Source organism: Amblyomma mixtum, chromosome 8 (genome assembly GCF_055824585.1).
Source record: "Amblyomma mixtum isolate Tamu chromosome 8, ASM5582458v1, whole genome shotgun sequence".
In the NCBI taxonomy this organism is placed as follows: Eukaryota; Metazoa; Arthropoda; class Arachnida; order Ixodida; family Ixodidae; genus Amblyomma; species Amblyomma mixtum.
Window position 1 is genome coordinate 70,585,224 of NC_143019.1, and position 72,089 is coordinate 70,657,312.

General features: G+C 48.7%; 1 long non-coding RNA gene and 2 pseudogenes across 1 annotated transcript; 1 reads left to right on the forward strand and 2 right to left on the reverse strand.

The window, feature by feature from the left end:
- The first annotated feature begins 10,502 nt into the window (after positions 1-10,502).
- Positions 10,503-12,490, forward strand: LOC149332900 (uncharacterized; annotated as a pseudogene).
- A 2,319-nt stretch (positions 12,491-14,809) lies between these two features.
- On the reverse strand, positions 14,810-34,857 carry LOC149332901 (uncharacterized; annotated as a pseudogene).
- Positions 34,858-60,263: 25,406 nt separating this feature from the next.
- Positions 60,264-69,111, reverse strand: LOC149332902 (uncharacterized). The gene is made up of 4 exons (XR_016284911.1): positions 68,975-69,111; positions 67,995-68,088; positions 67,373-67,448; positions 60,264-60,391 (listed from the first exon to the last, which is right to left on the reverse strand). It is a non-coding gene; the product is annotated as an uncharacterized LOC149332902 (long non-coding RNA).
- Positions 69,112-72,089: the final 2,978 nt, after the last annotated feature.

A 72,089-nucleotide genomic window follows, 5' to 3' on the forward strand; every position in this document is an offset into this window, starting at 1 on the left:
CATGACATTATTTTAGGTTGGGACTTTCTTTCCCAACATGAGGCCCTCATCGACTGCGCTCGCTCCGAGCTCGAACTTCTTCCGTGCAGTGCTACCTCGCCTACGTCATCTTCGTGGGGCAAACTGTCTGTGGCTGACGACGACGAGATTCCTCTATGCTCATCTGTTCCTGTCCCTCTCTCCTGCCTCACCGCATCTGACGGCGCCGTCGTCTTTACACCATCCGACGTCTTCATCTCTCGACACGGTCTGCCTCTGCCATCCGCTGTACTCACTGTTCAAGACGGCTGCAGCCTCATCCCGATATCGAACCCTTTTTTGAGCCCCTGCATATTTCTCCGTGGCGAATACCTTGCCCATATTCATCCCGTCGACTGTTTGTTCGATCTCGAACGTTGCGCCGAATCATGTTCTCTTGTTACTAATTCTCTAACTTTGCTCGCATCTCCCACTTTGGCCACAGACGATGCCTGTGCTGATTCCGTCGACGTCAGTCTTGCCACACCGCAACGCGCCCGACTTCTTCACCTACTGAACCAGTTTCGCTCTTGTTTCGACGTAGCTCAAAACCGACTCGGCCGCACGTCTACCGTCACCCACGACATCGACACTGGAGCCCACTTGCCGCTTCGTCAACGCCCGTACCGAGTTTCGGCAGCGGAACACCAGATTATCAACACTCAAGTGGACGACATGCTTCAGCGAGGCGTCATTCAACCATCCAGTAGTCCATGGGCCTCTCCTGTCGTGCTTGTGAAGAAACAAGATGGCACAATGCGGTTTTGCGTGGATTATCGGCGGCTTAACAAGGTATCCCGCAATGACGTTCACCAGCTGCCGCGAATCGATGACGCCCTTGACTGCCGCCTGGGTGCGGAGTTCTTTTCATCTTTAGACCTGCGTTCGGGGTATTGGCAGGTCCCTGTGGCGCAGGCTGACCGTGCCAAGACGGCTTTTGTTACACCAGATGGCCTGTACGAATTTACCGCCATGCCTTTCGGCCTTTGTAATGCCCCAGCTGCTTTCGAGCGAATGATGGACTCCATTTTACGCGGCTGAAGTGTACCACGTGCCTGTGCTACTTAGACAACATTGTCGTCTTCGCGCCTGATTTTGAGACGCACCTTCACCGCTTGGAGCACGTGTTGACAGGTTTAACTGCCGCGGGGCTCCAACTTAATCTCAAAAAGTGTCGCTTTGGCGCCCGCCAACTGACAATTTTAGGTCACGTCGTCTCTAAGGACGGCATGCTTCCTGACCCAGCCAAACTTCGTGCCGTCGCTGAGTTCCCCAAGCCGTCGACTCTAAAGGAACTTCGCAGCTTTCTCAGTCTGGGTTCTTATTTCCGACGTTTCGTCCGAAATTTTGCCTCTATCATCGCACCACTTACGAACATTCTTCGGGGCGCCAACAACCTGTCCGATTGGTCACCTGACTGCGACGACGCCTTCATCACCTTACGCCGGCTGCTCCCAGCGCCTCCCATTTTACGCCATGTTGCGACCCGGGAAGCATGGCCGGAGACCGGTGATGGGACAAGGAGGATGGGAGACTGGGTTTAGAGGAAGCTAACGTAAACTTTATACACTTATTTACATTATTTACAAAGAGGGACTGAGAATGACTCTCAGTGGAAGGGAACTTCTTCGTCGACCGGAGTCGACTGGAGCTAGCAGGCTTCTCTCGGCCACACTCACAGCCGAGTTAAATAGGGTTCGGATTCCCCAGATCCCTGGCTGGGGAATAAAATTCGAAGAGCACTGTCCAATCGGATGGACCGAAGTGGACGCTGGTGTTACCACCCACTCGCAGCTGGGTCGATGGGAAGGGGTAGATGCTGACTAATCCGACACAGCTGGAAAGGAATCTCCCGCAGTCTACCAGCAGGTGAATGAACGTGCTTCTCCGCCGGATGTCCAGAACACGAGTCGGGGACACAGCCGTCTTCAATTAACAGCCAGCATGACTGTGCGTAGCACCCCTCCGTCCTTCGATGACCCGGGGTATAGACTGCGCCTGACTGGCGCCGCCACGTCGCCTCCGCTTCCGCTGTGGTTGCCGCTGACAATGCCTCCTGCGTATCTCCGTGACTGTGCGTAGCGCCCCTCCGTCCTTCGACGACCCGAGGGTATACACTCGGCCTGACTGGCGCCGCCACGTCGCCTCCGGTTCCGCTGCGGTTGTCGCTGACAATGCCTCCTGCGCCTCTCCTGCTTTCGCCGCTGCTGCCGTGATCACCTCCGCTCAATGAAGACCGCTGCACTAATCCACTTAGGCTAGGAGGGGGGGGGCATCACAAGCACTACACCGCACCGCCGCCGTCGCGAGGTTGTCGGCCTTGTCGACTGTTCACGGTTGCTGCTTGATCGGGCGCACGTGGCCAGAAGTACAATCACGACAGTCACTTCGACCCCACTGCTCCCACTGAAATTCACACTGATGCCAGTGGCGTTGACTTCGGTGCTGTCGTTACGCAACGTAAACCCGGATTTCCCGAGTATGTCGTTGCCTACGCGAGCCGTGCACTGACAAAACCAGAATCCAACTACTCCGTAACCGAGAAGGAATGTTTGGCGATTGTTTGGGCGATCGGAAAGTTTCACCCTTACGTTTATGGCCGCCCTTTCGATATCGTCACGGACCATCATTCCCTGTGCTGGTTGGCCTCCTTGAAAGACCCTACAGGCTGCCTCGCTCGTTGTGCCCTACGGATACAAGAATATGATTTCCGTGTCATCTATCGCTCTGCCCGAAAACATAACTACGCCGACGCTTTGTCCCGCTCTCCACTGCCGCCAGACGTTGTCTGACACTCGCCAGTCGGTTGCGCTTCGCTGTCGTTTCCAACAGATACCATGGGCAGCGAGCAACAAAAGGACCCCTGGATATCTTCGCTTGTACATTTTCTCTCAAATTCCTCGGCGGAACGCGCGCCTCGTGCCCTACGCCGCCAGGCTGCTCACTTCGCCATTCGTGATGGTCTCCTGTACCGCCGCAACTACGTCTATACCGGCAGGAAGTGGTTGATTGTCGTCCCTGCCCATCTGTGGTCGACATACTGCACCCTGTTTCACAACGACCCGCAGTCTGCTCATGCCGGTGCCTTTAAAACGTACACGCGACTCCGTCTTCGCTATTATTGGCGCTGTATGTTCACCTACGTCCGCAAATACGTCCTCTCGTGCCTTGACTGTCAACGTCGCAAGCCGGCTCCTCACCACTCAGTCGGCCAGATGCAGCCTCTCCCTTGCACTTCCCGTCCTTTTGACAGAAATAGGATTGAACTCTACGGCCCTCTTCCTTACACTGCTGCTGGCAACCGCTGGGTTATTGTAGCCGTCGACCACCTCACGCGTTACGCCGAAACCGCGGCTCTTCCTGCTGCTACGGCACCACACGTTGCCTCTTTCATCTGGCATCACTTCATTATTCGCCATGGAGCGCCCCGGGAACTGCTGAGTGACCGTGGGCGCGTCTTTCTGTCCGAGGTCGTGGAATCTCTTCTCAAACAGTGTAAGATCACTCACCATACCGCCAGGGCCTACCATCCTCAGACTAACGGTTTGACGGAACGGTTTAACCGCACCTCGGGCGATATGCTGTCGATGTACGTGTGTTACGACCACTCCGACTGGGACCGGATCCTGCCGTTCATCACCTATGCCTACAACACCGCCACGCAGACCACCTCCGGATTCTCGCCGTTTTTTCATCTCTACGGGCAAGAACCTTCCTCACCGCTCGACACAGTACTTCCGGCGAGCAGGGGCGTCAAAAATTCCGTTTCGACACAAGCCACACTGCTGACAGTTTTGTACCCTGCTCTCTCGTCTGGATTCGTGTGCCGTCCACCACACCCGGCCTTTCCTCCAAACTTCTCCCCAAGTACCACGGACCTTACCGCATCGTAGAGCGCACTTCCCGGGTCAACTACGTTGTCGTCCCCGTGCCACCCCCCGCAGATCAACGTCGATCGACGTAGCCGCGAGACTGTTCATGTGTCACGCCTGAAGCCGTACTTTTACCCGTGTGTATTGTCGGCTCCCTGACTCGCCAGGATGGCTTCGCCTTCAGCCCGGGGGTGATTGTAAAGAGGAAGATGAGCAGCGGCGGCAGTCGCACCGCTAGCGCGCGGCGCGAGATCGCTGGCTGGATGACAGAAGCTCGGACCGGCATTTTAGCTAGCTGTCGTTAAGTTATCTCCCCGGAAATTCTGCTACACAGGACCCATGTATACTACAGGCAGGTATACTGGTGTTACCCCACGCGGAGCTTCATTGGCTCCGTCAAGGTTCTACACAGGCAGCCTCTACTGGGTGTTCCCGCACTTCACCATCATGTAGCCTCATCTATTATGCACACAAAATGCATGCATGAGGATGGCATGCGGGAATGGCTAACGTGCACGTGCCCAGCCCATGCGGGACCGGCGCAGGTGTTGCTCGGACATCGCAAACTGTATGCCTACGGTTCGGCACTGTGAAGCCCAAAGTTTAGCCCCTATATTTTCTACGTGGGAGGCATGTAGGCAGAAGGCGGGAATACCAGCTCTTTTCCCACACAAAACCACCGCGGCTCCCTCACTGTGGTGTACGGGCAGCCCCTTTTAGGGTTACCCGCACTTCACCATAATAGAGCATGCATCTTAGCCCGCATGTATCTGCGGTGCGACATAGTTGGGCTTCCCACTCTGTTTCAGTCCATGCATTGCCGAAGGGGGTCCCACTCAGGCACGAAGCGGGCAGCCCAAGCGTTTTGTGCCAGCACTACATCCACGGGGGACCCATGTGGGTTTCCTGAGGCAGCCGCCAGCCCTCATTGCCCATGGCGGACCCGCATGGGCCCGCCACCTTGTGCTACTGGGATTAATGCCGAATGCTTCGTAAATTTTACATTGTATCGTTTTTATATTTTCGAAAATTTTCAAAGCCCTGAATTGCTGAACACCATCGGCCAGTCACTGAGGCCGCGCTTTGACAAGCTGATAATTTGTGCGTTCTTTGTGTGGTAGATAATGGTTTTGATTGATTCATAGTATCTACTGCCTGAACTTCTCCAAGGTACAGCTTGTTTCTGAAGAACATTGCAGCCACCAGCACTATTCAACCTTGCTGCCATTTCTTGATCACGTTGGCCAGTCTGTAGTTGCATCAAAGACTAGTAAACAACAGGGCATGTTTCATCCCTTGAAAGGCTTGTTAAAATGCAGCCGAAATTCTTTTCGTGCTACAGCGACAACTCTCATAATCACGAAGCCCCGCCCAGAAGCTGAGGGGCCGCTTCGTCTTTACCGAGTGCTCGCGCGTTTGCCTTGCAACGGCGCAGGTGCCCGCGCTACGGGTAAGAAAACAAATAGGAGGAGGTGCGAAGAGAGGGGGTTTTATTGAGAAATTTGTAACAAAATACAATTTTGCCATGGAACCAAGGCTAAAGGTGACGAACAAGTTACCTGACTGGGCGTTCCGCACCGCGTCCAGCACAGCTCGGCACACGCAGAGGAAGACACAGAGCACCGGACACACAAAGACAAATCGGTCTAAAGGTCGCGGATGTAATACACAGAATAAGAAGCAGTAACACCAAAAATGAAACGATTTGCATACCGCAGTCGAACAATTTCAAGAACACTGAGGGCGACAACACAGTGGGAATAGGGCAAAAATAGTCACGTATGTTCCAAAAAGTACCTCTTTTTTTTAAGGTTGACAAGGATTGTTCTAGGAGATCAGTATGTCAGGGTAAGAGTTCAGAAGGTAAAGAATTTAGCAGTTTATTAAGTGTATTCTATACCCGGTCCTTGTTGGATGTTTTCGAAAATTCACATTTTGGAAATCATACTCAAGATAAGTGTTAAGAAATGCATGTAGAAATGCAGTAGAATCAGCCATCAAGACCACAACAACGGTTATTTTTAAGGCCATTGATTAGGCAAACAATTTCAGTTTCTGTGGCGAGATAAGAAAACATGGACTCAAATATGTTGCACATAACATACGTTTCTAAATTTTAAGAAGCAGGCATAGTAAGTGATCCAAAAGTTTAAAAACATCTCTATTGCGCTCATTTCTGAGAGCCACACCGCCAACAGTTTGGTTACCAATCTTTAGTTCCCAGTGTATAACGGTATGAAGTTGATTAAGCAAGCTTCTAACAATGCGCCATGTCTTTTAAGGATCATCATAAATATCAGCAAACTTGTTGGTATAATAGCGTGTCCGTGCCTTTCTTTTTATGGCGTTACCTCACTTCGTGCTTTAATTCTATCAGTAACTCACGTGTAATATGAGGTTTCTTTGCCCTTTTGCTCTTTTTTATTGTTACTGAAGGAAAAACGAGTTTATATAATACGATTCTTTTTTACAAGAAACACTCGTAAGATCATTCGAGTTCTGGATTGCTGAAAGTTCGTGGCAATCTACAGCGGCCACAAGAGAACGGAAATGTTCAATGCTGACATTTATTATCATTCGCGTGGTGTGTGTCGTATATGTGCAAGGAAAATCTGTGCAGTGCCCCCTTCAAATAAAACAGAAAAGAGATACATGATCGCTGAGCTCGCCAGTAGGGACACCAGCCATCATGTTGCCGTGCTCGCAACTAACCAAACAATGGTCTAATACTGATTCGATATTATCAGTCACGCGATTAGAGGAATTCATAAGATTGCAGAAACCATAAGAAGACAAGATATTAACCAAAGTGCTAGATGCATGAGAGAGTTGAAGCAACTGCTATTAAAATCTCTCATAATTATAACAGGAAGTCCTCTTATAGAAAGTTTGTCTAATATTAATTAAATAATATCATAGAATACATGGTTTCATCCTGCCAATATAACTCCATATATGAAAGCCCTGGTTCTCACGTAAAGCGATTCAATGTTTTCATTCAGATCTATGCAATCAGACGCAACATCATAGCAAAGATTTTACTTAATGTAAACTGTAACACCACTGCTTATATTAACTTTTCTGCATAAAGCTTCAAATTCATAACCTTCAAAGTGCACTGTATCACCAGAATTCTGGAACGATGTTTCTGAACAGTCTGAAACATCAAACGTATGCCTTAAAGAAGAAAAAAAAACTGCAGTCGTCTTCATCCTTGTGGCCCAAGCATTGCACGTGTAGATGACGAAAGAAAAAATGGTTCGCCGGCTTTTTCTTTATAAAGGAATGTTGCGAAAAGATTCTACGTCATGATAAACAAAGCCTGTGCCCAGGCCGTCCAATCTGGCGATAAGAAACGACTGGAGCTGAAAACGCCTATGACTTATCGCTACAATTTTTCCAGTTCATGTTCGACGTAGAGCCTAACAGCCTTATCACCTTCTGCCTTTCGAGCGAAGACACATCGGTCTTTCTGCCGCACGAAAGCATAATTAAGTTCGGTACCTTTTGATTGGGCTACCCAGAGTAACCGTTTGGTTTCCGGGGTTAAGGTCTCCAAAAATAGCACATCAGATTCATTTGCCCTGAGAGTGGTACTGCATTCCACCCATTTCTGTTTTAGAGATAACAGAAAAATATATAACAACAATGACTGCTTCCTTTCCAGTCTTTGCTGGCAAGCAATGTAGAGCTTCAAGATCCGAGTCTATTAGGGTTGGGAGTTGTAGCCAAGTCGCCAGATAAAGTGTTCATTCTGTTCTGGAACGACTCCTTGCACTTCCATGTTCAGTCTAAGGTTCTAGTGCTCTAATTAATTCATATTGCCACGTATGTTTGTAGTGCCCGTTCGTTCGCGCTTAAGGCCGCAGGAAGGGGGCGTTATCATTTTTGTTCGGGACGCGAGAAGCGACCGGACTAATCTCGATTGATCACAGCCATGAAGAGCTGCATCTACGTTTTTCCAGATTACTGTAGATGATCTTGACCTCTTATCTCGAAGTTTCCTTGCCGGTTTTAAACTAGGCGATGCTGCGAGCAGCGGGAATTCATAGTTCGATGACTGACGCGCATGTTTGTTGCTTACGCCGCCGCCGAGTGATTCAGTTCTTTTTCGGGCGCAAGTCAGCCCAAATAAAGAGCTTTGTTTGCAAGTCTTGTTGCTGTCTTCTTCAACGCTGGACTGCCGTCACTACAACGTGACATCTGGTGGCGGTGCTGGGTACTCTTTCATGTTCCGGACACCCCCGGCAAGTCGTGACGCCAGCCCTCTGAGTCATTCACCAGAGGACCTAAGTCTAGTCCACCGCACAAGCCGACGTCTGCACCTGAGTTCGGGACTCTGCCGGAGCCTACCCGGAAGCGAAAGCAAACAGCAACGTCCGCCATTAGATTGCCCCAGACGTCGACTACAATCATACTGCAGCAGCCCCGGGTGCCACCAACCTTCGACGCTTCGCCTGGCGCCGACCCCGAAGAATGGCTGGATGAGTTTGACCGTGTAGCTATTTTTAACTGTTGGGACGATGCCACGATATTTTAGGTACGTCTTCTTCCCCTTGTACGGTCCATCAAGAATCTGGTTTGAAAATGAGGAAGCTACTAGCCTTACGAACTGGGAAACCTTCGAGGAGAAGCTTCTGAAGGCTTTCACAAACGTCGTGGGGAAGGAGAGAGCCCAGCAGCTGCTACAGTCTCGCATGAAACACCCAAACGAGACCATTGCACTGTACACTAAGGAAATGAAGCGTCTCTTCTGGCGTGCCGACGAGAGTATGAAGGAAGAACAAAAGGTAAAGCTGTTTATGCGAGGCGTTAAACAGCAACCCTTTGGCGGCCTCGTACGGAACCCACCGCAAACCGTCGCGGAATTCGTAGATGAGGCATCCAACGTGGAAAAAACTCTAGATGCCAGAGCCCGCCAGTATGACCGCCAGCAGCGCATTTTCTCAGCAAGCTGTCTGGACAGCGCGAACAACGATAATCTGCGGGAGGTTATACACCAAATTGTGCGAGAAGAGCTACGACGATTGCTGGCAACGGGAACGCAGCCGCACCTTACATCGTTCACTGACATCATCCGGTACGACGTTCAACAGGCCTTGGGTGTGGCGGCGAGCACAACGCGGCCTCTGAAGCCTTCAGCCATGACTTACGCTGCAGCAGTGCGCCGTCTTGCTCCTCGACGACGGAACCAAAGCCCCTATCGCCCTCAGCCAACTGCGCTGAACCGCCGCCCTCTCGCCCCAAACCATCCGTCCTACGAGAGTCGCACACAGCCGAGGAAATGCGACGAGTGGAGAACTCCCGACCAGCGCCGCCCACGATGCTTTCACTGCGGCGAAGCCGGTCACATCCTCCGGCACTGCCCCTACAGAAGATTGGGCATCCGAGGGTTCTCTTACGACGCTCCACGACCCCGACCCGGCCAGCGACCAGCTGAAACCTAGTAGTTTCTGCTTCACGAAGAATGTTCATGGCCGAGCCTGCCTATCACGTTCCCCATCGCCATTGCCACCGCGCTTTGTAGCCCACGAAGGTTAAACTGAATAAAGTAGCCTCTGGAAGTGAGCTTGACCTAAGCACAAGAACGAAGATCCTCCATCGAAGAAAACGCAAGACGATGCCTCAACTACGACGTCAACTACGACGTCAACACCGACGACGATGACGACGCGGCCAGACTTGAAGCTTTTACCGCTGCCAAGAAAAGTAACTTCGGAGTACGCCCACAGCAGCCTCACTACTCGACGAAGCCGAGATCGGACACCGAAGACAGCGTACAATATGAGAACGCGAACAAGTGACCTCTAAGTTACTGTCGACGGTCACGCGGTTACTGCCTTGGTCGGCACGGGAGCTGACTATTCTGTCATGAGCGGCCCACTCGCTGTCCGACTCAGGAAAGTAACAACACCTTGCGATTGCCTGCTGATCCGCACCGCAGGTGGTAACCTTATTACACCGTCAGGACGCTGCATAACGAGAGTTACAGGAAATGGGCGAACCTATCCTACAACCTCCCTGGTCCTACAGCAATGCTCGCGAGACGTGATTTTAGGAATGGACTTCCTGAACGAGCTTCGGGCGATCAGCCTTCGATCTAAGTCAATCACGCTTTCAACGGACAAAGCCATACCTGCTGCGACGAGCGCGACTCATCATGTTGCCTTAAGGCTGTTTCACATGGTGCGACGCGAACGAAAAAATACGGCCCGGTCGCACTGTCGTTGCGACGGTAATCGCAGCCGCCGTTTCACATGTCAACGATTACAGTCGGTGCCGTCGGTGCCGTCGGCACCCTACCGTCGGTGCCGCCTTTCAGTGGCCAAAAATTCTTTGGCTGCAATAAATGTAAAACATCGCAGAAGGCGTTGGTGTCGTAATCATGGACAATTATATTGAGCCGTGATGTATTATAATGTTCAATAAAACGTTTTCGAGATTTCTTTTTTTGCCTTTGTTACCAGATACGCAACTACGCGCATCTCGCCGCGAAGTCAACAAAGTGTTGCGCATGGTACGCACGGATCAACCTCCGGCGCGCGATCTTTGACGCGGAGCATTCAACCGTGGCACCCTAGAGGGAGCGTTCTAGCCTCCGTTTCTTTCGCTATGGACCTGTCAGTTGCGCAAAGTAGTTTGCTTCTCGAGGAGTACTACCTCCTTGAAAAGAAAAAGCTGTTGATGAGCAGTACACCAGCCACAAGCAAAGTTTCGGTGCTGGCAGACGGCCGAGCAGGCGCTCTACTAGCGCATTTCAGCCCGCAGCAGCTCCTCCTATTGGAAGAGTATTACCTTCTGCAGAAGAAAAGGATTCTATTGAGCGCTCCGGTACCTAAGCGGTGGTGGACGCGGCCGATATGACAGAACCGCAAGGAAGAGTCAGTGTTCTACACAGTGGTGAGTTTATACTGTAAAAATTCATTTTGTCTCTATTCCTCTCTTGCTTGTGTTCTCATACTAGAATTTCTGTGTGCAGATGCCTTTGCTTACGTCTGGCGACCCCGAATACTTCAAGAAATATTACAGGATGACGCCTGAAAAGTTTGAGGAGTTGCACTCCTTCCTTGAGGAGCATCTGACAAAAGCTTATGTTGTGCGCGAGCCACTGCCGTCGCGAGCACGGCTGGCAATAACGATAAGGTACGTACACAAACATATCAGTACGTTGAAATCACTTTGCCTTAATATCTCATTCTTTTTGTTTGCTGCTATTTTCCAGTGTCCTTTTAATTTTATGCTCTTCCCAGATGTAGACTTTGCACAATGTCTAAAAACATCTAGCAAATAAGCTTCAGTGAAAGCCTCGTAATCGTACATTTTTTTTTCCAGATACCTGGCTTCAGGCATGTACATGCAGGATGTGGCCCTGGAGCTCCGTGTTGGGATATCAACAGTATCCACTACAGTTCATTCTACATGCAGACTGCTGTGGACAACATTGCAGCCTTTGTACCTTAAAGTATATATTGTATCTTCATTTCTATCCACAAGTGAGCTAAACTAGTTTTTGGTGCAATTGAAGACCGAGTTCTGCATGCAGGAATGCAGATTTCGCCGTTTATCTCCACTATTAGTCTCAACAAGCAGTTTGGTGCTTTAATTGTAAAATGTATATAATTTAAATAGCTTCCATTTCAGGTGGCAACAACTGAAAAATGGCAGGAAGTTGCCAGAGGTTTCAAGGAAAAATGCAACTTTCCAAATTGTGTTGGAGCAGTCGATGGTAAACACGTACAAATCCAGGCCCCTCCGCACTCAGGCAGCCTCTACTACAACTACAAAGTATGTTGTTCTTGGTAGCAGTGCATCATGTTGAGATTTGGCTGTGTTTGCAATACACTCTCATTACAGGGAACCTACTCCATTGTGCTGCTGGCGATTGCCGATAGCAACTTAAAGTACGTTATGGTTGATGTTGGTGCATATGGTCGGCAAAGCGATGGGGGTACTTTAAACATGTCATGGTTTGGCAAGTGCCTTGAAAGAAGTAGTCTTGGGCTCCCTGGACCAGAACACCTGCCAGGCACACAGACGGCAGCACCCCATGTGTTTGTGGGAGATGAAGCGTTCCAGCTTCGGCCGGATTTTCTCCGGTCTTATTCTGGCAGGAGCCAAAGTAAAGAAAAAAGAATCTTCAACTACAGGCTCAGCAGAGCAAGGTGATTGTGGTGATTCTGCTGTGTCTATTTTACAGTCACATTAACGCAGCGTCCGAATTTATCATTTACCATTTGCTTTTCAGAAGGTGCGTGGAAAATACTTTCGGGGTTATGGTGTCACGGTTTCGCATCTTTCGACGCAGCATCAACCTTCTGCCAAGCAATGCCGACTATATTGTGATGGCATGTTGTGCGCTTCACAACTTTCTTCGTGACGATGTCGTTTACATGTCTGCCACTTCTGATGATGAACCTCGAGATGCAGCCAATGGTCAGTTGTCTTCAGATGGTGGATCGGGTATGCTTGATCTTCAGCCACCATCTGGACACAACTACAGCCGGACAGCTGCAGAAAGCAGGGATTTGTTTTGTACATATTTTTCAAGTTCTTGTGGTGCTGTGCCATGGCAGCGAACATCTGCTGGCCTGCGTAATTAGTGGATAATTCAATTGGAACAGTTCATAGGTTTTGTACCCTTCTTTGGTCTCTGTTATTTTCTGTATAGTGAAATAATCCTCATTTTTTACAGTATAAGTTCGCTGTATATAATTTATTTACCTGTGCATTACATTCCTTCAGTATTTATCAATGTTTCACCATGGAAACACTTGTGTCAAGATTGTCCTGGTCTACAGCTATAACTAGCCTTGTACTTGATTTCTTGTATAATAAAATTGTTTGTAGCTCATCTTTTTTTTCTCGATTATATTTTCTACCGCACCTAAGCATACATTGCTTGAGGGTGAGTAAGCAGATAAGCAGAGGCGTACTGGGCAAACATACGTGTTACAAAGAGACAACTTACTGCTTTATATAATGGCACACTAGCTCATTTTTTAATTAATATATTTATCACAGTACCCACACCACCTTAAATGGCATTACAGTGGGAGGGAGGGTATCGCAGTAAGAAAGAGGAACAAAAAAAAACTACAGGTGAATGGCGATGTGAACGAAAAAACGTGATAAAAAAACACTGCAACAATGAACCAAAAAAATTGACAGCAACAATTGTACCAAAAACACATGCCACGTAGTCTAGCAATTACAGGAGGCACACCTTGAGTTCGAAAAAAAATTCATTTTTACGTAATTGCATTGCACACAAACACAATTCTGCCACGAGAAAACAGTAGTTTGTTGTTAATGCTTTTCTTTTTACCCAAAAGAGAGTTGAGTTTAATGGCGCATAAGCAACTAAGGCTATCATGCGCCAAGCTCAGGGTATAAAAAATATTTTTATATAGATGTTATACAAAAGTCTAAATGGTTTGGTTTGGTTTATGGGGTTTAACGTCCCAAAGCGACTAAGGCTATGAGAGACGCCGTAGTGGAGGGCTCCGGAAATTTCGACCACCTGGGGTTCTTTAACGTGCACTGACATCGCACAGTACACGGGCCTCTAGAATTTCTCCTCCAAAGAAATTCTAGCCGCCGCGGCCGGGATCGAACCCGCGTCTTTTGGGTCAGCAGCCGAGCACCATAGCCGCTGAGCCACCGCGGCGGCAAAAAAAAAAAGTCTAAATGAACGGCGGTGTAAAGAGCCTAAAAAGTTAATTCATGCAGCCTAGTAAAAACGTAAGACAAAATTTTTGAACTGACTTATGGTAAAAGCTTTAAAGAGGGTCAGCAACCTCAGCACCCATCCTTGACTGGGCAGAATCTCGAGGTTCCCACCCGATGAAATAGGGACCTGAGCCGTCTTCTCACGATGGAGAAGGTGGATGAGGTGTGTCAATAAATTGTAAAGCACAGGGTAGGAATTCACAGTTTTTCAAGTACATTGGCTTCTTTTAAAAAGTTAAAAACGCTTGACTTATCAATAACAGCTTCTTCACCTAAAATCAATGACGGATGAAGAGGGATGTGTTGGTTGTAAAACGGGGTAAAAAACTTGTTTCTCAATGTTTCAAGTTCTCTGCACGAGATTAAGATGAGTTACTGTGAGTTCATCTCCGCATTTTTTACAGGTAGGTTTGTCTTGTTTTGTTAGTAGAAAGTTGTGGGTAAGGTGTGTGTCCAATAGGTAAACGACATAAAATAACTTCAAAAAAGCGTTCCTGATGAGTGCATGAATTTCCATTTTACCCAAAAGAGAAGCCAACCACTAGATTAAATGATAAACTAATAAATTTCGACGCCTGTGGCTTGTCTGATATAGTAACACATTACGATGATGATTTAGTTTACTGTTGCGAACGATTAGCGCACTACAGGGCTAATGTTACCAACTGCTGCTGTTATTAAGTTGCATCTTACTATAGTAACCAAGATACGTCGAATTCTTGGAGGCGAAATTCTAGAGGCTCGTGTACTGTGCGATGTCAGTGCACGTTAGAGAACCCCAAGTGGTCGATATTTCCAGAGCCCTTCACTGCAGCGTCCCTCATAGCCTGTCTTTGGGACGTTAAACCCCCATAAACCAAACGAAAATACGTAATACAAGGCATGATGGTCTTAGCCGCCTATGTGCCATAAAACCGAACACAATACGCAATAAAAGTACAAGAAACAGCACATGGTAAATAATACATGAACACATAGTAATCACAGTACACCTTTCATTGAAGCAAACAGGGAGTTTTAGAATAGGGGGACACAAATGGTTAGGTGGATAGGGGAACAGCTATGTGCCAGTGTGCACGCGCAGAACAGCTACCTGAGGGCTGTAATTGTTCTGCACATGCACACTGGCTCACCGCTATTTCCCTATCCCTCCAGCCGGTTGAGTCCTCCTATTCTAAAGCTATCTGATCTTACTCCGTAATCCGTACACCTGCAACAAACAGGTTCGGAGGGTACACACCTCTAGAATAGTTTGAGATGATGTGCAGTAACTCCATTCTGAGATCGCTTTGCATGTCTTGCGGCACCCTAAACATTGCCGGGTGCAGCGATAATAAAAAGTGCGTAACATCGTCCATCGACTGCTGAGCCGCAAAGGCGGTTCTAATCGCATCAATTCTCGTGTCAACTGCCTCCAGTTCTGCTGCACGCTTACGTGGCCTTGGTGCAGTGCTCTGTGGTTGGTTTTCTGTGCTTGTTTGCACATGGGGCACACTGGGGGTGGCAAATATAGCCTCCAAAGGGTCTGGTTCGGCAGGTGACGCTAACTCTTGCGGGGCTTCCTCTGCCGGGTAAACTTCAAACTGGGAATCGTTCCCCGACACTTGCACCTCATCAAAGCTTTCACGAAGCTCTACTTGCATGTTGCCATGACTCCTGCAAGTAAAGCAGGTTGTAAGAGAGGCAATAAGTAAATGAAAGCATATGATCAAGCTCAGCAGGTGACTCTAGCTGCACAAATGAAACTATGAAACTGGGTTTCATTTAATGGGATTGTCGTCTTGGTCACGCAATGCGTTATTCACTGGGCAATACATGTATCTGGGTGCTTACCGACGTGGTTCCAGGATGTCTTGCATGAACCTCATGCGTTCCATGTAGGGCTACCGGGCCCTAACTGACCCGCCGCTGGACCCACTCCGCGTGCTATCTTTCGATTCCTTTATGTTTCTGCGGAATGAGTCTTTTAGGTTGCGCCACCGCGCTTGAAGTTCTTCTATAGATACTGCGTAGTAGAAACAAGACACAAAGTTCAGGAGAAAGCATTTTTATTTGTTTGGGTTTTAGAAAACAAACTACCGCAGTTAAAACATGCTTAGCATGCCAGAGCTACAAACACCAGACTGTAATGCGAACGCAAAAGCTTCGTTTAATGGTGCACGGCTTTGCGCAGTAATGTTTTACATGCATGCTCGCATATTAGAAAGCTTTAGCGCAACGCTAGAAGAGTTGCTGCCCTGCAGCGGTGGTTAACTTTTTAGGGCGATCGGCCTGCGCCCGGGGGCACTGGTTCGATACTGGTAGTGGCGGCCGCGTTTCGGTGCAGGCGAAACGCAAGGCGCCCGCGTCCCAATTAAACAGTGACAGCGCCCGCCAACGAAACGCAAGGTGATTTCTAAGCACGCGAGAGAACAGCAAAATTACATACCTGATGGGTCAATTTTTTTCATAACATCAAGCACGTCTTGCCACAGGTGGCTGCGGTTCGTTTTTCGGTAGTCATTCAATGAAATGTTCCAAAGAAGTGGTCGCTTCTCTATCTCGTCAATCAGAATTTCGTTCAATAGTGTGCGTGACATGGTAGCAGCAAAAAGTATCTATAAACGTTGGGTAGCAGAAGTTCGCGGCGGGCGTGCCTTTCCAGAGCCAGAGGATAGTCAAAATAGCGCCAACGCCAAATTTCGACGGTTTCCCTTCCGTCATTTCCTGTCATGTAGCCTGAGCTGCTATTGGCTGACTACTGTGACCATCGCTGCGACCGCACCGACGCTGCGACAGTGCGACCAACTTGTTGAAACTCTGTCGCAGTGGCCCTGCGACGAGAACGACGCGCATTTCCGTCGCACACCGGCAGAAATCGCACTGCGCTGCGGCAACAATCGCACCATGTGAAACAGCCATTAAACGTCCCCGACGAAGCATTGAGCGTGCCGCCCCGATCGAGTGTCTTCGCCTGCATAGGTATTGGAGTCAACGTAAATGCCCATGGCGTCGTCAAGGGGAACAACCAGTTACTCCTGAATCGATGACCAGGCGTCGCAAGGCGAGTCGCCCAAATCCAAAATGGCCGAGCCCAGGTGCTGCTAACCAACTTCACCGAATAATACCGGCATCTAAACAAAGGTACGACGATTTGCTTTTCTCGACGAGCTGGCAGACATCAGAGATATATTTGCTCTGCCCGACCAACCCGTAGAACCATCTGACCGAGGCCAATCACCCACGTTTGATACCAACCCAGCAGTACCCCGGAGCAGACAAGACCAAATACGCAATCTTCTTCAACAGTACAGAGATTGCTTCTCATCAGCATCGAATGTGCGACAAACCCGGCTTGCCAAGCACCGTATTGTCACAGACGAACATGCCTGACCACTGCGGCAGAGCCCCTACCGCGTATCGCCGCTAGAACGCCAAGCTATCTGCAAGCAATTTGAGGAAATGCTTCGTGACGACGTCATCCAGCCATCCAGGAACCCCTGGACAGAGCCAGTCGTCCTAGTGAAACAGAAAGACAGCACCCTTCGCTTTTGCGTCGTTTACCACCGCCTGAACAGCATTCCGAAGAAGGATGTCTACCACCCCCCCCCCTCCCGCATCTACGACGCATTGGGTCCGCTGTGCAATACTAAGTACTAATCGATGAACCTGAAGAGCGGCTACTGGCAAACTGAAGTCAACGAAAGAGATCGCGAGAAGACTGCGTTCATCACACCAGAGGGGAGTTCAAAGTGATGCCATTCGGCCTCTGCTCTGCCCCAGCGACGTTCTAACGAGTAATGGTTACGGTACTCGCAGTCGTAAAGTGGCAAATTTGTCCAGTCTATTGAGATGATGTTGTAGTCTTCTCCTCAAACTTTGAAGACCACCTCAGAAGGCTTCGTATAGTACTGGAAACAATCAAGTCTTCAGGCCTTACACTGAAACCAGAGAAGGGCCACTTCGCCGATGAGGAGCTGCAGTTCCTTGGTCACGTCGTAAGCAAGGATCGAGTTCGCCCAGACTCTCAGAAGACGGCTGCGATCGCAGAGTTTCCACAGCCTACTGACAAGAAAGCTATATGCAGATTTCTTGGATTGTGCGCTTATTACCGGCGATTCGTTAAAAAGTTTTCGCGCATCGCTGAACCTTTGACCAAACTTACCAAGGCTAATGTGCTTTTTAAAGGGAAAACGCCGCAAGTGGCAGCTTTCAAAGACCTGAAGCGCCGCTTACCGTCCCTTCCTGTGCTCTCGCACTTTGATGACAACGCGGAAACCGAAATTTATACCGATGCAAGCAGTGTGGGCTTAGGAGCGGTCGTCGTTCATGAAAATGGTAGGTAGGAGAAAGTTAGTGCGTACGCTAGCCATTCACTGTCGAAAGCCGAAGCCAATTATTCGACAACCGAGAAAGGATGTCGCGCCATTATTTGGGCCACGTCGACATTTCGCCCCTACCTGTACGGACGACCATTCAAGGTTGTGAGCTATCACCATGCTCTGTGCTGGCTAGCCAATTTGAAAGATCCCTCCGTCCGCCTTGCTCGTTGGAGACTGCGTCTTCAAGAGTTCGACATAACTGTAGTCTACAAATCTGGCCGCAAGGATTCCGACGCAGAGTGCTTGTCCGGAAACCCCGTCGACGGAGCACCCGAAGAGGAAGACGACGACGCTTTCTTAGGACCGGTAAGCGCTAGCAGTTTCGCGCAGCAGCAGTGGTCGGATCCTGAGTTGCAAAGCCTAGTTGATTATCTGAAATGCAAGACCGCATCGCCTCCCCGAGGATTCCAGCGCCAACTGCCGTCCTCCGTCTTTCACAATAATGTCCTCCTGAAGAAGAACTTCAAGCCCGAAAGGGCAGTGCATCTTCTTGTCGTGTCCAAAAATCTCAGGCAAATAATTATGAAGGTATGTCATGATGACCCGACTGCAGGGCATCTCGATATTGCTCGCACGTTGCACCGTATTGGCCGCGGCTAGCTGCAGACGTTTCCCAATACGTGAAAACGTGCAGTGAGTGTCAGCGACGCAAAACGACTCCAATTAGACCCATCGGTGTCCTGAACCCCTTACCACTTGCAACTAAGCCCTTTCAGCAAATAGAGATGGACCTTCTCGGCCCCATTCCGACTTCATCATCAGGTAACAAGTGGATCATCGTGGCCACAGACTACATGGCCCGCTACGCCGAAGAAAAAGTGTTGCCTAATGGTACTGCATCAGAAGTCCCTAAATTTTTTGTGGAACGAATTTTCCTGGGGCACGGCGCCCCCGAAGTGCTCATCACAGACAGAGGAACGGCGTTTACAGCTCTTCCAACGGACTCACAGAGCATCTGAACATAACCATCACAGACATGCTGTTCATGTACATCGACGCCGAACACAACATGTGGGACACCATTGTGCCCTGCGTGATCTTCGCCTATAACACTGCCATCCAGGAGACAACCAGATTTACCCCATTCCAGCTTATATGCAGCAGGAAGGCCACGACAACACTCCACGCAATGCTCTCGCACGTTTCATACGAAGGCAACCTCGACGTCGCCGCCTACATTCATCGCGCCGAGGAAGCCCGCAGACTTGCGTGGCTTCACGTTAAAGACCAGCAGCACACCGACGCCCGACGCTACAATCTGCGCCGACGAGACGCGCATTAGAAGCCGGGTGATCGTGTTTGAATTTGAACGCCAATTCGCTGCCGTTGATTGAGTGAAAAGTTGCTGCGGCGCTACTTTGGCCCGTACAGGGTTCTCCGTCGCATCGGTGGCCTCGACTATGCAGTCATCACCGACGGCACGACAGCATCTTAGCGATGACGCACACGCCCGAAAGTCAAACATGTCGTACTCCTTAAGCCATATTATAAACGCTAAAGGACTCGAAGTCTGCGTTCTCCGTGTTTATTTTCATTTTTGAAGCATCGAGGCGACGCTTCTTTGGGATTCTTTTGGAGGGGGGTAATGCCACGCATCATTGTAGTGTCCGTTCGTTCGCTCTCAATGCCGCAGGAAAGGGGCGTTGTCATTTTTGTTTGTGACGCGAGAAACGACCGGAATAATCTCGATTGATCACAGCCATGAACAGCTGCATCTACGTTTTTCCGGATTACTTTATATTGATCTTCACCTGTTATCTCGATAGGATAGGATAACTTTATTTGGCTCTAGCGCAAGTGCTTTTTTTTATGTGGTCAGATGAGTCCATCCGCAACGGTCGGTTGCCCCTATTCCAGGGCTCCGCTGGATGCTGCCGTCAGCTGAGCTCGCCGTATCAAACCGATCTGGTCATCGCGGCAGTCGCTGGAGAGCAGACCCTCCCATTGCTCCACACTGGGGTTTTGTATAACTGGGACGATGTCGACTTTCTGACATGCCCATGTGATGTGATACAGTGTAGGTTTTTCATGGCACCACGGACAATTGTGTGCGTAAAGTGTGGGGTGAATTTTACTTAGTGTGTTTAGATTTGGATATGACCCCGTTTGCAGTTGTCTCCATGTGACAGCCTCTTCTTTGTTTAAAGATTTGTGCGGTGGTGGGTACCGCATCCTGCTGCCTTTGTAGTTGTTGAGTATGGCCGAGTATTCCTGAGGTACTGGCAGGGATTCCTCAAGGTCGTTGACGTTGGATGCTCGGTAGTTAGTATATCCTCGAGCTATCCTGTCTGCCTCTTGGTTTCCTGCCACCCCCGTGTGCCCCGGTACCCAGATGATCTTATGTTTGATCGGCTTGTGTGGTTTTGCATGTATTTGTTGCGTCTTGCAGTCTACAGAGCGGAGTATGCGGAGCGCTCTGTGACCTACTCTGCCGCAAAGATAGTTGCGGCAGGCTGCTTGTGAATCAGTAAGAATTGTCAGTGACCGCCCAGTCCGATAGCCCTCCGCTGCCGCTAGAGCGACGGCCGCTTCTTCAGCCTCAGCTATCGTGCAGTCTTGCAGGGAGGCGCTGGTAATCTCGTGTAATTCCGAGTTGACTACAGTTGCCACTGCGTTGCTGGTGCCTTGTCCCCTAGTCATGGCATATGTGGCAGCGTCGACATACACTGTTGTATCCTGGGATGCGTGTGTTTTCTGTAAGCGGTCGGCCCTTGCCTCTCTTCGGTCTTTGTGGAGGTTCGGGTCCATGTTTCTTGGTATTGGTGCCACCCTGAGCGTGCTGCGGTACTCATCGGGGATCGTTTTAGTTCTCAATATTTCTCGAATTTGTTCGGTGTAGCCCAGTTTCTTTAAAAGAACTCTGCCTGTGGAGGTCTGCTGTAGTCTGCGCATTTGGGCAACATGCTGCGCTTCCCGTAATTCCTCGAACGTGTTGTGCAGTCCCAAGGCTAAGAGCTTTTCAGTTGAGGTGTTATGGGGTAGCCGAAGCGCGGTTTTATACGCTTTGCGTAAAATCGCGTCCGCCTGTTGTATTTCACTTTTGATATGATTGTAGTACGGGAGACTGTATGTCGCTCGGCTGACCACTAGGCTCCTGACCAGCTTGAGTGTGTCTTCTTCGCGCATGCCATGACGTCTGTGTGAGATGCGCGTAATCATGCGGGCCACTTGAAGTGTAGATGCCTTTAATAGCGCAAGGGTGTGAGTACAGCGTTGATTTGACTGTATCCACATCCCTAGTACCCGTATGAGTGTCTTCTCTGGTATTGGCTCTCCTTCGAGGTAAACTTGTAGTCGAAGTTCTTTACTGGTAGGGACTGTTCGGTTCCGTTTTCCTCTCCAAACCCGTAAGAGCTCAGATTTTTCGGTCGAGCATGCTAGCCCTCTTGCTTTGACATAGTTTTCAACGCAGGTGGCCGCTTCTTGTAGCCTATCCTCTTTCTCGCCGAGTGAGCCAGTGTTAGTCCATATTGTGATGTCGTCGGCATAAATGGCATGGTGGATGTCGTCAATTTCTTTTAGTTGCTTCGCCAGTCCGATCATGGCCACGTTGAATAGCGTGGGTGAAATGACCGACCCTTGAGGTGTTCCCTTGTTAGGCGTTCGAAACTTCTCGGACCGAAGTTCTCCTATACCGATGGTTGCAGTTCTGTTGGATAGAAATGCTTTGACGAAGCTGTGAATCCTGCGCCCGCAGTTCAGGTTGTCCAGGCCCTTAAGGATTGCTTCGTGGCTCACATTGTCAAAAGCCCCTTTGATGTCTAGGGCCATTATCACGTTTTCTCCGTCCCGAGGAACGTTCCGAAGTACACCTTCATATAATTGGAGGAGTACGTCTTGAGCTGATAATTTTGCTCTAAAGCCGAACATGCTGTGAGGGATCAGTTCGTTGTCTTCCATGTAGTTTTGAAGTCTCTGCGTTACCACTCGCTCGTATAGTTTTCCCAGGCATGACGTAAGCGAGATCGGCCTGAGGTTTTCTATCTGCAGTTTCTTGCCTGGCTTGGGTATCATCACCACTTCAGCATGTTTCCACTCCTCGGGGACAGTTTCAGCTTCCCAATGTTTGTTGAGGAAGTCTGTCAGTTCAGCGACCAGCGCATCGCTGAGGTTGCGGATGAGTGCGTTGTTTATTTTATCCGCTCCCGCGGCCGTATTTCTGGTGGTGTTTCGCATGGCCGCGTAGACCTCTTCTCGTGTGATGGGTCTGTCCAGATTAGCGTTATCGTCTCCCCGGTACTCCCCTGTATAGGTCGGCGGGTTCGTGCTGCCAAAGCATTTGGCGCGCAATCTGTCGAGGAGTTCCGAGTCAGTGCCCTCGAACTGGTGAATGAACCGGTATATGGATTTATTGTTTTCAGCTTTTGTCTTAGTCGGATCGAGGAGCGCTCTAAGGATACGCCAAGTCCGTGTCGTGCTTAGCGTCCCACTAAGGGAATCGCTGAATTGTTGCCAATTTTGTTTTGCCAGCTGTGTGGCGTATTCCTCTGCTTTCGCTGTAATTTCGGCGATTTTAAGCTTGAGTTTCCTGTTATGTTTTTGTTTTTTCCATCTCCTGGTGAGACTGCGCCTAGCATCCCAAAGCTTGAGCAGCCGACCGTCCACCTCGGGTGTTTCCGCTGTTCGGTTTATGGTTTTGGTGTACTTGTCTTGCCTAGTCCCAAGTGGCGCATTTCTAGGTTCACTTAAAAGTCACCTTGCTGCGAAAGCTCGGCGCAGGCACACGACAACATTTTTTAAGGTGATAACGATGGATCATATTAAAAAACATTTCTTTATCATTATCATCCCCATGGGAGGCATAATATTGCGACTAATCTCAAAAGAGGCATCGCTGAGGAAACACCTGAAAAACCAACAAATTATCTGAAGAGCAGCGGCAACAGCAGCAGTACGCAAAACGACGCTTAAGAAGATAGGCTAGTGTTGGGACGTGACGCATCCATATACTTAGCGAAGCGCAAGGAGACAGCGCCACTGTAGCCCTCAACCACTATGCAATTACCATAGAGATCCATTTGGATGTTTTCTCTCCTTCCTCTGAGATTTGATATTACCTTTGTTGGCGACTTATGAAACCCATTTCCATCTGTTCACTAAATTGACCCGATTCACCCGGAATCCCAGAACGAACGCGGACAAAGGGACGAAGACGACTTACACTCGCCGCTCAATAGGTATCAAAGCCTACGGCGATGTTTGAATGATTTAAGATCATCGCTTAAACAGCGGGCGTGTTCGTCTCGGGTCTGTTTTGAACCTCGTTTGTGTGTAAAGTTATCGCAGAAATTTTCTTTTTGCGGTCTACTATTCTGAAAAAAATGCTCCTAGTCTTACAGAAGATATGGTGTTATGTTTGGCGTACGACCGACATCCGCCTCGGTTTGCCCAAATTGAAGCTAAAAGCATTTCAAGCACAACAGTCGAGGTAGCCGCTCCCATCCTCACTAAGCAGAAACGCAAGCTACTGAACTCTGAAGTGCTTGCTTGCTGCAAGCAAACCATAGCAAGCTATATCTTTGTTAACAGGTTGCCACTATTGTGTTCATTGTCTTATGTGAAGTTGAATGAAAGTTTGAAAATTCTCAACATTTAGAGTGTATCACATGGGGAATAAATACTCTCCGAATATGCGCACCCTTTCAACTCCTAGATTTTTGTTGTACGCCACCTTCAACATTTTCACACCCAGCAAATGGAAGAAAATCAAAATCACAAGCGCTCGTCCTGTTCGCTTCCTCGTCCGTGTCCCCGTTTTTCGCTCTCATGTCTTTCACAAAAATTTTTGAAGACCGGAGCGACTATCAATAAATGACTCTTTCAAAAAATTTCAGCTTGACCCATTGAAACTGCGTTATATGTGGGGCTTGAAAGAGCTTATTGTTTGTTTGATGTTATTTGCGCTGTAAAGGACAAATACTATGCCCAAAATTAGCACTTTTTCTTTGTTACAATTCATAATGCTCTTTGATGCGGAAATTCTGTCGTCTCTCATGCAGGTGTGCCACGTGTGGAAAAATGCGTCCACCCTTGATTACGGCATTGCTTTTTTTGAACTTACGGAATTACCCGAGTTCAGAAAGTGCAAAACCCCTGCTATAAAGAAGAGACTGCTTGCTGGACCCTGGACTACACTTAGGTTCTTGCGTGTCTTCAATGATTTCCTACACGTGGAGAAGACTAAATCCAACGGCCAGCCGCCAGAAGGATTCCTGAATCGCTGTATGCAGCTTTAGTAGCTACACCTTCCTTCCATGAAAATAAAAGGTGGCTTTGTCACCCGAGCACTGCACGCTTATTATTACCGAAGCCATACTTCTCTTTTTTCAGCTTCGGCATCTGCTTGCAAACAATCCCCAGAATTTCTGAACCATGAGTGGGTGGCAAACATATTGCTCCTAGGATAATCTCCTCATGCAAGAGGTACAATTGCAGAAATTATAAATTCGCTCACCGGTGCTCAAAAACACTCAATAACCAACAGCCTCATGAGAGAAATAGTAGCTAGTGAGAAATTCATTATATCATCAACTTGAATAAATTATTTTTTGAGACAAGCTTAAATACTATAATCAGTATTCACGGCCTGAGGCTCTGACACTCCTTAAATATAATTATGAATGTTTAATGTGCGAAGATTGTCCTTACAGATATGCTCTTGCCATGCGCTTGAGAGAAGACAATTGGTACCATATTTTGCGAGAATGCCAGGGCGTCCAAGCCAAAAGAATTTTAGAACCCTTCTTCATCTCAGGAAAGCATGGAGCCTCACTAAGAAATGAAGGGCAACGCTTATCGCGGTGACTTGTTTTGTGACCTGACTGTTTTGTGACCTGACTGCACCACAAGGCCAAGCAGCCAGGAAAATAGCATGTCGCGTTGCATTAATGGCAGCGGCAATCATTACACAAAACTAAATGTAGCCTATCATCAGTGTGTAGCCCAAAACACAGTGCAGAGCATGTACTTTGAGGGGATGCACTCGCCCCCCCCCCCCCCCCCCCCTACGTGGTTCGCTTTCCCGCAATGCACCTCAACTGTGGTTTGCTCCCCCGCAACGCACTCTTCTCAGTTGTATGGAGGGCGCTCGCGTCGCAGCGACACTAGGGTGCCTCGATGCCAGCGCCGCCGTTCAGGGTGGTGCCATCCTTTGACCGCTCCAACGCCGCCTCTCTCTCCCTGCGGCGCCATTTTGAATCACAGCGGCAGGTCGGGCTCGTCTCAGTTGCTTGCTGCAAGGAGCTGAGCTTCCGTTTTTCGAGGCCCAGTGGCTGCGGACGATCGGTGGTGGCTTTATTTGTTTGACAGTGCTCTACCGCATGACTGAAGAGCTTGTCAAGTCCAACGAGGCAGCATGACGGGTTGTTGTGTGCCAGTGTGCGCCGGGTCAACGCGTAAAGGCCTACGCTGTTTTCGCTTCCTCCGAGACTCCGAGCGAAGGAAAAAATGGGAAGCTCAAGTAAAGCGGGATCAGCTCTAGAGTGCATTGCTTTAAATGTTACACCTCACTGTGCTTTTTTACCACTCTGTCTCGTTCTGCTATTTCGTGGTTTGCACCTTTTTTTTCATACTTTGTTTTCATGTTTGCGGCGAAGGTTGCACAACACTGTGCACAACATTTTTCCCCTAAATCTTGTTGACTTATTTCATGGTTTGAACCTTTTTTCATGCTTTGCTTTTATGTTTTCCTTTAAGGTTACACCCCACGCTACATGCCTCACTTTTCTGTCCCAATGTCTTGCTTGCTTATATTGTAGTTCGTGTTTTTTTCATCACCAGCAATTACAGTTGGCATTAAATGATTAATTTGCATTATCTTTTGTTTTGTTCTCTGTACACTCTGTAAGAGGGTAGGCTGAAAGGCTATGTGACATATTTGTCTTCCTGAGTAATAAAGATCAACTTTTAGGTAGGAGTTATTTTTCGAACAGCCTAACCCATCAGCACACAATTTTGTAGACAGAATAGGAAATACACGGATAGCCAACGCTAAAAACCGCGTTGTTTTTTTTTAACAAAACCCTCTATGGTCGATTTTTTTCGAAAAGCGTGACTTTTCAATGTCGATTAATTCGATTTGGAATTTAAACTTTTCAGAATTACTGCAGTTTTTTTAATGGCTAAAATCCAATCTTTCTTGAGCAGGTTTACATGCATGGTTTATTAATGAATACCGATTGGCTTGAATAAAATAAATATAAAGAATATATGTAGAATTGTGTTTCACAAACTGAGGAATCGCAGGAGAGCAACCGGTGCGTAGGTCCAGGGCGCAAGCGAAGTGTGCAAGCGTACGCACGCAAGAACATTCGGTGGTTGTGCGCCCTTCATAAAAATGAAACGAGTGAGAAACTTCCAATAATCCTTTATGCTATCGCCAACGAGGGGCGATTCGTTTCCTTTGGCCTCGAGAAAGAAAACGAAGGAGCAGTGGCAACGTCGGTGTACGGCGGCATCATTTGTATATACCAGCGCCCGCCCCATAAGCAGATGTAATTGCGCCCTTGTGAGCAATAAACGGGCGAGCAACTCGCAGTTACCCTTTGAAAAATTAGAAAGCAGACAGACACCAGTTTTTGCGAGCAGAAGAAGCGGAAACAGCCCGCACGACGATAGCGAAACCACCCGCAGCGCTCGAGCGGCTGACGACACGCGGGCGTTAACAGAACGTGGGAATTAAAATCCAAAATATCGTGAAAAAAGAAGAGCCAGCAATTTCTTCTATCCGCATGGAGCAGCAGCACCTGCCCGGCAACAGATCTTTAAAAAATTAGCGCGTTTTTCAAACCAACAGACGGAACAGTAAATGTTCAACCTCGACCACCTGGGGCTGTAAAATTAAGTCATGCAATTACGTCTTCGACCCTCGGATGTTAAAATGGCTATTATGAGTGAGAAGATACGCAGTGCGATGTTGATGAAAAAGACAGTTCCAGTCAAAAGCACTCTCACACCCGCCGAAAGTAAGAGTGGCGCCGTTACACACGCTAGCGCAGCTGATCCAATGTGATTCAATATGGCGGCGCCCGCGATGTTGTCTCCACCCTGTACGGCGGCGCTGGCATCGAGGCACCCTAAGCGACACCAGCGCCACGGATGGCGTTTTGCTGCGCACTCGCGGGGGAGAGCCGGTCCTCTTCTGCTCGGGACCAGGGAAGCATGCGGACGTTTCGCGCGCCGCTCCACTCTTCGTCGACGGTCGTCTCGTGGTCGGAACATGGTCCCGCCACCCCGTCCCGTCCGGCCTCGGAGCGTCCCCTTTGCCCTAGCGGGGGCGAACGTTCGCTCGTAGCCGTGCTGGTGAGTCGGACATCCTCGATTCCTCAGTGTATTTTGTTGCTAGCTGGCGTTATTGTTGTAGCAATAAATGCCTTGTTTGTGTCAGCCAGTGTGTCGTTCCTTCGTTCCTGCAGAGCACGTCCCGCCGTGGTCGGCGTGCGCTCGTAGCGTACGCGACCGCGGGGTGGGGTCCGCGTGGTTTTTAACTGGGTCTGCCGCTGTTAAACGGGGAGAACGTATTTATCTCCCCCATTTAAAACGCCACAACTTCTATATCAGGAGTGAAAAATTACAACGTGCCTCCTAGTAAAAGTGATGAGCAGACGATGCTTTTCATAGCAAAGTGCAAAGAAGCCAGCCATCTGGCTTTAAATACTTCTGTTTTCCGGCCGCAGCCAATGCCAGAATTGAGAACATGTTTGCAACAACATCGGGAGAAAAAAACTAATTGCAAAGCATAATAATGGTGCGCCTATAAGATCATGTCCAAGCGCAAATTTGGTCTCATTTGTTGCGACCTCAGGAGGCTCAAAGAAGTACTAATCGGGCGCTAACGGATCATTTGCATATTTCGAAACGCAATGACAGCGGTGTACGTCACATTAAAGTGTTTCATTCCTCCACTTCTTACTTCAAGGCAAATAAACAGAATTCGATTGGTTCTGCTATGGAATGTGACAGAAGCTACTATAGCCCATTAGATGTATGATTATAGAGCGCTAAACGCTTATTATATGCATTGTTTCCGCGATGCCTTTTCTTGACCGATTAGTAGCGCGTTGATACGATTAGGGGACAACAGGACCGTGAAGTTCTAGTTAAATATTTGAAGGGCATACAAGCGCTGTTTTTCTTATGCATCTTGAATGAAATTTTGGACCCATTGATTGAAATCTGCGAAACCTCGCTCATTTTAATGTAGTCTTATTTGCCACCTACTAGCTGTGCTTTATCTAAATTACCGTTATCTCAGCATTCAAACCATATTCTTTACCCTATTTTGTATGTCACAAGGTAAAGCTCTGTTTTCTGTTTTTCTGCTCAGCACCTCGGGCAGCTTTAATCGTTGCAGGGCTGAAGCCAGCAGCTTACACCTCCTCGCTGCTGCAAGAGATGAAAATGGCTACGGCTTAGCTAGGCTAACCCTAGTTGTGCTGGCGAAACCTAGCGAGACACAGCACTTCCAGAGACTCTAGAGACACTGGATAGGCAGCGCACCCGACCTGCCACCCTCAGATGGCAGTTAATAGATGATCGCGAGAGATTTCTCACCCCATGAACGCTGCGGCCAATTGCTGCTGTGCTGCTTGTCTGCCACAGTTGTTGTTGTTGTGACTGAGAGAAGAATGAAAAGGAAATTGCGCGGGCCTGCCTACTGGCTCGAGCCAAGCCACCACCGCTGCCACGTGCAGATAGAGGAGAGTTACAGCCTTCTCAGCGCTAACGCATGCAGCCCACATCTCTCACTCTCTCCGCCGACAAGTACCTCAAAGTGTGACTGATGCGTCCAGTGACCCACGAAGTAAGCTATGCCCCCTCCTTTCCTCAAAATCGACGGAGTCTAGACCGAGACGTGTCACGCAGTTACTGCGTCTTTTCCTTTCTTCAAAAAATTAGCAGCGGTTTAGCTCTGGTTAAACCGGGTAAATTGCGTAAGAAATAATGTACGCGTTCTTCTGGCGATTCTTCAGCGCGTTGCATTCGCCTATTAGCATTGCGGCGTTTATGAGCAGTCAGGTGTTTAGATTCTTCGGTGACCGATGACGTGGAGGTGGAAACAACTTTATTACAAAAAAAATCTTCCAGGGCGGTCCCCTACTGGTCCAGGAGTCCACGGGCTTGTCCTTCACGTAAAGCCCGATCCACCAGCCCTTTCCTGGCCGTTGGGCTGAGCGGTCCGTAAAGCAGCCTCCCAGGAAGAATGAGTGGGATTGGGGACGGGGGACAAGGCCTTTGGGGAAGGACATTCCCAAAGGTAGTGGAAAAGTGTGGATCTGGGCACGCCACAGGTGTTACAATCAGGTGGAAAGGTGGGGTGGAAGCATGAGAGACCGTGGGGTGAAATGAAACAGCCTGTGTGTAATTGCCGCCATGTGGCGCTGGATAAGGGCGACAAGGTACTGTGGGGTGGTCGCAGTGTCATGCGGCTGAATTTGTAAAATGTGGTGATATGTAGAAAAGACCGATATGGCTTCTTGCGCAGGGTTGGGTGCCTGATCATCCGGGGTCCGGGAGGAGAGTTCTCGGGTCAGTGCATGAACGAGCTCATTACCGGCGATCGAGGCATGCCCAGGGACCCACGACAGAGTAACCGTTCGGTCGAGAGAGGTGGCCGGGGTAAGAATACGGTGTGTTGCCGGCGTCGCCACGCCCTTTAGGTAGTCGCGGTACGCTGCCTGGGAATCTGTGCAAATTTCGGTTATGTTTTTGTCAATGGTGGAGTGGGCCAGAGCAAGTGCGATGGCGGCTCCTTCCGCCTCTGCAGGCGAATTAGTTCGGATAGTGGCGGCGGCCCCCACTGTGCCGTCTTCATAGACTGCAACTGCCATGAAATATCCTCCTTTAGAGTTTTGTGCCGCGTCGAGATAAAGGATATCGGAGCGGTTGCCGTATGTTTTGGTGTAACAGCTCGCTCGTGCCTGCCGCCTACCGTGGTGGAGACTAGCACTCATATTGCGCGGTAGGGGCTTCTGATATATGTGATCCTGCGTGCGCAGAGAAATCATGTAAGGTGTAGGACTTGTTGGGGTGGGAATTGGTGGATTGAGACGTAGCTGTCGCAGTACGCATTGTCCTGTTTCCGTGCGGCTCAGGCGGACTAATTGGTTGGTGCGTTGAGCCTCTATTGATTCGATCACTGTATTGTGGGTACCAGTGGCCAGGAGACGTTTCGTGCTAACCGTCCGGGGAAGACGTAGGGCGGAGGTGACAGCCGTGCGTATTAGGATGCCTGCCTGTTGTCTTTGCCGCTGAGTGAGTATGTGGTATGGAAGGTGGTATGTAATGCGGCTAATGATTAATGCATTTGTCATATTGAGGGTCTCGCGTTCGACAGCCCATGATTGCGTGCTGCCACCCGCCTGATAAGTGCAGCGACCTGTTTGGTCCGTGTCTGCAAGAGCTGAAGGGTGGCGGTTGCATCGAGTGTGTTGTTAATTAGAAGGCCGAGAATCTTCACCTGAGGCACAATGGGCACTGGATTCCCGTACATGTGCAGTTCAATCGGGGGGTCACTGGGGAGGGGTTTCAGCTGCAGGAGTTCCGATTTATTTGGAGAGCAACGGAGGCCTGTGTTTGCTAAATGAGTGGTGGTGATGTCTATGGCAGATTGCAGGATAATCTAGGCTGTTCCAAGGGATCCTTCCGTTGTCCACAGGGTTATATCATCTGCGTATATGGCTATGTGGAGCCCTGGGATAGCAGCAAGGGCATTTGCCAGTGGCGCTAGGGCAATGTTAAATAGTAAAGGTGATAGAACCACCACTTGTGGGGTTCCCCGGTTAGGCAGGGGGAAAGGCTGGGAGGCAATATCCCCAAGGTGGAGGTCTGCCGTGCGTCCCTGAAGGAAGGCCCGAATATATTGCCATATGCGGGTGCCGCATCCCGTGGTGGCTAATGTCGTAAGGATATGGTCATGGCTTATTGTGTCGAAAGCCTTATGAATATCCAGGGCCAGTATGGCTCGCGTAGCGGCTGTGCGGCGCTTAGTGCAAAAGAGGGACTCTTAAAGTGCGAGAAGTGAACCACTCTGCGAGGTAGAACGTTGTCGCCGGGCCGCATCCTTAGCACGACGCTTTGCAAGACGTTCTTCACGCTGTTCTGGCGTCTCTTGTTAACGTTGTCGCTTTCTCGCTTCTTCCTGTCGCTGTCACTTCTCCTTAGAGGACTGCATTGCATTCACGCTGTTGTTGTTGTGACTGAGGGAAGGATGAAAAGGAAATTGCACGGGCCTGCCTACTGGCTCGAGCCAAGCCACCACCGCTGCCACGTGCAGATAGAGGAGAGTTAAAAGATCAGAGGAAAGAGAAAAGGGAGAGAAAAGACGCGCGTCGTAGCAACAACTGCGTCCGCCGGAGCGGACGCTGCTGAAAAAACAGATAAGCGGCCGATGCTGCGCTCGCCGAAGCGAAAACAGATGTTCCCTACATAGCATTCACGCCAAGGCAAGCGCGCATTTCTAGACGCTTAACAGCGCGGGAGCATGGGCGCAGCCAAATTTGGTCACGTGACCATTCCGCCACGCTGCCAGAGAGTCCACAGAACGCCATCGGCCGTTCGGCTGTACGCCTTTTTCGTCGGTAAATTGGTTTTTGAGGGAAGGAAATGTATATGTGTGGCATATCTCGGTGGACACCTCAACCTCGCCGTAACGGGAAGGGAGGTCGATGAGAGTGAACGAAGAAACCGCATTCACTAGACGCGCCTTTGTTCACTCCGTACTATCGGGCTGGCGTGGAGGAGTAGTTAGCATGCTCGTCTCGCAGTCTCGCACTCCGGAGACCCCGGTTCGGTTCCCGAACTGGACCAATTTGCTACCCCGTCTATTTATGTGGTCTGACTAGAAAGTAGACTAATTGCTTAACCGATATCATTCGAATGCTATCGATGCAAGGCGAAAGCGCTTCCTGGTGCCCTGTTTTTAATTTTTCATATTTTACTTCTTCATTTCATTTTTATTTTTGTTTTATTCTATTAATTTTTTTACTTTTTCTTTACTGTTTTTATTCTTTATTTCTTTCATTCCATTTATGAGACCCATGCATTCACTAGATGAGCCTTTATTCACGCTCCAGTCCTGAGCCTTCGTAGCGGAAACCGAACTTTAAAAAACAGTTCGGTTTCCGCTACGAAGGCTCAAGACTGGAGCGTGTGTTTTTTGACAGTTCGGTTTTCAAATGAGTACTTATATTCTGTTTCGCGCAAAAATCTGTACAAGGATTTCATATCGACGCTCTTCCCGCCCCCACTGTATCGTTCTGTCTACTTTGGGCTCGTCGGTCATGTTTTACAGCGAGTGCGTAAAATGCCAATTTCTCCTTGCACCAAAACATTTTTCTATTAATTACACACCGAAACTCTACCTGTCAACACGTGGCTCGATAACAAAAACATTTTTCTGTCTTCTGTAAACTGTCGCTTGTGCAATGTGCCTGAAACAATTGAACATTGTTTTATAGACTGCAAAGACGCGATTTTGCATTGCGATGTGCTGCAGAGCACGCTACGAAAAGATTTTCTGCTAAATTCCCACTGTGTGCGCTACCTTGTTCTTTCCCAACCTGACTCGAACCCCTATGATATTGTATATAAGTGAACTGCGCAACAACTTAGACAGGACACAGACAGAAACACATACAACAGTTCACAAGCGCAACTACAACAGTTTAATGGGGTGAAACAACAGCATATATACGCAAAAGCAGAGCATGCGCAAAGGTAGAGCAGGTACACACATCACAAAGACCGCAATTTTATACAAACGAATCAAGATATCAAACTTCAGCATCATAGATCTGCAACGAAGCATCACTTACGCAGCGATCAGATAGTTTTTTAATATGGAAGGCCTCTAAGACAAGCCGGGCTTTTACATTGGAACTCCTGCCTAGAATCTTTGTCATCTCAAATCTTGCCCTACACGTGCAGGACGAAATGTGCCTTACAAGGTTTGAATTTTTATCATTATTTTCAACATATTTTGCATGCTCCCGTAGCCGGTCATTAACGCAACGGCCAGTTTGGCCTACATAAGAAGAGCCACAAGAAAGGGGCAAGCTGTATACCACTCCTGTGGCGCACTTAACATAGGAATTGCCATGCATTTTTTTGCAACCCCTTTCACAAACGCCAGAAATGCGGCAGCAAAGCTTTGATAGCTTGTTGGGGGCTGAGAACACCAAAGATACCTGGTGTCTACCGGCCGCTTTCTTCAGGTTATGAGACACCTGGTGCACATAGGGGACCACAACCGGCTTTGAAGCAGATTAGCCAGGTCTTTTTTAGGCGCCTTTTTGTTTCTACAGGAGGGTTTCAGCGACGGCAGATATGACCAGACCAGGGAAGCCTACCGCCAAGACGCAGGAAAACTGATAGTCGAGACTTTCCTGCATGCTGAGGGCACGACTTGTGAAGCGCCGACTCCAAACAGAGAGACGCAATGGCTCTTATTACAACCTTGGAGTGTGAGGAGTCGTATCTCAGTAGCTCCTTGTTAGCACGGGGGGAATACATATGGCAAACGTGGCTGCCGCGGAACATAAGATTGAGGTCCAAAAAAACGTAACTCATGATTATCTGGGAGTTCATGTGTAAAAACCAACCCTCGTCCTAATTGATTAAAAGCAGTTAAAATCTCTGAAACAACCTGGTCAAGGGACTTAAAGGTCCCAGACTTTAAAAGGATTAAAAAAATCTTCAACATATTTAAAAACTCTTAAAACTGGGCCGTCACTTAGGGTTAGTTGCAATGAGTGGTCAATATCAGATAAAAAGATGTCGCATAAAATGGGTGCAACACACGAACCTATGCAAATGCCTTTGCGCTGCAGATAAAACTGGTTGTCATGAAAGATAAAGGTAACATATCAGGCAATATTCTAAAAGCTTTAAAAAATGATCTGTAGAAATGCCGGCTATGTTCTGGAATGCCACCGCCCCAAGCTTTCGATACAATCTCTAACAGAGGCCAACAAGTCAGCATGTGGGACAGAATAAAAGAAAGTTTGAATATCTACAGAGAAGGCAGAACCTATCTGATGGCTATTTTGCAGAACCTCGGCAACATCAGCTGCCTTTTTTTACTGAGAACGGATTGTTAATGGAACGGCATTTAAGCTTAGCAAGAAGGAATCGGCTCACTTAGTGTTGCCAGGATCCCTTCTCACTTAAAATAGTCCTAAACGAAAGATCAGGTTTGTGCGTTTCTGCTGGAAAAAATACTGACAAAGAATTCTTAGAATTGGCGTCGATTGCGTTTGCTAAGGACATCAGTTGCAAGCTCTTACAAAAGTCAATAAATTTGGTTTTTACTCTCACTTCGCTTTTTCTAACGGGCGCAAAGTTCTTGCGAACCACCTCGAGTGCTTTTTCTTGATAGAAGTCATTAGGTAAAACTACAAATCTGCCCTCTTTGTCGGATTGCAGTAAGCGCAAATCATTACTTTTGAAATGGTGCACAACAGAATTAACGTCCAAACAGCCCTTCTTACACGTACGATAACTAGCACACCTTTTTAGGCTGTCCACTTCTTCTAGGAGGCACCGTTCCTTGTCCTCATCGTTGGTCTTTGAGGCGATATTCCTATTTATGGCGAGGAGCTCATGCGCAGGTACCTGGGGCTGGATGCCAAACTTGGGCCTTTTTCCAGGACGGAAGAAATCTTCTCTGGGACTGAAGAGCCTCCAGCGAAAACCACGCGTTCCTTATTGTGATGGCTTCTATTCTTACCGCAGAAGGCAAGAAGGTAGGCAAGGTCCGCTCTCCATTGCTGTTCGATGAGGTGCGAAGGTAACTTCTCGAGGTCAGCTATCTTCTTCTTGGCGAACCATTCAGGGAACAGTTTTTGGCAGACGACCCACATCCAGTCATGGTAGAGCATAATCTGGCGCCAATGCTCCGACCGAAGAATCTTCACAATTCTTTTTACATGGCCCGACGAAGGTTGAACAGGGCCTGCAAGTGCCCTAAAACACACAGGGATAACCCCCTTCCTGAGGCAGAAGGCATACTGCCTTGCTAGACACGTTGAAGTGACGATGTGCCGCACTAGGTGATCCAGGACGGAAGGATGAAGGGGTGGGGTACAAAAGGAAGGGCCCGCTGTACTAGAAATACAGTTCAGAAGAGCGTGTTATCGGGCTAGTTGGTTCTGCATAGTATATAAGTGAAGGGCGCAACAACTTAGACAGGACACAGAAAGAAACACATACACAGGTTCACGAGCGCAACTACCAACTGTTTAAAGGGGTGAAACAACAACCGCATATATACAGAAAAGCAGAGCATGCGTATAGGTAGAGCAGGCACACACATCACAAAGACCGCAATTTTATACAAACGAATGAAGATATGAAACTTCGAATGAAGATATGAAGGATCAAAGCATTGCTGCCGCATTTCTGGCGTTTGTGAAAGGGGTTGCAAAAAAAAGGCATGTCACTTCCTATGTTAAGTGCGCCACAGGAGTGGTATACAGCTTGCCCCTTTCTTGTGGCTCTTCCTATGTAGGCCAAACTGACCGTTCCGTTAATGACCGGCTACGGGAGCATGCAAAAAATGTTGATAATAATGATAAAAATTCAAACCTTGTAAGGCACATTTCTTCCTGCACGTGTAAAGAGAGATTTGAGATGACAAAGATTCTAGGCAGGAGTCCCAATATAAAAGCCCGGCTTTTCTTAGAGACCTTCCATGTTAAAAAACTATCAAGATACGAAACTTCAAGAAACGAATCAAGATACGAAACTTCAGCATCATAGATCTGCAACGAAGCATCACTTACGCAGCGATCAGATAGTTTTTTAACATGGAAGGTCTCTAAGAAAAGCCGGGCTTTTATATTGGCACTCCTGCCTAGAATCTTTGTCATCTCAAATCTCTCTTTACATGTGCAGGAAGAAATGTGCCTTACAAGGTTTGAATTTTTATCATTATTATCCACATTTTTTGCATGCTCCCGTAGCCGGTCATTAACGGAACGGCCAGTGTGGCCTACATAGGAAGAGCCACAAGAAAGGGGCAAGCTGTATACCACTCCTGTGGCGCACTTAACATAGGAAGTGACATGCCTTTTTTTGCAACCCCTTTCACAAACGCCAGAAATGCGGCAGCAATGCTTTGATCCTTCATATCTTCATTCGAAGTTTCATATCTTCATTCGTTTGTATAAAATTGCGGTCTTTGTGATGTGTGTGCCTGCTCTACCTATACGCATGCTCTGCTTTTCTGTATATATGCGGTTGTTTTTCACCCCTTTAAACAGTTGGTAGTTGCGCTCGTGAACCTGTGTATGTGTTTCTTTCTGTGTCCTGTCTAAGTTGTTGCGCAATTCACTTATGTACTATGCAGAACCAACTAGCCCGATAACACGCTCTTCTGAACTGTATTTCTAGTACAGCGGGCCCTTCCTTTTGTACCCCACCCCTTCATCCTTCCGTCCTGGATCACCTAGTGCGGCACATCGTCACTTCAACGTGTCTAGCAAGGCAGTATGCCTTCTGCCTCAGGAAGGGGGTTATCCCTGTGTGTTTTAGGGCACTTGCAGGCCCTGTTCAACCTTCGTCGGGCCATGTAAAAAGAATTGTGAAGGTTCTTCGGTCGGAGCATCGGCGCCAGATTATGCTCTACCATGACTGGATGTGGGTCGTCTGCCAAAAACTGTTCCCTGAATGGTTCGCCAAGAAGAAGATAGCTGACCTCAAGAAGTTACCTTCGCACCTCATCGAACAGCAATGGAGAGCGGACCTTGCCTACCTTCTTGCCTTCTGCGGTAAGAATAGAAGCCATCACAATAAGGAACGCGTGGTTTTCGCTGGAGGCTCTTCAGTCCCAGAGAAGATTTCTTCCGTCCTGAAAAAAGGCCCAAGTTTGGCATCCAGCCGCAGGTACCTGCGCATGAGCTCCTCGCCATAAACAGGAATATCGCCTCAAAGACCAACGATGAGGACAAGGAACGGTGCCTCTTAGAAGACGTGGACAGCCTAAAAAGGTGTGCTAGTTATCGTACGTGTAAGAAGGGCTGTTTGGACGTTAATTCGGTTGTGCACCATTTCAAAAGCCATGATTTGCGCTTACTGCAATCCGGCAAAGAGGGCAGATTTGTAGTTTTACCTTAGAAAAAGCACTCGAGGCGGTTCGCAAAAACTTTGCGCCCGTTAGAAAAAGCGAAGTGAGAGTAAAAACCAAATTTATTGACTTTTGTAAGAGTTTGCAACTGATGTCCTTAGCAAACGCAATCGATGCCAGTTCTAAGAATTCTTTGTCAGTATTTTTTACAGCAAAAATGCGCAAACTGATCTTCCGTTTAGGACTATATTAAGTGAGAAGGGATCCTGGCAACACTAAGTCAGCCGATTCCTTCTTGCTAAGATTAAATGTCTTTCCATTAACGATCCGTTCTTGGTAAAAAAGTCAGGTGATGTTTCTGAATTTCTGCAAAATAGCGATCAGATAGGTTCTGCCTTCTGCGTAGATATTAAAGATTTGTTTTATTCTGTCCCACATGCTAACTTGTTGGCCTCTGTTAGAGATTGTATCGAAAGCTCGGAGGCGGTGGCATTCCAGAACATAGCCGGCATTTCTACAGATAATTTTTAAAGCTTTTATATTATTACCTGCATGTTACCTTTATCTTTCATGACAACCAGTTTTATCTGCAGCGCAAAGGCATTTGCATAGGTTCATGTGTTGCACCCATTTTATGCGACATCTTTTAAGCTTATACTGACCACTCATTCCAACTAACCCTAAGTGACGGCCCGGTTTTAAAAGTTTTTAGATATGTTGACGATCTTTTAATCCTTTTAAAGTCTGGGACCTTTACATCCCTTGACCAGGTTGTTTCACAGATTTTAACTGCTTTTAATCAATTAGGAAGAGGGTTGGTTTTTACACATGAACTCCCAGATAATCATGAGTTACGTTTTTTGGACCTGAATCTTATGTTCCGTGGCAGCCACGTTTGCCATATGTATTGCCCCCGTGCTAACAAGGAGCTACTGAGATACGACTCCTCACACTCCAAGGTTGTAAAAAGAGCCATGGCGTCTCTCTGTTTGGAGTCGGGGCTTCACAAGTCATGCCCTCATAGCATGCAGGAAAGTCTCGACTATCAGGTTTCCCGCCTCTTGGCGGTAGGCTTCCCTGGTCCGGTCATATCTGCTGTCGCTGAAACCCTCCTGCAGAAAAAAAAGGCGCCCAAAAAAGACCTGACTACTCGGCTTCAAAGCCGGTTGTCGTCTCCTATGTCCACCAGGTGTCTCATAACCTGAAGAAAGTGGCCGGTAGACACCATGTACCTTTGGTGTTCTCAGCCCCCAACAAGCTATCAAAGCTTTGCTGCCGCATTTCTGGCGTTTGTGAAAGAGGTTGCAATAAAAGGCATGGCCCTTCCTATGTTAAGTGCGCCACAGGAGTGGTATACAGCTTGCACCTTTCTTGTGGCTCTTCCTATGTAGGCCAAACTGGCCGTTCCGTTAATGACCGGCTACGGGAGCATGCAAAAAATGTTGAAAATAATGATAAAAATTCAAACCTTGTAAGGCACATTTCTTCCTGCACGTGTAGGGCAAGATTTGAGATGACAGATTCAGGCAGGAGTACCAATGTAAAAGCCCGTCTTGTTTTAGAGGCCTTCCATGTTAAAAAACTATCTGATCGCTGCGTAAGTGATGCTTCGTTGCAGATCTATGATGCTGAAGTTTCATATCTTGATTCGTTTGTATAAAAATTTTTTTGTATAATATGCTGTTGTTGTTTCACCCCATTAAACAGTTGGTAGTTGCGCTCGTGAACTGTTGTAAATGTGTTTCTTTCTGTGTCCTGTCTAAGTTGTTGCGCAATTCACTTATATACTATGTATATCCTTACCGGCCTTTTAGTTATAATATGTTTACTATTATGTTTCTGCTATGTGGCGCCTACCTAGGTGCTCTGCAAATAGTTCTTGTGTGCGTGTCGACACACACACATATGTATATATATGCTTTCTGTATAAAACCATGTAAATAAATATCATGAAAGAAAAGAGCCTTCGTAGCGGAGTGGCAGCGTCTCCGGTTCAAATGCCAAAAGCCCTGGTTCTATTCCCAGCCTCGACCCAGTTTTTTTTTTTTAACACAGAAAACTGCTTGGCACCCCTGCCGCGCGGATGGATGGTTGGATGGATGGATGGATGGATAGGAGCGCCCCCTTTGAAACGGGGTGGTGGCAATTGCCACCATGCTCCGCTTTTCTTTCTTTATTATTTTTGTTTACTGTGTTGGCAATTCTCATTAAGAATCGCCATCATCTTTACCTACGGTTTCCTACAATTCTAACCTTATGCCACATCTCTGCTTTTCAGCCACCAATCCTCCAATCGCTTTTTGCTAACTTCCACTGCAGATTTATTTACATGACTCAGGAAGAGTGACTGCGCCTGCATCGACATCGGGATAGATACCATCACATTTGATTATGAGGTGTTCAATTGTTTCCACAGATCTACCAAACACTGCACATGGGTCATCTTCTTCGTTAAATTTCTTTTTGTAGCTGCGCGTTCTAAGACACCCTGACCTAGCTTCAAAAAGTAGGGCACTGCCTCTTGAGTTATCGTAGAAAAATTCTTTCCTGATCTGCCTTTTCCAGTATCGATATAGTTCTACACTACGTTTCTTTTCCATTGAATTCATCCAATTTTTTACTTCCGCGTTTTTAACCTGTCGTTTAATGTTCTTTCTCCGTCCTCATGACCGGCATACTTACTGGTTAGTTTTCTAGTTTTTTTCCCCCACTGTGAGTCAAAGCTCTTTCTGTATAAATATTTAAATACCTTAGCTGCCCACCTGTTATCGTCCAATTTCCCCAGGCGTTCGTCATATCGTATTTTACTCTTAGCTTCCCGTGCTTCGAACGATGCCCAGCCCATATCCCCTTGTACTGCCTCGTTTGTGGTTTTGCCGTGGGCACCTAGTGGTAATCTTCCAACAGCTCTCTTATTTACGTCTAATCTCGGCTGAACTTCTGCCCTTATGTACAGAACCGCATTGCCGAAAGTAAGTCCCGGCACCATTATTCCTTTCTAAATACCTCTTAGTACTTCATATTTGTTGTACCCCCATAATGCCCTATGTTTCATTATCACGGCGTCTCTTCGTCCTTTTGCCCTAAGAGCCTGTTCGTGCTTTTCCGTGTATATATCCCCTTCGTTTAGCCATATCGCGAGGTATTTGTATTCGGCCACTGGGTATTTCGTGGCCTTGTATTGTAAGCACCTGGTCAGTTGTATCGTTAAAAATCATCCAACCTGATTTAGTTGCGCTAAAACTGAATCCTAGAGCGTCTGCTTGGTCTCCACAGCAATTAACCAAAGTTTGTAAATCTTCCTGGCTATCTGCTAACAGCACAATATCGTCCACATATATTTAACCCGGGAGTCGCTGCTCAACTACATTTCCGCCTAATCTGTACAACAGATTATAACCTAGATTACTTTCTTCTAGCCTTCTTTCCATATTTATCACGTAAAGCATGAACAGCAGCGGTGATAGAGGACACCCTTGCCTTAATCCTTTGTGCACCCCCACAGGTGTGGTACTTTTTTTCCCTTCCCATGTAATTTCAACTTCATTATCTCGGCAGATTTCCTGTAGAAAATCAATTACCTCATGACCGATACCTAAATCTTTCAATATGCTCCACAGGAGTTCCCTGTTCACGTTATCGTATGCACCGCTTATGTCCAGAAAGGCTAAAAACAGAGGTCTGTTTTCCGCCTTAGCTATTTCTATGCATTGGGTATGCACGAACAGGCTATCATATAAACGCCTACCCCTTCTGAACCCATTCTGAAGTTCTCCGAGTATCCGATTACCTTCTACCCATGACTGCATTTTTAATTTCACCGCCTGCATTGCCAGCCTGTACATAACAGACGTTATCGTAATTGGACGGAAGGATTTGGTGTTCATTTTATCTCCTTTCCCTTTATAAATCAAATTCATTTTACTCTGTCTCCAGCTGTGCGGAATTTGCCGATTTGTTATGACTGCCTCCAATGCTTTTATCAGCGCTTCCTTGCTTCTTGGGCCAAGTTCATTAATCAGCTTAATTGGAATTTCGTGTTTTCCTGCGGATGTGGTTTTAGGAATATTCGCTTCCGCCTTTTCCCAGTTAAGACTAGTCAGTTCTAAGCTGTTCTCTTTTGTGCTGTCCTGTGTTGCCGCCTCACTTGGGGAGATTACCCCATTGTCGTTGCTAAAAGACGCAGCTATAAATGACGTAATGTATTTCACAGCATCGTCTCCCTCTAAACATTTTCCCTCAGCATCTATAATCTGTTCCTGCGTTCTTTGATTTCTCTTTCCCAACCAGCTAATATGGTTCCAGAATTTTCTTGGCCCCCCTTTATTTGCCTCGCGGACTTCAGCCAGCCATTTATCAGAGGACTGCTTCATTTTAGCCTGGACTAGGACCTGAACTTTCTTTTTCTTTTGTCGATAGGATTCCCATTTTTCGCCTATTTCCCCTTCAGATAACTGCGCCTTCTTTGCTTCTTTGTGTTCTCTTGCCTGTGTTCCCTTGCGTTTGCCAGCGCTGCCATCTGGCGGAGCACGGCTGAAGGAAGTCTGTTCAAGGTCAAACGTGGCTACCACCGACCGTGAGCTACGCGACGAGCGTAAACCTGGCGTAGTAGTGTTTTCGAAATAAAACAAGGAGTTAAAAAGCCGTTCACTACGGCACCTCTTTCTCTCTTTCTTCTTTCACTGCCACCTTCCTCATTTCCTTTACGGCACCGTGCAGGTGTCCGCCGAGATATGTTAGAGAGATACTGCGCCATTTCCAATTTACCAAAAAAGCGGAAAACTCGGAAAGCAAAGGAAAGCGCATTACCGGCCCCTTGGGGGTGTTGCCCCTTTCACAGTGTACATTTGGGCTGCACTTACGATTCCCCTGGGTAGCTGCGCTGCATGGGTTGACATTGAAAACGTTCTGGCAAAAACGAGGTACTGAAGCTATCGATACAACTGAAACCACGCAAGCCTTTCGTCTGTGGCCGATGTGTGGCTAGGAAAGTGAAATGCTCCCCCAGTCCTGAATGTCAAAGACCGTAGTTGCCGAAGAAGTGGCCGTGACCCTCGCACTCGCACAGCCGAGCGTGTACACCGTGGTCACCGACTCAAAAACAGTCTATGGAAGCTTCCGCAGGAGGGTAATCTTCTCCGCGGCCCAAGCCATTCTATCCAAGTGCAAGCCTCCGGGAAGAGCCATGGAGCTGGGTCCCGGGTCACTCGCAGATTGCAGGCAACACCATCGCTGACTACCATGCCCGAGAAATGTCAATGTTGGCTGAGCACGAGCCGGAAGAACTACCGCACCCGGTTACCAGCTTTCGGGACATTACCCGGATGTACAGAGAGGAAAGGTGTAGACTGCCAGAACCACACCCCAAACTCACCAGGCAACAACAGACGATCCTGCGTCGAGCGCAGGTGGGATCGCTTGCGCATCCCGTACTGGTGAACCGCATGTACCCTGCGGAACACGATACGCTCTGTCCTTTTTGCAAAAGTGAAAAGGGCACTCTGCCGCACGTCTTGGCAGAGTGCACAGAACTCAAGACAACACTCCACCCCTTCCCGCCAACACCCCAAATCCCCAACCCCATGAGCGATGGGAGGTCTTGTTATGCAGCCCTGCCCTACAAATTCAGCTCGCATTGACGGAGAGGGGCCAGGAGCTGCTGGGAACATATGGGTCCCGTAACTCGAGAAGCACCCCGTCTAATGCCTGCGTGCTCCACCGATTTATTTCGGGCCCAATAAATGTTGATTCATCATCATCAAAGAAGAAAGCCAGCAGCAACTAGCTATATTAAAGCAGAAGCCTTTAATGCCTCATCGTTGCAAAGAGGAGTTGTCGACAGAAATGTCATGCTTTTCAATTGGTCGAAATGGTCGTGACGTCACAGTGCGCGAATTTGAAACGGGGCCAATTGTACTTGGCTAGGAACCATGCAACCAATTAAAGGGATGGTATAGTGAGGCTCCAAGTAAGTGGGGCTGAGTTTAGTTATTTAGATAATTAACCAATTAGCCTATTAACCTTTCTAGTCACACTAGATTCATAAATAAAACCTAGTAAGAAATTGGTCGAATTGGGGACCAGGGTCCCGGAGTGCAAGACGAGCACGCTAACCACTCCGTCATGCCAGCCCGACGGTTTGAATGAACACAGGTGCGTCTACTGAATATCGTGTCTTCGTTCACTCCCATCTTCCTCCGTTCCCTTACGGCGAGTGTTAAGAAAGAAAAGCCTACGGCGCCAGTAGCTAATTTCCCCCTACCGTGTCCGTCGGAGGTCTGGGGGGGTTAGGAATGGTGACAGCGCGTCGCGCGCCTCGGACGCTGCCCAAGGCGACGACCGTTTCCCATTGAAAAGAGCTTAGCTTTCAAGGGGTGGGGGTCAGTGGGGTCGGCGACTTCTGAAACGAGCAAGCGGTGGGCTTTACTGGCGCCTCGTTAGGCTGGATGTTCAAGGAAAAGTGCGCCGTCCGCCGAGTCGGGCTCTGGCGAGCACTGGGCCCCGCTCACTTGCATGTGCAGTGCCATTGCACCGGTATTGGTTGAAATTGGGCGAGAGCAGATTTAATAAAGCTCCGCCCAATTATCGAAGGTATTAAAACCCGCTGTAGACAAAGAGCGGGGAGAGCGCGCGCCGAGTCTCAGTCTCGGCCGCTTTTCTGCAACCCTTCTTTTAAGCAGCCTTTTTTTAAACCGTCTTTTTCTCCTGTTGCCTTTATTTTTGGTCTCGTCTTGAATAAACTAGTCTTGCTTCTCAAGAAGTTTGGAGTTGCTGCCCCAACCGGCAACGTGTCGCCGGACGAGTGGAGAAGACGTGAAGTGCCCAGCATACGATCAGACCAACCGGCCATTCCTTCCGACATTCTACGATTTACGGAAGAAACGTATCTGGTGCCGTGACCAGGATGACCAGTGTTTCAAGTTAACGTCGAGGTTCAGGTGTCCATCGAGATATGCGAGACAGGTATGATTTCCTTTACTAAAAAACCAATTTATCGACGAGCAAAGCGTAGAACCGATCGGGCGATGGCGTTCTTGGACACCATGGCAGCGTTGCAAAAAGCTGTCACGTTCCACTCTTAGAGGCGAAGCTTAAAATCTTAACCACACATCAGTGGCATCAGCAGCAACACTGCGCTTAAGGCTTTCGCATCACCGCACTTTTGTTCAACAAAGTGCCCCCCTGAATTTCCACTGCCCTCATAATTTGAAAAAGTGCTAGAAAAAAGATTCGGAGTGGGCGTTGTTTTTTGGCCCCCGTTAAGTTATCAAGCTAGGTGCATGCGTGTCCAAAACCCAGGGAAAACTATCCCCGATCGCCCGAAAACCATGAGTGAAATTTGTGAAGTGCCAAAAAAATGTGTATTCCACTCCTCTCAATTGCAACAGGTTTCATATCGGCCAGACAGGACAGTGCTTAAATGATAGGCTCAGGCAGCACCGTAAAAATGTCGATAACAAAGACTAGAGTAACATCAACATGAATTGCCGTGAGTACGATTGATTCCCACAGTTCGAATATTGCCGAGTAGTTAGGAGCAAAGGTACGCTGTGTCGTGCATTAATCGAGGCCAGAAATATCAATAAGTACGGTGATCTGTGTGTAAGTGGTATCTCCATCGGTATCTATCACAAAAACAATTTCGCTTGATTTGATAAAATAGTTTAGGAGGTTATAGCTGCGGTTCGAGCTCTCAGTCTGGAACCCCACTGGCGTAGGCTGCTGTCCGGGCTCTTTCGTTGAGTTGCTTTTGACTCGTTTCGTCCGAGCTGGTCAGACCTGCCGCCCGCCCCTCTTGCGTTGGCTGGTTATTAACAGTGACCGCCTGATTTCGTTCCCAGGCCCATACCATATGGTACAGGTCCGCCTTCTCCCTGCAGCATTTGCACTGTGAGTCAAATGACTCCGGGTCTATTGCGTGTAGTCTTCGTGTGTTGTTGTAAGTGTTGGTCTGTAGCTTTCGGAGGTGTTGTTCCTCCCCTTTGTCTAGTGTCTTAGCCAGCGGAGGGTAGACCCGACGGGATACTCTTAAGTGCTGAAGTATATCGCTGTAAGTTAGTAGTGGGGTACGAGGTTCCACAGCATCCGTACTGGGTGCCTGGGGGAGGAATGCTCGGGCTGAGGCATGTGCGCTCTCGTTCCCTGGGGTGCCCTGTTGACCTGGTACCCATATTAAGTGTTTTTGTGTGTGTTGGTAGCCACGAGTGTAGCTATCTTGTAGGATTTTAGCTGCTAGCGGTGCGACTTTGCCTCTGAGGTAATTGCGATACGCTGTCTGTGAATCTATAAGAATGTATTCTGAGCTAGTGTGTGTTGCAGCTAAAGCAATCGCCACTTCTTCCGCAGCCGGCATGCCCTGGCTAGCGAGTACTGGTCCGCCCATTGTTTTATTTTGGTGCACTACCGCGACGGCCGTTATTCCCTGCTCGGGACCCGCAGCATCGACATAGAACGCGCCCTCGAGCCGGCGGTAGTGCCTTCTCGTGGCTTCGGCTTGTGCTTGTCGTTTTGACTGGTGAAAATGGGGGTGCTCATTCCTGCGTAGTGGAGCTGCCGTGAATCGTCCTCTCCATGAGGCTGGGATGTCGCTTTTAGTGTCTAGCTGTAGGGAGAAATAGATGTTTAAATCACTGGGCGCATTTGTTTTTCCAGTCCCAGACTACTTGCTGGCAGGCATCGGCTTCCGCTCTGACAGGAAACAGCGTCATGGTCACATGACCTACTTGCCATAGTCTGCGTACGGACTCGCCGCCAGAGTCAGGCTCCCCCTGGATGACTGTACCAGGACGCTGTCATCTGCTAGCAGACGACGCAAGCCATGGCCACCACGACGCCGAAGCAGCGCCGTGCGCTCGGGGGTATGCTCGCCGCTACTGCTTGCGGCAAAGTTCGCGGAAAGTAGCCCAACTCGTTGCGAATAGGCAGATAGACGAAAGCCTTCACAAAAATGTTGACAACAAGCGCTAGCTGCTCCAGTGTACGAGCGGTTCACCTGTGATGCTTTCCGGTAAGCGCGCAGACAGCATGTCGCAAAACAAGCGAACAAGAACATCTTGACGACACGAGCAAACATTACGCGCTCGCAGCTCCAAATGCGCGTCCGTGAGTAGTGGATTTGAAGAAAATAGAACGAAGATGCAAGAACAAAAAGTCTTACGGTGGCTGAGAGAGCAACTACGGACCTCATGTGAAGGTTTAACGCACAATATCGTCCTCCAGGAACACGAAAAGTATGCAAAATGCACACAGAGTCTAACTCAATATAACTGGCAGGGCGGCGCGCAGCTGTCGTCAGCTGCCTGCCCCGCAGCCCCAAGTAGCCCGCGGACTGCCATAGGCGAAAAACGAACGCGTTGCTATGGCGATGCAGGCAGGTGGGCGGAGCTTTCAGGCTGCCCGAGAAAAACAAATACCGGAATGGAGTCCGCAAGTAGTCCCGGACAGTCCGGGACTGAAAAACAAATGCGCCCACTGAGGTCTTGTCGGCCAGTCCGAGTAGTGGAAAGCCGTACCACCTGCGCCGTTAGGTGTGCCTCTATCAGCTCATCTATCGTGCTGTGCACACCCAGTCGTAGGAACCGGTCCGTCAATGTCGCAAGAGGGAGGCCCGGGGCCTTCTTGTAGGCTGTTCTGATTATGACGGCGAGGTTTTTGATGTCACGCTTTTTGAGGCGGGGGTAGGGCGCTGCGTAGATGACGCGGCTTAAGACGAAAGCCTGCACCAGTCGCAGAGTATCTTCTTCTCGCATTCCTGATTTCTGCGTCGTTATCCTGGCGACTTCCGCGCTCACGAGCCATAGTTTCTGGAGGGTGAGGAGGTTGTTATTTATGTAAAAACCCAGTATCTTGAGGGTCTGAACTTCCTTGATGGGTGAGTGGCCAACGCGGGTGTCGATGGTGTCCTGATTGTTGCGTTGACAGAAGGCTATGAGTTCAGATATTTCTGGTGAGCACTTTAGTCCACACGCCCGTACATTATCTTCAACTGTTGTTGCCGCTGTTTGTAGTTGTTATTCAATCATTCCCATACTTACCGTGGTTGTCCAGATGGTTACATCACCAGCGTACAGGGCGTGGCGTGTGCCCTGTACCTGATTGAGAAGAGGTGGGAGATTTAGGAGTGCTATGTTGAAGAGAAGAGGGGATAGTACTGCCCCTTGCGGGGTGCCTCTCGTGCCCTTCTTCACTTGCGTTGTTTGTATTTTGCCGGTGCTGATGCTGACGGTTCTGTCCGCAAGAAAATCGCAGATGTACGAATAGACTCGCTGGCTGCTGTGGTTCGTGCTGTGGAGGTTGTTGAGGATTGTAGAGCGCTTGCCATTGTCAAACGCTCCCTTGATGTCGAGGGTTAGAAGCGCTCGGTTACAGTTGCTGCGTGCGGGATCAATTACTTCGCGTTTAATTTTCAGAAGCACATCATGGGTTGACAAATGTGCCCTAAATCAAAACACCGTGTGTGGCAGAAGCTCGTTGTCCTCAAGATAGTTGGAGAGACGCGCGTGGACTGCCTTTTCCATGAGTTTGCCTGCGCACGATGTGAGGGATAGGGGGCGCAGGTTTTCGATGATGATTTTCTTGCCGGGTTTGGGGATGAAGTCTACATTGGCTGTTTTCCATGCTTGTGGAACGGTGACGGTGCGCCAGCATTCGTTTTGTAATCCGTGAGTTGCTGCAGAGCCTCTGTGCCGAGGTTGGCCAGAAGTCCGACCGTAATTTTGTCTTGTCCCGGGGCTTTGCCTCGGCGCATATCTGCTAGTGCTGCAATGATGTCCTCCAAAGTGAAGTATCTATCTAGGTGTACGTTCGGTTGCCCTCGGTACTCCTTATTGTAGGGTTGTGGGTCTCTGGCGGTGCAGATATAGCGACGCGTGAGTTCATCCACAAGTTCCTGATCTGTGCCTTGGAAGCTGTGTAGGGCTCGATGCAAATTTCTGTGTTGTTCACTCCTCGCTTTCGGAGAGTAAATTAGGCATCGCAGAAGGTTCCACGTGGCCTTGGTGTCTAGGCGGCCTTTGAGGGATTCGCACTTTGTTAGCCAGTTGGTGCGAGCGAGGTCCCATGCGTATTGTTCCGCTTGAATAGTAGGCTCGGCTATTCGAATTCTGAGTTTCCGATTGCCTTGGTTTTTTCCACCGTTTTATAAGACAACGTCTGGCTTCCCAAAGATGTAGGAAGTGGTTGTCGAAAGCTGGGTGGTCCTCCGTGGTGGCGAGGGATTTTGTGAGCTTTTCTTTGAGGTCGAGAATAGAGGCCGCCCAATCTTCGCAACTGGTTATTTGTTCCGATGTTGCTAGTTTGGTGTACTTCCTGAATGTCTCCCAGTCTGTAATTCGGGCTTGCCCTCGTGGTTTGCTGTGCTTGTTGCTTTCGAAGATGGTCTGCAGCACGTAGCGATCACTGCCTAGGATCTCTCCGGTATTGCGCCACTCATCGTTGCGGCCATTGCAGACGAGCGTAAGGTCGGGGGAAGCTTCCCGTGTTGTGCTGTTGCCGACTCGCGTCGGGTGCTGCGGGTCCGTGAGTAGGGTCAGGGCCATATCAGCGATGGCGGATGCTAGTTTTCTGCCTTTCTCGTCTTCCCTCGGGCGGCCCCATAGGGGGCTAGAAGCAATAAAGTCGCCAACTATATCTAGGGGAACTGTTGGGGCTTCTCTCAGTGCTTTAAGAAATATCGCGTCGAAGGCTACGCGATGCTGTTTGCGGCGACTATATACAGGTTGTACCAGCTAACCTGGACCAAGATTTTAAAAAAAACCTAGGCGTTCTTCAGGAATGAAAGTGCGTCGATGTTGTTAGAGCTTACCTAAAGTTACAGTGCCATATTTTTGCTCTACCTCCTTGAATAATTACTAGAGATAAATTAATTAACTTTTTAAATATAGCTTGAAACGTTCAGACGCCAAAAGGAAAGTGGTGCAGCTCCACAAATATTGTCCAGCCCAGGCACTTCCAACGAGATAGGCTTAGCGCTGTTGGTTTTTTTTTTTTTTTCAGGAAAAACGAAAGACCACGCAGTTTAAAGAATACCACCTGACAGCCCGTTTCGTGCGTCCGAATGCGCGGCAATTACAGCGCCCTCATCCGTGCCATCGCCAGCGCCGTGCCTTCTCCTCGGTTACGAGAAACGACTACACCTTTGCTTGGCTCTGACATTACCGGCAGCGGCTGGCGACGGCGCTCCGAAAACGCGCTTCGTCGCATGCCGCTCGCCGATGTCCCGGAAGAGCATAGTTATCGCCGCAGAAACGGGAGCCGCACTTTCTTTCAATTGCCGCCCGAACCCACTGGCACTTATCAATCTTATTTTGGAACCAAGCGTTGTGCGAAGCTATGTCGTGAGCAGCACGAAAAGAGCGTAGCGAGCGATGTTTTTCGCAAAGCACGAATGGGGGCGCTGTAATTGCGGCGCATTCGGGCGCATGGAGTGCGCTGTCACGTGGTATTTTTTAAACTCCACGGGATTTCGTTTTTCCTGAGTAAAAACGTATATGCTAAGTCTATCTCGTTGGAAGTGCTGGGGATGAACAATTTTTGTAGAGCATCACAACTTTCATATTGACGCCTGAATGTTTAAAGACATTGTGATGCGCCACCAGCGCCCTTCCGCACTAGCGGCGGCCTGACGCTCTCTTAGGAAAGAGACGGAAGGAGAGGAAAAAGAAGAGAGACGCGGGGCGTGGCGCAAGCGGCGCGAGGAGACGAGCTTGGGGAACGGAGCAGGCGAGGTCACGGCTGAACGGCTTCTTGAACCCGGGTGACCAGGCCTGGGGAAGCTGTCCTCGCCCAGTTCAGGGCAACCAGGAGCCTGCTGTCTCCTGTCTCCCGCCTGCCTCTCGCTGCCTCCGAGAGTGGGCGCCGTGCCGGGCACAGGCAGGTGCTGCCTGCCCGGAGATCCTGCCGGCCTTGCCTTCGGATCCTGCCTGCCGTCCCGTGGCTGGGACCCCCTGCTGAGAAAGGGTGCCTTCCTGGCCGTGCCCGGGTGTCCAGACCTGGGCGGCCGTCTCATCTCTGGCGCGTCGTCAGCGCCGCTGGTGCTGGTGCTCCGCGCCCGACTTCCGGCCGCAGGGAGAACAGCCCCGCTGAGGTACTTGGCCCCGGCGCCTTTCTGGCGACGGGCAGCGCAATCTCACACCGGAGCCACTCCTCGACCCTCGGCCGCACAGCTCCATACCCATCAGTGACTGCTCTCCCGTATTAATTAAAACCATTTTCGTTACATCTACGGACGTGCTCGGTCTGAGACGATTTTTCTGGATCCTCCGGGGCCCAACCTCGGAGGACGCTCGAACCTGCTGGGGGCCTTTTCCCCTCACAAATTTGGCGTCCGCGACGACAGGACCAGGCCGAGCAGCGTTTGCCAGTTAACGGAGTTTGATAGACAAGATGAATGCGCTCGAGCTGGTTGCTGCAGGAGAGCGCATGGGACTTCAGGGAGCAGCGCTACGGACGTATGTCAGTGACGCAATGCGGAGAGCGCGTGAGGACCGTGCAGCTCAAAGGCGAGCGGAGATAGCATGCCGTATGACAGAGATATCCCATCGTAAGGAAGAATTTTCGCGTCTGGAGGAAGAGCATCGTGTGCTCGAGTTGCAGGTGGCTTGCTTAGATGCAAAGAAGGCTCTTACGCTCGTGGACAGTGTTGAGCTGTCACATGGCACAAAAGTCCTATTGCCAACGGAACATGAGTCGGACATCTCTTATTCGAGCGCTGTCGAGGACCTCACAAGTATGGTCAGTGTGGAGCCTAGTACCGAAGTAGCAGCATCTTGCCTAGACGGCTGTCTTCAATTAAAACGTCGCTCAACGCAGGCCGACAGTGGCGAGGATCGTGCCCTTGTAGCGAATTACGAAGAGCAAAAGAATCAAAGACTGCCTCTAGAAAAAGTAGAGGTTATTCTAACAGGACATGACACGGCGTTCGTAGAGGAAATTGTTGGCTTTTCGTGTGCTAGGAGAGAAATTCTTGGGCACGGTGTCTTGAAGCAAAAGGGTGTAGACGACCACAAATGTGAACGCCATCAGGTTAGTACTTGCGAACAGAGTGGATTCGAGATGCCCAGCAGAGCTGGAAGTATTAAGCAGGCAGACGACCATGGAGGCAATGTGTATGATTCCTGCCTCACTGATTTGATTCGTGCTAGGACAGGTGGCCTTCAGGTGTTAGGCGCATTTAAGTGTCAGTCTGCGGAGGTAACTGGCGGCGCCAGATGTGATGGCAGCTCAATGAAGGTGAGGGCTGAGTCGGGCTGGTTGGTTCATGTTGAATGGTACGGCAAAACAGCGCTGACGGACGGGACGGAAGAAGATGAGACAAACACATGCGCTGAGGCGGAAAGGAAAGTGCCCGATGTACAACAAATGAATTCAAGGAGAGGGCTGAGTCGGGCTGGTTGGTTCATGTTGAATGGTACGGCAAAACAGCGCTGACGGACGGGACGAAAGATGAGACAAACACATGCTCTGAGGCGGAAAGGAAAGTGCCCGATGTACAAGAAATGAATTCAAGGAGAGGGCTGAGTCGGGCTGGTTGGTTTATGTTGAATGGTACGGCAAAACAGCGCTGACGGACGGGACGGAAGAAGATGAGACAAACACATGCGCTGAGGCGGAAAGGAAAGTGCCCGATGTACAAGAAATGAATTCAAGGAGAGGGCTGAGTCGGGCTGGTTGGTTCATGTTGAATGGTACGGCAAAACAGCGCTGACGGACGGGACGGAAGAAGATCAGACAAACACATGCGCTGAGGCGGAAAGGAAAGTGCCCGATGTACAAGAAATGAATTCAAGGAGAGGGCTGAGTCGGGCTGGTTGGTTCATGTTGAATGGTACGGCAAAACAGCGCTGACGGACGGGACGGAAGAAGATCAGACAAACACATGCGCTGAGGCGGAAAGGAAAGTGCCCGATGTACAAGAAATGAATTCAAGGAGAGGGCTGAGTCGGGCTGGTTGGTTCATGTTGAATGGTACGGCAAAACAGCGCTGACGGACGGTACGAAAGATGAGACAAACACATGCTCTGAGGCGGAAAGGAAAGTGCCCGATGTACAAGAAATGAATTCAAGGAGAGGGCTGAGTCGGGCTGGTTGGTTTATGTTGAATGGTACGGCAAAACAGCGCTGACGGACGGGACGGAAGAAGATGAGACAAACACATGCGCTGAGGCGGAAAGGAAAGTGCCCGATGTACAAGAAATGAATTCAAGGAGAGGGCTGAGTCGGGCTGGTTGGTTCATGTTGAATGATACGGCAAAACAGCGCTGACGGACGGGACGGAAGAAGATCAGACAAACACATGCGCTGAGGCGGAAAGGAAAGTGCCCGATGTACAAGAAATGAATTCAAGGAGAGGGCTGAGTCGGGCTGGTTGGTTCATGTTGAATGGTACGGCAAAACAGCGCTGACGGACGGGACGGAAGAAGATGAGACAAACACATGCGCTGAGGCGGAAAGGAAAGTGCCCGATGTACAAGAAATGAATTCAAGGAGAGGGCTGAGTCGGGCTGGTTGGTTCATGTTGAATGGTACGGCAAAACAGCGCTGACGGACGGGACGGAAGAAGATGAGACAAACACATGCGCTGAGGCGGAAAGGAAAGTGCCCGATGTACAAGAAATGAATTCAAGGAGAGGGCTGAGTCGGGCTGGTTGGTTCATGTTGAATGGTACGGCAAAACAGCGCTGACGGACGGGACGGAAGAAGATCAGACAAACACATGCGCTGAGGCGGAAAGGAAAGTGCCCGATGTACAAGAAATGAATTCAAGGAGAGGGCTGAGTCGGGCTGGTTGGTTCATGTTGAATGGTACGGCAAAACAGCGCTGACGGACGGGACGGAAGAAGATGAGACAAACACATGCGCTGAGGCGGAAAGGAAAGTGCCCGATGTACAAGAAATGAATTCAAGGAGAGGGCTGAGTCGGGCTGGTTGGTTCATGTTGAATGGTACGGCAAAACAGCGCTGACGGACGGGACGGAAGAAGATGAGACAAACACATGCGCTGAGGCGGAAAGGAAAGTGCCCGATGTACAAGAAATGAATTCAAGGAGAGGGCTGAGTCGGGCTGGTTGGTTCATGTTGAATGGTACGGCAAAACAGCGCTGACGGCCGGGACGGAAGAAGATGAGACAAACACATGCGCTGAGGCGGAAAGGAAAGTGCCCGATGTACAAGAAATGAATTCAAGGAGAGGGCTGAGTCGGGCTGGTTGGTTCATGTTGAATGGTACGGCAAAACAGCGCTGACGGACGAGACGGAAGAAGATGAGACAAACACATGAGACAAACACTCAGCGCATGTGTTTGTCTCATCTTCTTCCGTTCCGTCCGTCAGCGCTGTTTTACCGTACCATTCAATGAAGGTGTTTGCACGTAGCGACGTAGATGAAGTAGTACATAAGTTCATGCGTTTGGTTGCGTCGGCCGGATCGAAAAGACATGCCGACTCAGAGCAGATGGAGCCAGAATTCAGCATCATACAGGACTCTGCTAGTGAACAGGGATTGGCTCAAGCAGGCAGAGTAGGCATCTATTCTTGTTTGGAAGGCGAAATTTGCGAGAAAATCGAGCGTGGTACTGTACTGACTTCATGCAAAGCAGGGGATGCAACGGCGCCAGTCCTTGCTGTGAAGAAACGGTTGAAAGAGACCAAAATATCAGGCTGCAGTGAGCAGTGCTTCATTTTAGAGGTAGAGGAAAACACTGATATGCTGCCACAATCAGTTATCATGTGTTGTGTCCCCTTATTGCTTTTGTGTGTGTGCGCCCCCGCGTACTCCTCCTAACGACCACTCGCGTCCTCCTCCTAACGACCACTTGCCCTTCGTCGCACGCTGTAGCCAGATGCCCCCCCATGGTGCGCCCCCGTGCGCCCCCACATTCCTCCTCCTGTTTTGGGAAGCCACTCCCTCCCGTGGACGCTTCTCCGCTCCCTCCTTTCTTCGGGCGGCCAGTTCGGCTCCTGCCTCGGTCGACGCTGGTCGCACCCTCATCGGCTTTAAATAAACGAAGTCTTAAAGTACCGTGTGCGTCTTTCGCTGCATTCAACACAGCGACCGGACACGACAGTGGCGACGAGAAAGTGGATTCGACCCGCGCTACGCAACGCTATTGACAAGCCATGGCTACGCGAGGGTTTCCCAATCAGATACCAGAATTCAACGGCTCATCGTGGTCATCGTGGGTTGGACGCCTTCAGTTCTACTTTGAAGCTAACAACATCACAGACCCAGCCTTGAAGAGGGCCAACCTGCTGACGCTGTGCGGGGAGCAGACCTACGATACTGTCTGCGCCCTTATTCAGCCAAGCACACCAGCGGCAGTGTCTTACGACGACATCGTAAAAGCGCTGCAAAAGCACTACGACCCAAGGCCATCCGAGGTCTACAGCCGGGCTCGCTTCCAACGACGAGATCAACTGGGAGGAGAAACTGTGAGCGCCTACGTAGCCGCGCTCAAGAAGCTCGCTGCCGACTGCAATTTTGGAACGCTGTCGACAACAGCTACCGGGCAGGAGGGAGACGCAGCTTCTTCTGCTAACACCACCATGCTTCCTTTGGACGTGATGTTACGCGACAGATTTGTGTGCAGACTGAGTGACGAGTCACTGCAGCAGCGCCTGTTCGCTGAGAAGGACCTCACATTCAGCAAAGCTTACGACATCGCCGTTCGAGCGGAGAGCGCCGGTCACCAGCAGAGAGGGATTCGCCGGAACACCGAGCCGGTACACCAGACAAGCAACCAGGTGCGCAAGCCTTCTGTTGTAAAATCGGTCAAAAAGGCACAACGCTGCTGGCGGTGTGACGACCAACACAACCCCCAGGGATGTCGATTCCAGTCAGCCACGTGTAATTTTTGCCACAAGCGAGGGCATATCGAAAGAGCATGCATTACGAAACAGAGACTTGCCAAGATAAAGTCACCTTCCCAGCCTAATCACAGCGTCAACGCCTCAGAGAATACGCCGCTATCTGATCTCCATGGAGCAACATCAGCAACACCATCTGTGTTGTACGACCTGAACACCATGAATCTCGGCACGCGACCGAAGATTTTTACAGAAGTAAGCGTACATCACCAGCTGATTAAGTTCGAGGTGGACTCCGGCGCAGCCTGTACTCTGATCAGTGAGGACACGTTCCGAACTTCATGGCCATCTGACGCACCCGCCCTGCAACAAGACGACACGCACCTGCGAACGTGGTCAGGACAGAATCTGCCACTATTGGGCTCTGCCAACGTGCAGGTTAACTACAACGGCCAGACCCATACGCTACCTCTGCTTGTTGTGAAGGGCACAGGATCAAGCCTTCTAGGGAGAAACTGGTTTTCTCCACTAGGCGTGATGATATGCGGCATACACCAGACGCCGAGCCAGAACATGGTTGAGCAACTGCAAGAGAAATACGAAAGAGTATTCTCGGAAGAGATTCCAGGAAACGAAGGGCCCCCGGTCACACTGGAGTTGTTGGACAACGCGCAACCCAAATTTCTGAAGGCCAGGCCGGTGCCGTTTGCTCTCCGAGATTCAGTTGAAAAAGAGTTGGACAAACTGGAGCAGCAAGGTGTCATCGAGCCGACGCAGCATTGCATCAAACTCTCAGCGTACGACTACGCTCTGGTCTACCGCAATGGGAGTAAACATCAAAACGCCGATGCGCTAAGCCGTCTGCCACTAGACGCAACTGTTGACGAACCATTTCCACCAGGAGACGTTCTGATGTTCGAAGCACTGCCAGAACCTCCGCTTACAGCAGGCACAGTTGCAGCATCTACGCAGAAGTGCGCAGCTCTCCGGCTAGTTTACACAGCTGTTCAACAAGGCAACGTGCATAAACTCAAAGGGGACAACTTCGACGCTTACCGCAGGCGAGCTACAGAGTTGAGCACCCATCGCGGCTGCATCATATTTGGGTCCCGAGTTGTGATGCCGAGAGAACTACGCGCACAAGCTATGTCTCTCATCCACGCCGGACATCGGGGCATCGTTGCAATGAAAAAGTGTGCCAGAAGCTACATGTGGTGGCCTGGAATTGACAACGACATCGAAACAGTGGTGCGAGAATGCAAGCCTTGCCAGAGCAGCCGGAGCGCCCCGCCGAAAGCTCCTGTCCCAGAATGGGAAAAGCCAGACACACCATGGCACACACTGCACATTGATTTTGCAGGACCAATTGAGGGCTGCACTTTCCTTGTGGTCGTAGATGCCTACACAAAGTGGCTTGAGATAAGGCAAATGGGACAGACGACTTCGGCAGCAGTCATTGACAACCTCCGATCACTATTTGCAACGTTCGGCCTGCCGCGCAAGGTAGTGTCGGACAACGGAACACCGTTTGTGTCTGCGGAGATCCTCAAGTTTTATCGCGACAACGGGATCTCATCAGTTACATCGGCCCCCTACCACCCAGCGACAAACGGACAAGCCGAGCGCTACGTAGCCGAGCTAAAACGCGCCCTTGAAAGAGATCAGACAGGCTCGCTGCAGCGCCGCCTTGCGCGCTTTCTCTTCAAGCAGCACACGACGGTTCAGAGCACAACAGGCGAGACCCCCTCGAAAATGATGTTCGAGCGTGAAATGCGAACCCAGCTCACAGCCATCCTCCCCGAGCCAAAGGCAGAGACGTTCCGGGAAGAAAAAGCAATTCCGCGCTGCGGCACGCTTAATGAGGGGCAGCGCGTCCTCGCCCGACAGTTTATGAAAAAGCCACGCTGGGAGGAAGCTACAATTGTCAGACGCATAGGCCTGCGCTCTTGGCTCGTCAACATACATGGCACAGTAGCACGCCGACATCTCAACCAGCTGCGTAGATTTACGACGCCGTCTGAGAGCTGTCCGTCAGCGGAGAGAACACGTGCACCATCTTCCCACATAGCCTGGCACCTCTTCCCGGAAGAAGAGACTTCGCCCAGGACAGACCTAGGAGACACAGCGAACAACAGCCAGCCTACAAGTGTTTCTCCCCCGAGCGCACAAAGCCAGCGCGCCTCCACGCGTGAGCGCCGACCCCCTGCACGATACCAGGCAACTTTCTAAGGGGGAAGGAAGTGTTGTGTCCCCTTATTGCTTTTGTGTGTGTGCGCCCCCGCGTCCTCCTCCTAACGACCACTCGCGTCCTCCTCCTAACGACCACTTGCCCTTCGTCGCACGCTGTAGCCAGATGCCCCCCCATGGTGCGCCCCCGTGCGCCCCCACATTCCTCTTCCTGTTTTGGGAAGCCACTCCCTCCCGTGGACGCTTCTCCGCTCCCTCCTTTCTTCGGGCGGCCAGTTCGGCTCCTGCCTCGGTCGACGCTGGTCGCACCCTCATCGGCTTTAAATAAACGAAGTCTTAAAGTACCGTGTGCGTCTTTCGCTGCATTCAACACAGCGACCGGAAACGACATCATGAATATTCTTGCCCAACAGAATAGTTTTATTCAGGCTCACGGGAAGGCTGGGGCGAGTCCTCTCACCTGTGAATTCGGTTCATCCGTTGAAAAGGCGATAGAGCAGGGGCATTGTTCTGAATCTCGCGAGGGTTCAGGGATTGAAATGGAAAAAACGGCAAAAAGTATCAAGCCCTCGGTTCACTTCATTATAGAACAGATATCTGCGCAGAAGCCGTTGTGCCTTATTTTTCCACCATGTGCTGTTATGAAAACCAGCTTGTTGTTCTGTCGGATCTTTCGAGTGCCCATTGGTGGGTTTTCCCACACATTTCATAGGTGCGTTTTTAGGCTACTGTGGGATGGAATCACCTTAAGTACAGTCCAGTGTCCGATAGTCTCCTCAGATGTCACCTTAATGGCAAACCTTTTTTTTGTTTCTGTTGTGTGTTTTTTTTTTGTCGTTTCGACGGATATTGTGCAATGTGAACAGCATTTTGTGTTTTTTTTTTGTGCTAATTTTCCTGCCCTTTGTGTCTATAGGCGGTGTGCTCTGTGTATAACCTTACTGTCTATACACCATTTTACGAGGAGCGGGCCGGAGAGGGAAAAATACTCTCAAACACGTGCGCTGCGCGACACCCCACTGTTGCCGTTCTCCCCTGGACTGATAATCCGGCGCTCGAAGCAACGTCCGCGGCTCCTGAGCTACCGGTCAAACGCGTGTTTGCGTCTGTACAACAAAAGCAGCAATGTTGTACGGAACACCAACGTCTTCTAGATATCACTGTTTTATTGTCGGTTGCGGAAATAGTAGACGAAAGTAGAAAAAAACAAACGCCGCCAGTATATACGCGCACCATGTTATGCGAAGGTCTCATCACGTATGCGGAGTCCATTTCTTCACCGCTTTTCCGCCGGTCCCGAGTTGCATTGGCAGTGGACGTAGTTGGTGAACAAAAAATACTTGCGCCAACAAAAAGCTAAACGTTAGCGCAGTTTGTGAACGAAATGCAGACAGAAACAAACGCACTGCCTGGGTTACCAAACTATAATCTGTGCATAATTTTAAGAGATCAAGTATTTGGACGGCCTTGACAGAGCTCTTTTTAATTCAGCAGTACACTATGTGAGGACTTCACAAATTTGGCCACAACTTCTCCCCACGTGATCGTCAATATCGGGAGGGTGTGGGGATCGCCACCTGAAAAAAATAAACATGTCGATAGTGCAAAAATACTAATTTAATTTGCACAGCATGGCATGAATAGAAGCGGCGACATGAACTTTTACCCAACTGCAAAGTGAGAAAGAATGCAGCCATGGCAACGTAAGATGAAAAAATACACGGCATGCACAGGACGGTAAACTCTGCCATGCATTGTAATAAATTATTCGACTGAAATCGCATCGAATGCACTGTAAAAAAAAATCCACACTATGCATAACCGTGCCAGAGATACAGCAAACGCAGCGACTTGAGCAGTGCCCCGACCCGATTGAGATTGGAATTCTCAACACAGGTCGGCGATTCTGCCTGTCAGTAAGCGGTAATAGCGTTCCATTAGCGTACCAACCGATTAGATCGTGTAATTGCACATTTTCTGGTATTTGTGCACCAGTAAGTGCTGGCGGGAGCGGAGAAGGCGAGAATGCGAATCGCTTTCAGTGAACTGGCTTGTATCGCTCGTAGTACGAACAGCAAGCGGCAGGAGGGGCCGAATTTCAATTTCATAGCGCGTATCTCCGCAAACAAACATTCTAATCATCAGAAGTGGATTCGTTTCGGTCATGTACTCGCTGTTTCCAAAATGTTCAGTTTGTAAACAGAGTTTGTACTCTGTCGTAAGCTCAGCATCTAAACTGTCACACTTGCCATGTCCAAGCAGGCAGCGAAAGCGTTCATGAAAAACTGCGCTCCGCGAAGAACTAGATATTCATTGCCGTCCGCGATCTTGTGTTTCAACGCATTTTGCTTCCGTTTTTCTAACATGGAACACCGTGCCACGTTTGCCCTGCAGGCAACCGGCGACAAAAAAAGCACGCGTGAACTGCGAGCTTGGCACTCACCGTGCTGATCGTTCGCTGCGTCGAGGAATGGTCGCTTGCTTCCACACTCTTAGAACTAAAGGAGTGCAGAGGAGTGCCCAGAACACACTTTGAAGGAGTATTCGCTTGTCCCATATTCCACTCCTTTTTCCAGAATAAAATTACTCCCTCTGGACAAAGAGTGATCCAACACCTACTCAAGGAGTACTGTACTACTCCTGCAATAGAGTACAGGCACTCCTCCGAGGGAGTAAAGCTACCACATTGAAACAGCATCCTACTACTCTTTCAGGTAGAGTTCCAGGACTCCGTTTGTTAGAGTGACTATACTCCTTCAAGGAGTATCAGCCCAGATCTTATTTTACTCCTTCAAAAGGAGTTTCACATGTTTTCAATGTATCGTACTAATTTTCTTATTTCACATATTCTTCAGAGCAAGTTGGTCATATGTTTTGCAGGACCCACCTGCGCTACATCTACAAAAGAGTAATGAGCAAAAGGGATTATAATCTTTGAGTAGAATAATTTTTGCTCATACAACTACTTTATGGCTACACTACAGTTTGCACATTAGTATGGTGCTCTGTCTGCGTTGGGAATAACAATGGTTCAAGAAATAATGACACAAATGTACAACACTGATAACTTTTATTTCTCAAGTCATTGCTGTGATTGCTGTGGCTGCCCAAAACACGCTCGGGAGGCGCTCGCTAGGATCAAGCCCCATTAGTGTCTCAAGCAGCAGACAAACCCGCTTTGTTTTTGGGGTGTACTTGACATTAAATGCCAAGAACACTGCCAAAAGCAAAGTAAACCCATCTACCAAATCCACCGCAGAGAGCTGCAAGCGCTCAAAAGAAACTAAGATGCTGGATGATGCCGTAGCTTGCTCGGCTGAGTGAAGGAGCTTTGGCTATGCGTGCATTTCTCCAGGTGCCTGCAAACATGAATGAAAATAATGCAAGTAAGAGTCAATTCCAATGCCCTTTTCATACTATCCTGCATATAACCCCATGGAAAAAAAGAAAGAATACAACTAGAATGTACTGATCGTGTGTGTCATGTCGCCACTAGTGTGTACCTATATTGTGACCAAGTGCAGACACCTTTCATTGCAAACCTTCATTCAGAGCTACAATTTTATTAAGCCCAATACAATTATCACTATCCTAGTCCTTTCAAAAGCTGTGTGCATGTAAAACAAGCACATATTTACCAAATGAAAATTTTAACATGAGCAAGCTCTTCTGCAAGTATCATGATCAGCCTGACTACGCCCACTGCAAGGCAAAGGCCTCTCCCATGTTCTCCAATTAACCCTGTCCTTCGCCAGCTATGTCCACCGTGTTCCTGCAAACCTCCACCCATGGAACTTTTTGCTGCTTCCTGCTACGCTTGCCTTCTCTTGGAATCCACTCCGTTACCCTTAAGGACCAGCGATTATCTTGCCTTCGTCTTACATGCCCTACCTAAGCAGCCTTTTTTCTCCTGATTTCGACTAGGATGTCTTCAACCCGCGTTTGTTCCCTCACCCACTCCGCCCGCTTCCGATCTCTTAACGTTACGCCTATCATTTTTATTTCCATAACTCGTTGCGTTGTCCTTAACTTAAGCTGAACCCTCTTCGTTAGCCTCCACGTTTCTGCCCCATAGGTGAATACCGGTAGGATACAGCTGTTGTATACTTTTCACTTGAGGGGTATTGAAAAACTGCCATTCATGATCTGAGAGAACCTGCCATATGCACTCCACCCCATTCATATTCCTCTAGTTATTACCCTTCATGATCCGGATCAGCGGTCACTACCTGCTCTAAGTAAATGTATTCCCTTATCACTTCCAGTCATTTCTAAAACCACACCTATTGTGCTTGACGGTTTCTTGTCACATAATACATTGTGCAGTTTAAAATATAAGGTAACCTTGAATCGGGAAAACACCTAAACCAATGACAGTTTTCTTGCTGAAGAGAAATGGCTGTTGCAATTCCTGTTTCTCAGATACCATTAACTGAATTTCATGCTCTAAAATAGTGAAGGAAAAATTCAAAATTTTTCATCTCAAAGACGCAGACAACAAATTTCAGTTTGGTTTGGGTTGGTTTATGGGGTTTAACGTCCCAAAGCGACCCAGGCTATGAGAGACGAACTTGCTTTGGGGCTAGTTGGTTCATGATTGAAGTTCAGAATGGCGCAAAAGACACACACACAGGAAAAAAGGGGATGACACAAAGAGCGCCTACTGCCAACTGAATTTATTTCGGAAACACCCTCTTTTATAAGGCAAGACATATCAAACACGAACCGGAAGCAGAAAAAACACATATTCATGGTTTGATTTCACATTTTGAAACACCATCGGCAGAAAAGAAAAAGCCACAAGAACAAAAAACAGAATCTAGAACTACACGTGCCCGTCTAAGAAACCCAGCTCCTGGCGGCATAGTTTAATCGATGAAGTGCTAATGCACGTGGACCCAGCTTTCTGTATATGGTATGCTTCTATAATCTCTCTTTCAAATCGCTCCTTGCCTCTGCCGATAAACGTTGCCTGTTCCAGCATCGGTCCGCAATCTCTGCACTCCCTACAGTGATCCGGCAGGTTGCCCCTGTCATTGTTTTTAATTGTTCTTCTGTGCTCGCTAGCTCTCTCATTGAAACACCGGCCAGTCTGGCCAATGTAGGCGGATCCACAGCTGAGCGGTATGCGATACACGACTTCGGACTTGCATTCAGTGAACCGTATCTGATGTTTGATAGCGCATCTTCGGGGTCGTCTGTTCATCATGGAGCAAATTTTTGCAAGTTTGCATGGTGCTGAAAACAACACATTTACACCATATCGACCCCCTACCTTCTTGATATTGTGCGCTATCTTATGCATGTACGGAATTACCACCACAGGCCTCTTGTCTTCCTGCTTGCTTTGCGTATCACCGCTAGAAGTGACCTTGATTCTTTGTAGCAGAGATTCACATATCGCTGTTATCATCATACACGGGTAGCCAGCGCTACCCAGTCTCACTAGCTGCTTGTCAAAGCCGGCCTGCACACAATGATCGCAGGATTTCGAGAGAGCTGCGTGTAGGCACGTGATGGCAATGCTGCGTTTGACCAGTTTGGAGTGGGCACTGCTGAACGGCATGAGGCTTTTCTTAGAACGGGGGTTGTACACCCAACACACATGGTCTTTTTTAGAAAAATCAAACAGAATGTCCAGGAACTGGATTTTACCCTCTTGAGGCAGTTCCCAAGTAAAGGTAAGGCCTTGAGAACTGTCTCTAAAAATGTTAAGAACATCAGCAACAGCATCGTCAAAGATATCTTTGACGATGCTGCTGACGATGACCATCACGTGCCTACACGCAGCTCTCTCGAAATCCTGCGATCATTGTGTGCAGGCCGGCTTTGACAAGCAGCTAGTGAGACTGGGTAGCGCTGGCTACCCGTGTATGATGATAACAGCGATATGTGAATCTCTGCTACAAAGAATCAAGGTCACTTCTAGCGGTGATACGCAAAGCAAGCAGGAAGACAAGAGGCCTGTGGTGGTAATTCCGTACATGCATAAGATAGCGCACAATATCAAGAAGGTAGGGGGTCGATATGGTGTAAATGTGTTGTTTTCAGCACCATGCAAACTTGCAAAAATTTGCTCCATGATGAACAGACGACCCCGAAGATGCGCTATCAAACATCAGATACGGTTCACTGAATGCAAGTCCGAAGTCGTGTATCGCATACCGCTCAGCTGTGGATCCGCCTACATTGGCCAGACTGGCCGGTGTTTCAATGAGAGAGCTAGCGAGCACAGAAGAACAATTAAAAACAATGACAGGGGCAACCTGCCGGATCACTGTAGGGAGTGCAGAGATTGCGGACCGATGCTGGAACAGGCAACGTTTATCGGCAGAGGCAAGGAGCGATTTGAAAGAGGGATTATAGAGACATACCATATACAGAAAGCTGGGTCCACGTGCATTAGCACTTCATCGATTAAACTATGCCGCCAGGAGCTGGGTTTCTTAGACGGGCACGTGTAGTTCTAGATTCTGTTTTTTGTTCTTGTGGCTTTTTCTTTTCTGCCGATGGTGTTTCAAAATGTGAAATCAAACCATGAATATGTGTTTTTTCTGCTTCCGGTTCGTGTTTGATATGTCTTGCCTTATAAAAGAGGGTGTTTCCGAAATAAATTCAGTTGGTAGTAGGCGCTCTTTGTGTCATCCCCTTTTTTCCTGTGTGTGTGTCTTTTGCGCCATTCTGAACTTCAACTATGAGAGACGCCGTAGTGAAGGGCTCCGGAAATTTCGACCACCTGGGGTTCTTTAACGTGCACTGACATCGCACAGTACACGGGCCTCTAGAATTTCTCCTCCAAAGAAATTCCAGCCGCCGCGGCCGGGATCGAACCCGCGTCTTTTGGGTCAGCAGCCGAGCAAATTTCAGTTGCACATTTTTTTTTTTTTTAATGATGCATACGGCATTACTATGCACGGATAACCACACAGTATTCGCCTATGACTGCTAAATAATTTGTAATTAAATATCTTCTCTCTCCTGCTTCACTTTTAAAAACTGAGCAATGGCATCAAAGGTCAGTATAAGCCAGGGGAGGCATGAGGAAAACTGCAATATAATTGCGGCTTCGTCATTCATTGTGATTCCGACTCTTAAGGCAGGCTGGCTTTAGCATTGTAACTAATTAAAATGATGAAGTAGCGATATCGTAGCTTTTTTGTGCCTTCCATAACCTATACTGAACACTGATGTCATAGCAATTGCTATGCTATTGAAACAGGGAAGAAAAGAAATCTGGTTGTAATTATTTAGCGATTGGAGACGAATACTATTCAACAATTCTATGTATACGAATGCCCAGCACGTCGCTACAAAGAACACACATAACCAAAAATTTGGTGTTTATACTCATTTAAGATAATACTACTTCCCACGCAAGAACACGACAGCCATGTGTAAACTTTTTGCTTTCATAGTAATAAAATCTATCCAACGCCAAGTTAGGCACAGCATGTCTGCTCTTTATAAATATGCAATACTGACAATGTTTGACACTAGCATTTGGCATGAACGAGATAACTGTGATTACTTCGCACATTACGTGCCAGTCCATACTATTATGCACAATTTAGATTTGCAAATGTAATGTGTAATTCTCTATGACTGCCACGTTAGTGCACTGCAAACCAATGAAGTTGTCTTGCATTTGCAATGTTCTCACTACTTTTATGCAACACTGATCACTTCAGTATATCTGCATCATTCTGTTAGACGGCCACGGGATAGCTCGAATTAAGGCTATTTTATGTGATGGAAACCATTGACTGGACAACAAAGAAGAAAAGCCTCAACTACTGTCCTGGTGCTGGGACGTCTAATAAGAGCTCAGAAAGACTCGGTTTCAATACGCCAGACCCTCCGCATAACATTACCCTGTGCGAAAATACCCCACCCCACCCTAGCTTAATTTCTGTCCACATGCACCAAGGCTCACTGCACCTGTTATAAATATTGCCCTAAATATTGCAATCAAGCTGCCCATGTATGCATAGGCTATCTGTGCATGGAGAAAGAAAGAAGTTGTTAGGAATGTTTCACACCAAAAACAGAAAAAAAGGCAGCCTGTTTCTCAGAAACAGCTAAGAGCATGAAATGGTGTGTCCAAAAAGATTAGGCTGCTTTGTACTTATTTATGACAACGAGAACTGTCAGAGCTGCGCTTTCAAAAATTCAGGAGCTTTGTGCACAAACGTAGCTTCCGTATGCACGTCTTGCAGCACCAACGCTTCCGAATTGAAACGACCGATGAATATGCACAGGAAAAAGCAAATAGAGAGCGCTTGAATTTAAAAGAAAAGCTACCTTGCACAATCAGAAATTTCGCGACAGAACCTTCCAAACAGTGACGTGTACTGGTTGCGGTATACCGAATATATACCTAGCAAATAAGTGTGCGCTTTGTTCACGAGCGGGATTCTGTGGCGGCAATGCTACAGCTCCAATTCCGAAAACCTAACGCTGCAAAAATTGAGTTTTCAAAATACGTGCGAATGCACGATACACTTTTGCACGCATTTAGAACTTTCAGTAGTGAAACACAGACAACGAATCTTGTGTATGCGTCTTCCTTGGCTGGTAAAAAAATTCTTCTATAAGTCTCCAGTTTGCCTGTGTACTCCACAAATTCTAGAATCCCTGTCCGCTACATGTCAAATTTCACTGAAGCGAAAGTAATACAACCGACAGCTGATGATCTGCTAGGGCAACAGGATTTCAAAAGTTTGAGAAGGGCAGTGGGAGTCCAATCTAGGTGGAGTAGTGAAATTTGACTAGTAACAGACAGGGATCCTCCAATCTGTGGAGGAAGCCGGCAAATTGGAGACTTACAGAGGAATTTTTTTACCCGCCAAGGAACACGCATACACAAGAGAGAGAGAACCACAGAGGACTACGGCTTTTACCAGCCCTTGTCCTGTGCGGTTCTCTCTTGTGTATGCGTCTTTTTTGGCTGGTAAAAAAATTCTTCCATAAGTCTCCAATTTGCCTGTGTCCTCAATAAACCGCAGGATCCCTGTCCACTACTAGTCAAATATTTCAACTCCACCTGGCTTGGACTCCCACCGCCCTTCTCTGTGGAGAAAGGGTGACAGCAGCTGGCAAAGGACAAGGTTAACTGCAGATCAACTGGGGAAGCATTATCCTGCACTGATTTTGACGGCAGGTTCACAAGACAAACAAAATCAACTCGAGGAGCGGGGTGCACATCATGCGACTGAATGTCAATGGCCAGTGAAAATGGCACCAGCACTGTGGAATGCACATGCAGAAAACGAGACGCATTTTTTTGTCAACTTTGAGTAGCAGTCTACTGCACTTTTAAAGAGCAAAGCTCTCAAGTATGGCAACACTGGCACTTTTTGTTTTACTGGGGTGAGGGTCGTCGTGAGGGTTGAAGTACATATTTCTTTTCGATCCACTGTGTTAATTGCGAGCTATGTTTACCTAATAGGGGCTGGGCATCTAACATCACCGTTATTTCTTTGCAGCAGTTAAAACAATACAGCATACATTTTATAACATGCTTAACGAATTTTTGGGAGCAGCATGCTTTTACCCTTCTACTATTTGTTGCTACTGAATCAGTTTGGCGTTGACAAAAGATCTGTAATAAGGAGTAATTACTCATTGACATCCACTCGAGCACAGCCAAATGGCTACAAAGGAAAGCTATACAGCTTTCACAGAAACTTCGTAGTTAAAGAAAGATTCGTCCTGGTCCGGTGTTCCGAGCTCAGAACCACCACTTCACTGGAGCAGTCGCTCTACCAATTTGTCCAACCTGGACGGCAAGCTTATGGTAGGGCGAGAGCGAAGTGATCAATAACTCGAGTGGGAACTGTGTTGGTCCAATGTTTTAGGACCCCTAAAACATTGGACAAACTCAGTTCCCGCTTCATGTTACCTCTAAAACATTGGACAAACTGAGTTCCCGCTTCATGTTACAATACTGAGTGACATTTTGGTCTATACACCAGAAATACCGGTAAAGCATCATGATAGAACACAATGTTTTTTAAAGGGATAAAGGAATATGTTCGCCCTTTCAGAGGGCACATATGCATAAGAGGCAACATGTGTGAAATAGTCACTGCACCTGAAGCAGTGTAAACTCCATTATGTTAACAGCAGCAGTCAAAAGCTTCATGAGCGACTATTTCATACAGATCATGCAATTACATTCATGTAATTCAGGATCAGATTCATGTGATTATACAGGGAGGTACTGCTGCTAAGTGCACGTAGAGCTCTGCATGCATTTCTAAACCCGGCTGTGAGCCTATGTCTACGAAATATTTCTAAATAGGCAGGTAAGGTATGCATCACTGGAAAACAATACCTACCACAAACAGCTGAGGAGAGATAGCACAGCCAAAAGCTGGAAGCACGAATGGCCCAGTAGATACTGGCAGCTGGCAACTGCAAATAAATATGTCAGAGCAACTGTTGTCAGTGGCCGTAACAATGTCATGAATGACAAGAGAAGAAATTGTCTACTGCTTCATAAATTAGAATAAGGTATTCACATAGGAACACAAAAAGCAATGAGATGGCCCATGACAAAAGAAATGAACAGATTGTATGTGATGCACCGATATACATTTTTTCAGTAGATTTACATGACTGTCACAACCGCATAGAAAGATGAGCAGGCTGGAATACCACTATTTTTATGCATGATGAAAAGAGCGTAACTATTCGAATATAGCATGCACAGGATTTAATTATTACTACTAGGGTGCTTTGGAGCAGCACCGAAGGTATTTTTAAATTGAACGTAGCGACCAGTAGACCCGTCTGCTTTGCACAAATGACGAGAGGATGGAAAAGGCATGCATTCATTAGCAAGAAGCACGATATCTCACATCACAGCATGAAACGAAAATTGGTATTGCAATTAACAAATCTGCACAGAAATAAACACTGCCTAGTGGCAATGCAAGTAAGAGCAAGGGAAAAAAATACCGAAGAAAACTGGTGAGTGTGGTGCAGGGAGGTCTGTGGGTAGGGTCTCGTGCCTGGGAATAGTTCCGAGCGCGGAGAATCGCCCGCAGCACAGCTGGTGGCAGTCAACCAAGAATAAATAAGAGAAAGTGAAAATCAATAACAAACCATCACCGATATAGCGAACGACTTGAAAGCGGGCCGCACAAACGAGGGATATAGCAAAAAGCTTGAAATCCTAAATAAGTGCGCAGTTGCATCCCAAACAGTTCTCAAAATCTGAAGGCGAGGAAGCATCGACACCTACACCTCAGGGCAGACGCAAGAACGATCTAACTTTGACATAATACTGTGTCAAATTCTGTTCCATGGGGAAGCACAGATAAAAATTTACAAATGACTAGGCAAGGGATATGCCCCAGCCTTTTACACGCGATCATTGTCCCCGAAAAAATTGTATGACAAATATTAAGGCGTAAGCACTAATCCGACGAGTACACACACTGAGCACTGTCTGTTGGCAGCTGGCCTAGCGCGAGTGCTCTGTCGCGCGGCACTGCCGCTCATCGTCATCTTCTAAGTAGCACAAATCAATCCGACGGTCACCAGCCGCGAGGCAACTCGACCGTTGTCAGTTCCCTTGTCTGTCCGCAGCTGGCCTAGCAAGAGCGCTCTCTAACGTGGCACTGCACGCTCATCATCCTCTCCTACGTAGCACAAATCTATGCTATTGGAATGTAGTAAACATTGTCTGTTGTTTTTCGCAGCGCTAGCAAGCGACCGCATAACTCTGTTGTGATAACTGGTGGCCGCGGCCGACAGCGCGCCTGAATACGTAGTGCGCGGGCCGCGGGCCAACGGACCGTCGTGTGAATCGGCCTTAACGCATTATAGCTGAGGCAACCGCACGCAGACTGCCTGCACTGCCATCCCTATATAGGCGCACACTAATAACGCGTGCGAATAGAGATCAGAAGTAAAGAAACGTACAGGGGACTCACCGTTCAGACGGCTCATCAAGGCTTAGCAAAACCGCACATTCTTCTTCGTTGCCTCTCCAGATGACAAGAAGTCGTAGCGCTACCTTTCTTCACGGCTTTACCCGTTCAAAATCACCAGTGTTGACAGGGCGTAATTCTCGTCGTTGGTTTCCAAAACGCACTTGTGTTCTTCATACACGTCCACCGCACGAGCACTCAAAGAATGCTACGAAAACCCAAATAACACAAAACGTGACGACGGCTGCAGTTTTGCTTCGTTGAAAAAACCTACAAATGCGCTTTTTTTATTACTAATATTTGAATTGTGTTCGCAACAAAAACAAATTATATTTTTTCATTTTATTTCTTTATTAAATGCGAATACCAAAGCGCTTTTAGATACTTTTGCTGACATGTCGTTTGTAGAAGCTGCGATCCTGTGATCCCATCCCCGGGTGTCCTAGCAGACGACGGCGCAGACGACGCTGTTGACGGAATGCAATTTCGATTGACGGCAGCGAAAATCCCTTAAATGCGACAAAAAACGCAAAGAAACGCACCGTATCGCAAACTGGTCCATATCAAGGATATGTTCGACGCGAGCGGTAGGACGAAGAGCTGCTGCGATGCATTACTCAACGCGACACTGGCATGCTCGACGGAGATCTACATGAAACAGAGCTTAAATGTGACCCGTACAAGCGGATTACTGTGATATCAACTGCGTTACGGAACTACGACGATACTTGCTTCACACTTTAGCTTATATGCAACAGCGGCCCGCACTCGCCGCATCCTGTTGGAGTGTACTTTCACTAGCAAGAGCCCACATGCATGGAAGCCGACAGAAACAACTGTCTTTTCGAGTTCAGATTGTTCCGAGAAATACGAGCAGCTTACTTTAGCACGTACTCGAATTTAAGTTCTCAGCCTGTGTGTCACGTACGGTGACGATGGCGTCGAGGACGAGCTTAAGAATCGCCTTAACGTGGCCGCAACGCAGCCGGTATCCCAAGCATTCGTGCGCTAATTGTTGTTCACCTGTACTGCGAACGTGCGCTCAGTCGCAGGCCAGCCGCTAGCTGCTCGATTTACCAGCCTTGCGAGTACAATTCGCAAGTTTCTGAGCCAATCTGTGAGTGAGCCGAGCTTTCAGCAATGACGCTGCTCGCGAGCGCGCCGCGCGACGAGCTTCGGCCTGCTCCCTGGCTGCCGTATTCGTAGCTAAGCCTAGGAGGTTTCACTTCGATGCCAGAGCTGAGAGCGCTTCGAAACTGGCTAGCGCTGAGGTGCTACTCTTTGCATTGTAAGTACGTTTTATTGTGAACTATGTCTCGTAGTGAAATAAAGACATGCTCGGGTCGACCCGAACGGTGATGATGGCGTCGAGGACGAGCTTAAGAATCGCCGCAACGCAGCCGATATTCCATGCATACATGTGTGCTAAATTTGTTCACCTGTGCTGCAAACGTGGGCATAAAGGCTCGCTCAATCGCAGGCCAGTCGCTGCTCGATTTTCCAGCCTTGCGTGCGCGATTCGCAAGCTACGGAGCGAATCATTGAGCGAGCCGAGCTTTCGGCAACGACGCCGCCCGCGGTCGCGCCGGGCGACGAACTGTGCGCTGCTCGCTGGCTGCCCTTGTCGTCGCTAAACCTAGCCGATTTCACATAGATGCTGTAGCTGAATGCGCTTCGAAACTGGCCAGCACTTAGGTGCTACCCTCGGCACCGTTTTACTCTGAACCCCGCGTCATAGGGAAATAAATATATGCTCGGTTTCCGCGACCCCTTCAGGAGCGGAGCTATAACAGAGGCCAGGCGAACTCCAGAGCAGCAGCAAAGCGGCTATGGGAGGAAATTTGTATGGCTGTTATCGCTTCTACCAACAACTCGACATTGGCTAATGATACTCTATCCCAGAGCTTTGGTCGTGAACAAACAATACCAGTGCATTTTTCTGACGCCGGCATCCAGGCTGGCAGGCCGGCCCCGAGAAGCTAGCGCGCCCTTACGAATGTATGGCCGTAAGGGCGGAGGAGTAAAACAAGGACTGAACTCCCTTGAAGTACGCAGGAGTGGAAATGCCATTTTACTCTTTTGTCAAGAGGAGTGAACAGGACCTTTCACTCTTTCTCGTTTGTAGAGAGAGTAGATTGAGACCTGCAGGAGTAGCGAGGCTCTTTTACTCTTAATGGAGGAGTAGCAGTTCTTAGAGTGCAGTTGGTTATTGCAGGAGCTAATGGCATAGCACACACGAGGATGGACACGAGGCGAACGCCCACCCAAAATTTCTAGGCTTGGCAGGAATAAAACGAGCGAATGACACTTTCAGAGATCGCACGCTGCTTCGGCTGCAGCCCACCGGCTGCAAACTATCAGTCCAAGATGGCGTTGGCGGTAGGCGGCGCTCGAGTAAAACAAACATGGCGGCGCCCAGGTATCGAAACTAAAATCATGTATATAGAATTGTCAAATTAGAATTTGTGTATCGGTGCATTTTTTCTTCCCATGTGCGCGTGAGACAGACTGACAACAGCCAGTGGTTGGTGCCGATTATTTAAGCCGGTCATGACCCTGTGCGAACTCAGTCTCTGTGACGTTCTTTTCACTGGTCGGGTAACCAATCTTTGTGTGTGAACTTCCTTTGGTGGTGCCTGTGCAGTTCCATTTTGTTGTGTGTTTTGTGTGTGTGAAACACTGTCGACCGTCAGTGAACGGTGGTGCGCGTGTTCAGTGTGCTGTGGTGCAGTCCGCCGACCAGTGCTTGGTGCAAAAGTTTTTTTTTCCTGAAAAAAAAAACTTCTCAAAGGGGGGGGGGGGGGGGGCATATTTGTGATGCGCCACCAGGGCCCTTCAGCACTAGCGGCGGCCTGACGCTCTCTTAAGGCGCGTTCACACTAGGCCGACGAGACCCCGATGCCGACGCGACGACGACGCTGACGATCGGCGGTCGCGTCGGCCAACCTGGTCGTTCCCCGACTAGCCAGTCACACTGCACCGACGAGGACGACGACGCCCCCAACGTTCAAGCGTCGTCCTAGTGTGACAACGTCGCCGACCAAAGATGCCGACGAGACCCGTCGGCCGACGTGTCTTGGGCAGATCGGTGGCCGAGCGAAAACATTCGCCGACCAAA